Below are 72,089 nucleotides of genomic sequence, written 5' to 3' on the forward strand. Positions count from 1 at the left end.
TGCTAAGGTTGATATACAATTTTGAGATGTTTTAAAGCCATTTTTATTTCTTCTATTGAGAACTCCTTCTAGACACTCTTGTCTTCTGACCATTGCATTTATTTCAACAGGAAGTGAAGGCTTGGTTCAATGAGGCTTGTGAGGATGGCCTGAAATCACGTTTGTTGTTAGTGTCAGTCCACTAGGGGGCACTGCAGGGTTCCTAAAATTACATTTTCTTCAGTCACCCTGAGGTTTGAAGCACTGAGAAGAGACATAAGGACATAAAGCAATACATTCCCAAAGCAAGAGGTACAGGCGATGAGGTGTAGTTCACCCGGGTCTTTAGCTCTCAATGGTTCTGTAGAAAGCCACAGATGTCTAGAGCCTCTTTACTGGATCCGTGTATCTATAAATCTATTTTAAGAATAATTCTCCGAACAGATATAAACAAAATAGAATTACTGGGCATTATGACAATGGACACTCAAGAGAAAACAACTTTACTTTTTTTTAAAATTTCTTTTAGGTTTATGTTTAAAATTCGCCAAACTAAAAAACACTGGATATTCCAATACAATTCGTATCACAAACATTTGAATGAACACACACACACACACACACACACACACAGACACACAGACACACACACACACGTGATTAGTTTTTCCACCAGCATTCTGTATTTATGCATTCTCTTTCCTCAAACATCCTCAGTCCCTCAAACTCCTTATATTACGTGTTACATTAAAAACACAGTGTCCTGGTCTCTACATCAATGACCTCCACAGTCCTGGAGCAATCACACTGCAGAGTCATGAGGTGGAGGTGGGTGGAGTTCCTTGTTCAGATGAATGAGGGAGCTCAGTGACTCAGAGAGAACCTGTAGTCTGTGAGCACAAGTTGTCTGGGCACAAGACTGACCCCCTCAGAGCTGGAGAGAAGACATCCCAGCAAGTGGACAGGGGCCATGGAGAGGAACCTGGGAGCTGTGCTGGGGATTCTGTGGGTGCAGATTTGCTGTGAGTTGTGCTAAGCTAAGTTCCTATCTGGGATTCTCCAGAAATGTCGGTGGTGGACGGAAAGAAAGTAGATGAAACTTTCCTGTGCATTCTTCCTCATGGCGTCTCCTGGGTATTTGACTGGTGGGGTGGATACCTCTCTTTGATTCTGGTTTGCTTTTCTGTTTCCAACAGGGGTGAGAGGAGATAATGTCCAGCAGAGTCCTTCAGCTCTGAGTCTCCATGAGGGAACCAATCCTGCTCTGAGATGTTATTTTTCTACCTCCATGAAGAGTGTGCAATGGTTCCGACAGATTCCCAGGGGCAGCCTCATCAGTCTGTTCTTCCTGGCTCCAGGAACAAAGGAGATTGGAAGGTTAAAGTCAACATTCGATTCTAAGGAGCGCTACAGCACCCTGCACATCAGCGGTGCCCAGCTGGAGGACTCAGGCACCTACTTCTGTGCTGCTTTCAGAAAGTCACGGTGCTCTCAGAAAGCTTAAAGTCTGGCTCCAAACTGCAGTTGGCTGTGCAGCTACAACCCCTGCCACAGGCAGAGTCTGCAGGAGGCTTTGCATAGCTGTGGCTTCATCAGATCTCCACAAATCACAAAGATGTGAGGAAACATAAAAATACCACTGTAGTTGCCACTTACATTATGACTGACATGACACTGACTTCTAGAATGCTAAATGCTAAGAAATATCAGCATGCATGACTAAAATATACCCGTCATTTTTTTCATGTTTGTGCTAATGTTATAGAATATAAACCTCTCTTACATATTGGAGAATCATTTGGGTCATTTGTTAAAATTCAAAACTGAAAGCAACTGTTTTCATCCTTTGTTTAAAGAGCATAAGACAACACTGAGCTAATCTGCTCAATATGACGTTGATAAATTAATTAATTCATCTAATAAATTAACTGGTAGAAAGGCAAGAGAAATCTTATTATTAGATCAAGACATTATAGAAATGTCTTGATATTTTAAATATATAATACATTTAATTCTGCAGTGGAAAACAAATATTTCATGTCATAATTAGGAGCCAAAAGATAAAATAAAACTAGGAAGATGTATTTGCAATTTATGTCACAATAACACTTGTAGCCATTGATTCTACCTTATATGCAAAACTTTTCATTAAAACACTGCTTTCAAAAGAAAAGAGTGTGGAAACATTCTAAATATCATACAGTAGGGGACTGATTTATTATACAATAATTAAATGTGAACTAGATAACTCGTTTATTTTCTGAGGGTTGACTGATTATATACCATAGTTGAAAACTCTGGCCTGTCCTTGTCTCTGTAGGGAACTGGGAATCAGACATGCAATTCATCCATGCATCATCTCTCCATTGTTGTTTTCGCACAGGAACAGCGGCTGTGTGACTACAACAGCAACTGGATGGCCTTTCATTTTCTTCCTAGGGCTTCACAGATTTACTGAAACCTTGTGATTCATTCGGCTTCATCCCCATTGTAACTCCACTTCCTTAAAATATATATTATCTGGGCTTCCCAGACAATAAATAATCCCTAAGGGTCAATAAGACTTTTGTGGGACTGGTTAGAAGTTATGTCAACATTCACGTAAGGATCCAGTCACCTCAGAGAGGTCACAGATAGCAGCCATCCAAACCCTTGCTTCTTGGTAGGCTACAGCCATGGAATCAGGTGAGGTTGGAAGGTGGCAGTAAGGCATGAACAGGGGGTACTCTGAAAAGGCATTCTAACCAATCTTGATAGATCTTTTTTCTAATCCCATTCTGGCTTAATCTTGACTTGAAAGTGTTTTTTTAATAACCATATGAGCTTGAGGACTACACATAGCAGTAATAGAATTTTTTTTAGGCAAGACATACAATATAGGTTTATTTTTTAAAAAACACAATATAAATTATTGTCTGCTGCAAAGTCTTAAAATCAAAATTGAAATGAAATTAAAAAAATGAGAAAACATTGTATCAATTGAGGAAGGCACCCCTTCCATTCTGCTAGGTTCAAATTGACAGCCATCTAGCCTGAATACCATGTGGTCCACCCAGAAATCATATATATTATATATATATATATATATATATATATATATATATATATACAAATTGCATTATATACTCTGAGCGGGTGTTATCTATCTATTGCAGACTCTATATGTAACAACAATTAAAGAAAAGGCAGCAAGACAACATGAATTGGGTGAGGGGCTATGTAGAAGAGGTTGAAGTGAGAAAGGGATATGTTTTTTGTTCTTAAGGTTTTTTTGTTGTTGTTGTTATTTTTGTTTGTTACTTTGTTTTGTTTTTAGAGATCTATGGATCTTGGGAGCAGGATGGTCAGCCCAGACAAACACTTAATTTAAGCGATTACTTGGTAGATATTGATATGCTTCCTTATTACATTTTTAAACTGAGTCACTTAATTCCACATTCTTCCACCTCTCTCCTTCTATGTTGACCTCCCCTCCCATCCCAGCCACCTCCCTTCATCTACCCTGTGTCTCCCATTATAATATCAAATTACCAAAGTCTGAACCAACACTGCTGCTCTGTTGAGTTGATCCAAACTGATATTTACTTTCCTGGACTTGGAGCCTCAGAGTCCTGCAGGACAGTTGTTTCCTGACTGGTTTCTATGTGGACCTAGTTCAGCCCTGGCAGAGATGTTCCCCTAGTACATATGGTTTGATGATGTGTTAGAAATGGAGAGTGAGATAAAGTGAGAGGGTTGGGGAAGAAGAGAGAGAAGAAAGAAAGGGGAGAGATAGACAGGGCTAAGAGATTCAGAAAGTGGGAGGGTGAGAGAAACCTCATCAAGAACTTTCACAGATCAATTTCTCTCAACAGGACTTAATCAGGAAAAGAGAATAATTAGAGAAATGAACAAGTTCTCTAGTTTTTATTTAAAGTTTAGGTGTTGCATTCACCCCTGTCTCCTGTACCAACTCAAGTAAAATTCTGTTCACACACAAACTTGGTCCTGGCTCCAAACAGAATGAAGAATTCCAGGACTTTCTAGATTCCACTGAAATATATCCTAGTGTGTTCCACAGTATATACACAATGAGAATTTTTTTCATTTTGTTTATTTTTGTTTGTTTTTATTTTGCTTTTGGCCGGGGCGGGGGGAGTGGGGAGGCTACAAGGGAGGAAGATGGATACGAAGTGCCCTGGATATGAATGGAATTGGTTTACATGATGTGAAATGTAGAGAATGAATAATAATAAAAAACTCAGAAACAAAAACTAAACTTAAAAATGGATTTAATGAAGATGCCCGAGGTAATAAGAGTTAGAGTTATGCTGTCCAAAAAACAACAACAACAACAAAAACAAAAAACCAAACTCATTCAGATTTCCATTGCAGACTTTTCATAGGTGACTTTTTAGTGCAGGTGACTACTTATGAGCGAAACCTATTATTACAGAGAAAGAGGACAACATCTGCTAAGTGTAAACACACAAGCTCACCTATCCCCCGCACCCCCACCTCGTCCTAACTTTCATGAGTCCACAAGATGGCAGTGTTTTCTTTGGGATCTTGAGCAAAGATCTCAAGAGGGAGAGAAGTGGGGGATGGGGTGGAGTGGGGAGAAGAAGAGTACAGGAAGAGGAGGAGGGGGCAAAGAAAGGGCTGGCAGAAAGGCTTGGTGCTTCCGAGGTCACGAAAAGATCCCTTTTCTAGTTGCCAACTTAGAGTTGAGGATTTTAGTCCCCAGTGAAGAGGGAGGAGGCGAGAATGAAATCCTTGAGTGTTTCACTGGTGGTCCTGTGGCTCCAGCTAAATGGTAAGTTTGGAAATTCCTTTGGGATCCAGGTGTGAGATGTAAAGTTCTTGCCTGCTCCAGGCAAATGGTAGAAATTCATGTCTGGGACCGGACTAAGCAAAGCTAGTGCCCTGCCCTGAGCAGATTCCTGAGAAGGGCTTGACCTTTTCAAAGAACTTGTCCCCAGAAGACTGTTGCCTCCTTGTTTAAGGAGAATATTTTGCAGTTTAGAGATTCACCTTATGTCCTTGGGCACTTCCCAGTACTCCCCCGCCCTAAGCTTCAGTTTCTGCTTCAATTCCTGCTTCAGAGCTTTAAATGCTGTACATTCCTCTCAATAAACAGACCTTAACAAGGACACTGCTTGGTCTCGCTCCTCTTTCTCACCCTTTCTCCCTCAGGTATGGGTCCCTCTCGACCCCCACAAATAACTGGGTCCCCGCTGGCGGGGGCAAACTCAGGTATTTAAAATCTCCAATTAGGAAGTGAGAAGCCCATGGAAAAGTGTTAGAATCCATATGCATCTAGTCTTGATTTTGTGACCTTTATCTTTCTGCACAGGGGTGAGCAGCCAGCAGAAGGTGCAGCAGAACCCAGAATCTCTCACTGTTCCAGAGGGAGGCAGGACCTCTCTCAACTGCACTTTCAGTGATAGTACTTCTCGGTATTTCGCATGGTACAGACAACATCCTGGGAAAGAACCCAAGGAGCTAATGTCCATCATCTCCACTGGTGAAAAGGAAGAGGGCAGATTCACAATTCAGCTCAATAAAGCCAGCCTACATGTTTTCTTGCACATCAGAGACTCCCAGCCCAGTGACTCTGCTCTCTACTTGTGTGCAGTGAGCACACAGTGCTCCCCAGGCACCTGCAGCCTGCATGCAAACCTACTGTGCAGTACCAGCCCTGACATAGGTCACAGACCACACAGCAGAGACATTCTGTTTCCATTCTATTCTATATGCTGTGGGACTTATAAGCAGGAATAGAGAGGGCTTGATTGTCCTGGAACATTTTTTAACATTAAGAAAAAAGTAATCCTGATAGAAAAGGCATATTACTAGTTTGGGTAAATATTTTCCACTTTTTTCTTCTTACATGTGGATGGTTATAAAATAATGCACACACTACTAATGAGCATATTTTGTTGAGCTGGAAGATAAAACACATGGCCATAAGGCTGACCACATACCATGCCATAAAGACAACCATAAACTCTACAGCCCTGTGCTTTTAAAAATCTTTCAATAAAAATAATTGTTTTCTAATTTTTGAAAGCTAGCTTACAATGTAGCAGTCTTCTCCATGTCAGTTTCATACACATTTACTTTTGGTTGACCCATTCCCAAGCTTATCCCTTCTACCATTTCCTCGTTCCCCAGTCTACCTTGTGCTCCATTACCGCCCTAGTCGTCTCCCTGAGTGCCCCTTTCACTTTATGTGCAGCTTTCTACACACAGTCATAGTCACATGAGTACATAGAGATAAAAATTAGAAACTAAGATTCATATACACTTTTCTATATGAGGACAGAATAATTCATTACAGTATTTTCATGGGAATTCTATAATTTTATTTTCCTCCATTGCTTAATTACACACACATACACACATAAACACACACACACACATACACACACACACATATATATATATATCCACCAAATTTTCACTATTCATTCTTTTATTGATGAATATCTAAGAAGCTTTCATTCCATAGCAATTTTGAACAGAGTGGAAATAAGCAGAGTTGAGCATGTATCTCTTTAGTGAGGTGCAACAACGTCCTTCAGATATATTTATCCAGAAATTACATAGATGGAACCTGTAAGTCTTCCTCTTTTAGCTTCATGAGAATACTTCCCACTGATTTCCACAGTTGTTACATCAGTTTAATGTTTCCATCAATTTCTCCAGACTCTAGTTTTCCCTCTCTATATTCCTCCTAGTTGACCCACCCTCTCCTCCTCCTCAGACACACTTGTCCATTTCCCTTGAGAAAAGAGTTGGCCTTCCAGGGACAGCAACCAAACACAGAATGATAAGTTACAAAAGAACCAGGCAGAAACCTCCATATCAGATCTCGAAAAGACAACCCAATAGGAGGCAAAGGATCTAATGGGCAGTCAAAAGGGACAGTGACACCCACACTTCCACTGTTAGGTATCCCACAAAAACACCAAGCTAAGAATCCTAATATATTTGTGGAAGACCAAGAACAGACACATGCAAGCTCCATGATTATTGCTTCAGTCCCTGTGAGCCCCTCAGAGCCCTGGTTAGTTGGTTCTGTGAGCCATTTTTTCCTGGTGCCTTCATTTACTTTGGCTCTACCACTCTTCCTCCCCTACTGGGATCAGACATTGGCTCCAATGTGAGGAACCCAGTGGAGAGCTCCAGTGTGAGTCATCCCTCAGACAAATGTTTGCCTATTAATCTCTACATCTCCTCACATCAATTACTGAAGAACGCCTCTCTCATGATGACTGGGCTTCTTGGTTTCAGAAGATGTCTGGTTTATGGTTTGTATCTTTCTTTACTAGAAATCCTCACAAGGGTCACCTTAGTAGAATCTGGGATTTTCTACTGCACTAGATTTTTACATTGTCCCTGAAATGCACTCCAGTTCCAGTTATCTCCTACCATACTCTCTCCTTCCCCCCCAACACATGATGGCTCCTGTTCTCATCCTACCTCACCGTCAGTATAACCATTAGATATGTTCTACTTCCTCCTCCCAGGAAGATACATGAATCCATCCTAGTGCCCTCCTTTTTCCTTATCTTTTCTGGGTCTGTGACTTGTCTCATGATTATCCTTTTTAGCTAATCTATTTTTATACATGAGTACATACCGTGTTTGTCTTTCTGGGTCTTGGTTACCTCATTTAAGATGATTTTTGCCTGGTTCAATTCCTTTGCCTGAAATTTTTATGTTTTCATTTTCTTTTACAGAGGAGTAGTAACCCACTGTGTAAATGAACCACATTTTCTTGATCAAATCTTTGATTGAGAGACAACTAATTTGTTTCCAGTTTCTGGCCATTATGAATAAAGCTTCTAAGAACATAGTGGAACAAGTGCCCTTGTGGCGGGATAGAACATCTTTTGGATATTCCAGTGGTATAGTTGTGTCTTAAGGCAGATTGATTTCCAATTTCCTGAGAAACAATCATATTGATTTCCATAGTGGTTGTGTAAGTTTGCACTCCCACCAGCCATGGAGGAGTGTTCCCCTTGCTCCATGTCCTTGGCAGCATGAGGTGACATGTTTTTGAGTCATTCTGATAGATGTAAGATAGGATCTCAGAGTCTTTTTCATTTGTATCTCCCTTATAGCTAAGGATGTTGAATATTTAAGTGTTTCTTGGCCATTTAAGATTCCACTATAGAGAATTCTCTGTTTCGACCTGAACCTCATTTTTAAATTGGATTATTTTGTTTGTTGATGCCTAGTTTCTTGAGTTCTCTATGCATTTTAGATATTAGCCCTCTGTAAGATATAAAGTGTGTAAGAATCTTTTCTCATTCTTCAGGCTCCACTTCTGTCCTTTTTGAAGGTTTCCTTTGATTTACACCAAGTCCCATTTAATAATTGTCGATCTTAGTGTCTGCACTATTGGGGGTCTGTTCAGAAGTTATCTCCTAGGCTAACGAACTCACATGCATTCCCACTATCTCTTCTATGAGAGGGTGTATCTGGTTTTATGTTTATATCTTTGATGCACTTGAAATTGAGTTTTGTGAAGGGTGATAAGTCTAGAACTATTTGGATTCTCCCACAGACCAACATCCAGTTAGACAGCACCATTTGTTGAAAATTCTTTCTTTTTTTTAATTGTATATTTCTGGCTTCTTTGTACAAAACAAAGTGTCCATATGTGTGTAGATTTATTTCTGGGTCTCTGATTTCATTGCACTGATCAATGTATCTGTTTTTATATCAAAACCATGTGAGTTTCATTACTATAGATTTGTAGTTCACTTGAACCAGGAATTGTAATACATCTGGAAGCTCTTTTATTGTATAGGATTGTTTTGACTGTCCTGTGTATTTTGTTTTTCAGTTTTGAACCTTATATGATTTTTTCAAGGTCAGTAAAGAATTGTATGGAAATTTGATGGGTATTGCCTTAAATATTTTAGATTGGAGGCATCTTTTGGTAAGATGGATATTTTTATTATGTTTTTCCTATTGGTCCATGAACAGTGGAGATCTTTCTATCTCCTGATATCCTCTTAATTTCTTTCTTCAATAACTTGAAGCTTTTATCATACAGGTCTTCACCTGATTCTGAGAGTCAAGGGGAAGAATCTTTCATTATTATACCTGTCCTAGTTTGATTTCTGTTGCTATGATAAATGATAAGGACAAAAATCAAACTAGAGGAGTATGCCCCCACTCAGAACATATACTGCCATGTAATTTCTCATACATGGATCCTAGGTTCTATCTTTAGATTTTTCTGTTTAAAGTGACTTGCTGCATAGGAGTGTATAATGGGCCACTGGAAGAAAAACACATCTTAATGGAAGGTGAACAGTATTGCATGTATACAAAGCAATAGATATCAATTCATGAAGCCTTAGGATTGTAAATGATATTTACAAAGCTAGGTGTATAATTCCTTCATGTGAGTTGTTGCTCAGGGAGGTCCCACAGGTCTCCACAGCAACAGACAGTATTGTCATTACTCTTGGCTATGTAACATAATTGATGGGATCCTACTGCTGAAGAGATCACATATTTCATATATAATGTAAGATATTTCCTTCTAGGTAGAAGGCTGCTAGGGGAAATATATCATCATTGGAACTCTGGCTGTGTATCCTTCTATGTGTTAAATGATCAACCTGCCAACAAGATGTGCCCACTGATTTAGTAGTGACATGGCTGTTTTAAGGAGCAACCAACTATTTCTCATTAGATTTGAGACCTGTTCTTTGGGGAAAGGCATGCACATGGCATGTAAGTCTGTACTAAAGTATATATCTATGAAATAAAAAGGAAAGAAAATGTTATTTTAAAAGGTAGGGTGTAATATGGGAACCCAGTGTTAATCTCATGTTATGAAAGAACTATCAAACTTGTGCATGAGGAAAGTTCAGATGGATTCACCATTTATACTTGAATGTTAGGAAACAAAGGTTTTGTTCAAAGGCTGGCATTTATAGACTACATTCAAAACTAAAAAAAGAACAAAAAATAGGAAACAGATGTGGCAAAAGTCAGAAAGAACAGCTTTGTGAGAAGACAAATTCCAATAAGGAGAAAAAACCTACTAAGACCAAAGGAAGGCTAGAAGGAGCTTCCACAGAAATATATTAGACCTGAAAGCCAGACTCATGAATGGAAGCATTGACACTTGAAAAACAGAGACTTTTTTTTTAATCTTTATTAATTTGAGTATTTCTTATTTACATTTCGATTGTTATTCCCCTTCCAGGTTTCCAGGCCAACATCCCTTAACCCCTCCTCCTCCTCCTCTTCTATATGGGCTTCCCCTCCCCATCCTCCCCCCATTACCACCCTCCCCCCAACAATCATGTTCACTGGGGGTTCAGTCTTAGCAGGACCAAGGACTTCCCCGTCCACTGGTGCTCTTACTAGGCTATTCATTGCTACCTATGAGGTTAGAGTCCAGGGTCAGTCCATGAATAGTCTTTGGGTATTGGCTTAGTCCCTGGAAGCTCTGGTTGGTTGGCATTGTTGTTCATATGGGGTCTCGAGCCCCTTCAAGTTCTTCCAGTCCTTTTTCTGATTCCTTCAACGAGGGTCCCATTCTCAGTTCAGTGGTTTGCTGCTGGCATTCGCCTATGTATTTGCTGTATTCTGGGTGTGTTTCTCAGGAGAGATCTACATCCAGTTCCTGTCTGCCTGCACTTCTTTGTTTCATCCATCTTATCTAGTTTGGTGGCTGTATATGTATGGGCCACATGTGGGGCAGGCTCTGAATGGGTGTTCCTTCTGCCTCTATTCTAAACTTTACCTCCCTATTCCCTGCCAAGGGTATTCTTGTTCCCCTTTTAAACAAGGAGTGAAGCATTCACATTTTGGTCATCCTTCTTGAGTTTCAAGTGTTCTGTGCTTCTAGGGCAATTCAAGCATTTGGGCTAATAGCCACTTATCAAAGAGTGCATACCATGTGTGTTTTTCTGTGATTGGGATACCATCACTCAGGATGATATTTTCTAGTTTCATCCATTTGCCTATGAATTTCATAAGGTCATTGTTTTTGACAGCTGAGTAATATTCCATTGTGTAGATGTACCACATTTTCTGTATCCATTCCTCTGTTGAAGGGCATCTGGGTTCTTTCCAGCTTCTGGCTATTATAAATAAGGCTGCTATGAACATAGTGGAGCATGTGTCTTTGTTATATGTTGAGGCATCTTTTGGGTATATGCCCAAGAGAGGTATAGCTGGGTCCTCAGGTAGTTCAATGTCCAATTTTCTGAGGAACCTCCAGACGGATTTCCAGAATGGTTGTACCAGTCTGCAATCCCACCAACAATGGAGGAGTGTTCCTCTTTCTCTACATCCTCGCCAGCATTTGCTGTCACCTGGGTTGTTTATACCTTTTGTATGTAAACCTTCTTGAGCTCTGTGGATTGTATCCTAGGTGTTCTGTGTTGTTTTTTCTTGTTGCTGTTGTTCTTGTTTTTTTGTTTGTTTGTTTGTTTGTTTTGGCTAATATCTACGTATTACTGAGTACATTTCATGCATATCATTTTGGGTCTGAGTTACCTCACTCAGGATGGCATTTTTCAAGTTCCATACATTTGCCTGCAAAACACATGATGTCCTCATTCTTAATAGCTAAATAGTGTTCTTTTGTATAAATGAACCACATTTTCTGTATCTATTCTTATGTTGTGGGACATCTGGGTTGTTTCCAGCTTCTGGCTGTCACAGATAATGCCCTATGAGCATAGTAGAACATGTACCCCTGTGGTGCGGTATCTTTTAGTACATGCACAAGAATGGTATAGCTAGGTTTTCAGGTAGATATATTTGCAATTTTCTGAGGAACCTCCAGATTGATTTCCAGAGTGGTTGTAACAGTTTGCCATCCCACCAGCAATGGAGGAGTGTTCCTCTTTCTCCACATCTTTGCCAACATGTGTTGTCACCTGAGTTTTTATAACTTAGCCATTCTGATTGGTGTAAAGTGGAATCTGAGGGTTGTTTTGATTTTCATTTTTTTGATGACTAAGACATTGAGCATTTCTTCATGGAGTTGTGACCTTGTATCATCTTTAAACTCTTTGGTTTATTTAGTGAATTTTGTGATGGTTCTTTTAAGTTCTATGGTATGAGGTTCATAGAGGTAGTTCTGGTTTTGGTGGATGTGGAACATACTGTCTTGATCTTTAATACTTTTATGGTTTTTTTTGTCATTAAAGTTGGGCATATAGACTTCTTTAACTGGCTGTTTATATTGTGATGATAGACTAGGCTGAGCTGGTACGCAGGATCTACCACTTTGAGGAAACCGAGAGGTTGGCCAATACACAAGTAGGACTCAGTAGTCTAAGGTTGGTCCCTGGTAGTGGGTATGGGTAAGTTTCTAGGTAGGGAAGGGTGCATGCAAGAAATGTTAGGCATATTTGGCAGGCTGTATAAAGATTGGATTGACTCTTGAGGTTAGATATTAAGAATAAGGATTTTCTAAAGAAGTTTCCCCTCCATGGCCCCAATGAACAAGCTCATAAGTTCTCCAGTTTCTGCTTGCGGTGAGGATCAAAGATTTCTTATCTTCAATTATCTTTGCAGAGTGTCAGATTGTCCATCTCTGAATCTTATCCAGACTTTTATTTCTCTTTGCTGAAAGCCCAACCTAGGGAAGTCTCCTCTCCTCTCTCACATTTTCAACACCACTGTTAGGATCCTTACTTTCTTTCAGAAGTTTAAACTTTTGAGGTTTCATCTGGCTCTGTTGTTTACTTTACAACTCCCATTCTTTTGCATATCCCTCCTCTCACCTGGCAGCCACATACTTGGTGCTTTGTTTCAGGTTCACAGTGGTGCAGGAAGTGCTGTGTGTGCTGGGAATTCTCCAGCTCTTCAGGGAAAACTGTTTATCTAATTACATACATTTTATTACAAGTCTCTCACAGGGAGGTGTGTATTTTACAAAGACTGTGCTTCAAGTGTAGTTCCACGCTTCTTTTAGCCACTTCCTAAGCCCATGCCTTGTTGTTTTCATTCTTCTCATTATTACAGAGTTTTTGAGACTTGTCTCCCCTTATGTCACAGGCAGGACTTAAACTCACATCTTCTTGAGCCTGAATCCCCTCTGGAATTTTAAGCATGTGCCATTCTGATTATCCCAGCCTCAGGGTTGATGTTTAGTGAGAAATGAACACTTTTATTATTGTCATGGATAATGTACTCTTGAAGAAAACTGTTTCAGTATGAACATCTTTCCCTCATCTGTTCCCTTTGTACTTGTAGATGTTGAAGGTCTGGTCAAACTGTATTTTGTGGATGCTGAGCTTTTCATGCACCAGCTTCAGCAAGATCTCAAAGCCAAACCTGGGACAGCTTAGGAGGCATAGAAGTCCTAGTGCTCACTGATATCTCCTGGGAATCCTGGAATGTGAAATACACATGGTTGTTCCTACAAAGGAATGAATGTAAAATCTGTTATTTGTCTCGAAGTCTGGGAGCAGAAGTGGTTAATAGCCTGGTGACCTTTACACTATCTGTGTAGCCAGAGACCACAGCAATCCGCTCCCCAAGTCCGTACTTTATTATAAGCTGGTTTTCTCAGTCATTCACTGAATGCATCATTATAGAAGGTGTACCAGGTACTTTACGAAAAGTTTCAATGTTGTCATATCCAATCTCTATTTAGCTTACTTTGTGCCTCAGTAAGAGTTATATATGTTTTATTGTGTATGCAGGATTGAGTTTATTACCACCAGTAAATCTTTAATCAAATTATCCTGCAGTTAAATATGCCTAAGAAAAAAATCAATTCAATGGCATCTTACCAAAGTGAGGAACCAACACCTGCTACTAGTTGTTTTGATACAAACTGCCTGCTTGCATCTACAATCTTTACTCTACTGGATGTGGAGGCCTCAGAGTACTGCAGGTCAGTTGTTTGTTGACTTGTTTCTATGTGGACCCAGTTCAGCTCTGGCACAGATATTCCCCTGGTATGTATTGGTTTGATGACTATGTTAGATATGGAGATTGAGATAAAGTGAAAGTCAGAGAGAAGGAAGAAAGGGGAGAGATGGAGAGGGGCGGGGTCAGAAAGGAGAGTGAGAGAAACCAGATCTAGGACATTCAAAGATCAACTTTACTCAACAAGACTTTATTCAAGAAAAGATAATACAAAATTAAACAAATGAACAAATTGCCTAGGTTTTATTTAGAGTTCAGGTACTCAACATCTATCCTGCTCCAACCCAAGTAAAATTGTTTACACACAAGTGTGCTCTTGGCTCCAAATGGAATGAAGAATTCCAGGTCTTTCTAAGCTCTGGTCTAGAAAAAACAGTCTGTCCAGCCATTTGTAAGCCTTGAAGGTGTATTTGAATGGGAGTGACAAGGGTTAGAATTGTGCTATAGATAAGGCCCTCCCTTAGGTTTCCATAGCTGACATTTCGTAGTGATTTTTCAGAGCAGTTGGCTGACTGCCTGTGTGCTATACTTATTATTACAGAGAAAGGAGACATCTGCTAAGTGTGTACACACAAGCTCACCTCACTCCCAATCCTGATTTGGGGCAAATGTCTCTTGAATAGTCCAGCTGAACTATCAGGGAGTTTTACTTGTATTAGTAGTTACATTAGAAGAATTTACAGCTTGACTCTTTCTTTGGTAACTATCATGACCCCACAAGGTGGCAGTGTTTTATAGGGATCCTGAATAACAAGTGGGAGAGAGGGGTGAAAGGGTTGGGCAGGAAGAGGAGGGAGGGGTAGAAAGGGCTGGAGGAAAGGCTTGGTGCTGTTTAGGTGGTGAAGACTCACTTTTCTGATTGCTAGCAAAGCTGCTTTTCATGGTTCCTAAAGTAGGAGGTGTGGAAACTTGTATGTGATTATATGAATTCAGGGTTGAGAATCTAAAATCCTCAGTGAAGAGAAAAGAGGAGAGAATGAAATCCTTGAGTGTTTCACTAGTGGTCCTGTGGCTCCAATTAAACTGTGAGTTTGGGAATTTCTTTGGGATACAGGTGTGATATGCAAAGTTGTTGCTTATTCCAGGCTAATGGTAGAAACAGAGATGCTCTTATTCTCTAGTTAGATGATAGAAACACAGATGTTCTTAATCTCTAGTTAGATGGTAGAAACACAGATGCTCTTAATCTCTAGTTAGATGGTAGAAACACAGATGCTCTTAATCTCTAGTTAGGAGTCAGAGACCCATGAAAATGGAATGTTAGCATCAATATGTATCTAGTCTTGAATGTGTGACCTTTGTCTTTCTTCACAGGGGTGAGCAGCCAGGAGAAGGTGCAGCAGAGCCCAGAATCCCTCATTGTTCCAGAGGGATCCACAGCTTCTCTCAACTGCACTTATAGTGATCCTAATTTTCTGTACTTCTGGTGGTACAGACAGCATTCTGGGGAAGGCCCCAAAGCACTGATGTCCATCTCCTCTAACGGTGAAAAGAAAGAAGGCAGATTCACAGCTCACTTCAGCAAAGCCAGCCTGCATGTTTCCCTGCACATTAGAGACTCTGAACCCAGTGACTCTGCTCTCTACTTCTGTGCAGCGAGTGAGCGCACAGTGTTCTCCAGGCACCTGCAGCCTGCACCCAAACCTACCTTGCCTTATTAAGATCTAACAGAGAGCTCAGACCACACAGAGAAGAAACTCTATGTCTATTCTGCATATGTGCAAGTGTTATAAAGAGGAGTTGATTGGTAAAATAGTTGAACAACTTAAAAATAAGTGATCATTAAGGGAAAGGCAAATTACTGGTTTGGTTGAATATTTTCCACTTTTCTCTTCTCACATGCTGATGGTTATGGAACAATTATACCCTCTTAATGTGTATCTCTTGTTGAGGTGCAAGACGAGCACATGGCCACAAGACTCACCACATATCATTCCATAAAGACAACTGTCAACTCTACAGCACTCAGTCTTCATTGACTTTTAAAATATTTTAATAAAAATTGTTTACTAATTTGTAAAAAGCAGCTTACAAAGTAGCAGGTTTCCCTATGGCAGTTCCAGACATATTTACTTTCGGTCAACCTGTCCTGAAGCTTTTCTCCCCCATTACCTCCCTCTTTCTCATTCCCACCTAAGCCTCCTTGTGTCTGGTGTCTCCTCTTCCACTTCTGTATCTCGTGTTCTATTCCCTTCCCATTTTTCTTCCTATGCTTCCCTTTCCCTCTCATTGGGACTTTTCTAATGTCCTGGTGTCTACACATACACTCTCCTATTCACATGAGTGAATACAGATAAAACCAGAAGCTAGGATTTGCACGTGCTACTCTCTCTGAGCCCTGATAGCTCACTTATTATAGTATTTTCAAGTTGTGTACATTCCAGGCAAATTCTATAATTTTATTTTCTTTATTGCTGATAATATTCATCTATCCGTTTGTCTATTGAGAGACATCTCTACCAAACTCTCCTTATCCATTCGTTTGTTGATGAACATCTACGCTGTATTTATTCCCTAGCAATTGTGAATAGAGCACAATAAACAAGGTTGACCAAGAATCTCTGTAGTAGGATATAGACCTTTAGATAAGTGCCCTGGAATTACATAGCTGGACCACATAACACTCCTCTTTTAGGCTTCTGAGACCCCTCCCCACTGATTAGCATAGACGTTACATCAGTTTATGCTTCCAGCAATGTCGAATGAAGGCTTCCTATTTCCCATTATCCTTACGAGCATTTATCATCATTTGATTTCTTGATAATAGCTATTCTAAATGGGATGCGACAAAAATTTCATATACCTTAATTTTCATTTCTCTGATGACTAAGGATGTTCAGTGCTGTGTTCTATTCCAAAGCCCAGATTTATTTTAGATTAATTTTTTTATTGTTGAACAACAATAGACTGTGTGTGTGTGTGTGTGTGTGTGTTTTCACATGTGAGCATGTGAGTGTATATGTAGTGTTTCATCCTCTGTTGGGTAAGTAGCTGGCAATATATTGTCTCATTTGTAGTTTGTCTTTTGCTCAGTTAACTGTTTCATTCACTGCTTTCCTGTATTTATTTATTTATTTTTTTGGTTCTTTTTTTCGGAGCTGGGGACCGAACCCAGGGCCTTGTGCTTCCTAGGCAAGCGCTCTACCACTGAGCTAAATCCCCAACCCCTCCTGTATTTATTTTTGAGACAGGATTTTGTTGTGAAGACTAAGCTGGCCTAGTTTTGTTTTGTTTTGTTTTTTTTTACTTTTTTATTGGTTATTTTGTTTATTTACATTTCATATATTATTGCCCTCCCCAGTTTCCCCTCCAAAAAACTCTCATTCCACCCCTCTCTCCCTGCCTCCATGAGGGAGTTCCTCCATCCACCCACCCATTCCCACCTACCCATTCCCACCCCATTGCCCTAGCATTCCCCTATGCTTCTGGACATGGTCTGTACAGGTTCTTTCCCCTTTGTTGTGTATTTCAGCTAATGTCATCCCCGTTGGGTGCTGGGAGCCTCTTACTTTTTTGCCATCTGGGACAATCTGGTGGCTACCCCTAGTTCCCCATCTCCCATTGCTATACATCTCTGTTCAATTTCCTGACCCTCTGTACATCTCCTCCCATTTCCTCCCACACCCAATCCTGCCCCCCCTTTTCCTTCTCCCCCTTCCTCTTCCTCCCAAGTCCTTCCCACCCTCTAACTCCTGTGATTATTTTGTTCCCCATTCTAAGTAGGACTGAGGCACCCACACATTGGTCTTTCTTCTCCTTGACTGTCATGTGATCTCTAAGTTGTATTATAAATATTCCGAGCTTTTTTTCTAATATCCACTTATCAGTGAGTACATACCATGTGTGTTCTTTTCTGACTTCTGCCACTATTAAATATCTTCATTTCTTGCTTTTTAAATGGAATTGCTGAAATGTCCCCTTACTTAGCATATTCACCTTAGTGCTCTCTAAAGCTTTACCACAAATCATTTCAATAGTTGTGGTTTTTATCAAGCATTGTTACATGAAACTGTTATCATATGGTAACAAATCTTTAGAGTTACTAATGTACTTCTTTCTCCTCAGTCTCTCAAGGCACTGTTTATGTAGTACATCGGTTCTGAAAAACATGGCTAGGAAGGATTGGGTATTTTGTTTAGTTTTGTTTACAGACACACTTATTGAATGGATAACAATTACTAAATGGATAGCATAATCAGGGTTATTTTTTACATGCTCAGTGTTTAGAAGTGGAGACTTTCAATCACTATTTTCAAGCTATGAAAGAGTAATTTGAAACACTCCAAAGCACATAGCTACAACACAACATGTTTTACTGTGAGACATAGATGTAAAGGGAAGGACATTCTTTTTTCTTAATCTGTGTGAAAGTATCAGGTCACCTGGAACTAAGATTAGAGATAGCTGTGAGCTGCCATGTAGGTGCTGAAAATCTAACACGGGTCCTCTCTAAGAACTGCTAGTGCTCTTAAACACTGAGCCATTTATCCCTCCAGCCCCATGGGACAATCATTTCTAATTCACAATATGGCCACTGTTATGTTTCCCATGCTTCAGTGTATGCCCCATAATGGAGATATGGGTAGCACAATATAGATATAGTGTGTATAGGAAAAAAAGACATGAAGTCTATAGAGGAGCATATATATGTATGTATATATATATATATATATATATGAATGAAACAGCATTGAGGAAGAGTAAAAAGTTGCTATAGAAATTTGTTCAGCTTCTTATTTTATAATTTATGGCTTTATGACATTTTGGCAAAAATCCAGGATAATGTTTCAATTTGAATATTGACTATATTACGACAAGGTATGTGGTGGTTTGCTTGAGAATGTCCTCATATTCTCACATATTGAACTCTTGGTTCCCAGGTAGCAGCACACTTTGCAGTGCCGTGCAGGAGAGGAGGCTGTGCTGGAGGAAGTTAGTCCCTGGGGCTGGGCTTCGAGAGTTACAGCACCATCCTGCTTCCAGTTCACTCTCTGCTTCCTGCTGTAGCTGCCGTGCCTTCTGCCTGCAGTCATGTCTTCCTCCCACTAAGATGGACTGTTCTGGAACCTAAGCCAAAATACAGTCTTCCATAAGTTACTTTTGGCCTCAGATTTTTTCCCACAGAAACAGAAAAGAAACTGATTTAGGGTCATTTGCTATGTGGTTTGGTGTGATAATTACTTCAGTATTTGTTTCAGAATTAAAAAAATAACACAGTGCCTTAGATTGCATTTCTGAGAAGGAAAATCTGAACTTGGGAATACTTTGGCCAATGAATAACTGAGGAAAGCAGACTGAGACGGAGAGGCTGGGTGTGGAATTAGTACAGCTGCTGACTTGATTCAGTTTGATCTTTCAGGGAGTCTGGAGCATGGGCTCCATCACAGAGATTCTAAGGGAACATTGGACATAGGTGAGCAAGACTTGCCCCGAGATGTCTGGAAAGAATAGATAAATTCGTGAACAATAAGAATCACTATCTTGGTAAATCAATAAGTTTTTAGATGAGCAAAGGATAAAGAACAAAATTAATGAAAATAATCATAAAAATAAAATGATATAACTCTATAATTACCCCAAGTGTAAAGGTCCTACTTATCAATTAAGAGTTTTGCTCACACTAAATACAAATGCTCAGCAGGATGCTACCTGTGAGACACTCACCTCACTAGCAAAGGTGTACACGTACTGAAAGTGAAAAGATGGAAAATTATTCTAAGAAGATGGAGCTCAAAAGCAAGCAGAATCAGCTCTGTTCGTATCTGACAAAGCAGATTTTAAGCCCCAACCAGTCAGAAAACACAAGGCACATGGACAAAGGGAACAGTTCCAGCAAGAACATAGAGCAATTGTAAAAATATGTGTGCCAATTGTCAGTGCATCCAATTCTGTAAAGCCAGGTGCATTAGACATAAAGAAACAGACTGGCCCAGATACAATAATGAGTACAGTAGTAGGTAAACTTCTATCTTATTATGACCAATGGGTAAATTATCCACACAAAAAGTCACTCATGAGACCTTGAAGATAAACTTCACATAAAAGAACAGCTTAAAGACATCTATGAATATTCCACTGAATGGCCACAAAGTACATAATATTCTTGGCAGCCCATCTACTCTTCCCTAAATGAGACCACATTTAGGTCAAAAGAAAATTTAGAACAATTTCTTACGTATTATCACACATGAACTATTCAGAGAGCATTACACAAGTTAGTAGCAAGTTAGTATCCAGCACCACAATTCAAATGTCAAATATTACACTTATTCTCATAGGCTTCCCAAAGTCGAGGAGGATTTCTGTTTACTCTGAGACAATTAACACTCAAAAATATTTCATAAATTTTACACACATATGTAACTCAAATATATATTATACACTAATATAAATTTATAAAAATACAGACAATTATAAAGGTATGATTTGAAATTATTATTTGTATTATATTATCTGATAGGATTCTGTTGTTTAAAATATTAGGACAGTTTCACATGCAGATTTCAAGCATTTACATATAAGATACCTTTAATTCAGTGTGTCAAAAAATTAAGAAATTATTTTATTCTAAAATATATTTATAATTTCCTAAATCCCTTATTTATATGGAATCCTTGCATTCTTGTCATAGTGTCTACAGCTATAAAATATGCTTTAAATTGCATTGGAATGTTTCACTTACTTCTGCAGTAGATAAGGAGGCTCACTCCAGTCTGGGAAATTCTGTAGTGGTCACTCAAAAACAAGTATTCCATGAACTGAATAGAAAGTGGCTAGTGCATCCTTGTTATGTGTAACATTCAGCCTGGCCCTTCCTCTCCATTGCATCAAAGACTCATGCTCTCGGTTTCCTGGCTGCTGGCAGGCTCTACCTTCTTCATGATATATTGCCTTTCCTTTCCCTCTGGTGCCTTTTTGAGAACTTTGTTCCTCCTTTACACCATTTTTGTCCCTTAAGTTAGTCAGGTTTACATTTCTCAGAGATAAAATTTTCCCAACTGCAGTAACAACATTTAGCATTATATGTACATTTTTAAAACAAGTTCTGTAATTAATTAAGAATTGTTAATTACAGGGCCAACTCTAGGAAGAACTATCTAGACTTAGTCATGTCACATAACTGAAACTTAACACAACTTGACCAGATTTCTCCATTTGCCCTTCCCCTCCACTCCTGCCAAAACAACTTATCACTGACACAGAGTGGAGTATACCAGAAATGCTTATTTTCTCACACTCATGGGGAGCTGGAAACAGAAGGTCAAGCTATTGGCGGCTTCACTTTCTCCTGAGTCCCTTCTCTAGCTCCATATGGCACTAGTAGCAAATGATGCTAATGACATGGGCACATGACATGGCCATGTATTCAGATGGATTCCTTCCAGAGTTTGAGTGAGGAAGAATATGAGAAAGAAGAGAAGGAGGAGGAGGAGGAAAAGAAGGGGAAGGAAGAGGAAGAGGAAGGAAGAGGAGACGGAAAAGATGACAATCAAAATGATAATGAAGAAGAGAAAGATTTCATTTGCAGGAGAAGTGGAAATTGCAGCAAGGTGAAGCTGATAGGGGAGCTGACAGTGGAGCTGCACTGGTGATTGTGCCTTGCAAGCACCTCCCACAGGTTGAAGCTCAGAGGGACTGTGGACACTCAGAGGAGCGTCTCTGCAGGGTCACATGCTTCTGTCCTTCTCCTGTAGTTTTGATGCTAGTTCTCTGTATTTATGTGAAATTCTGACGCAGAACTGGTTCGCTGAATTTCCTTTCAGTCATCACAGCCAGATCCCCTTTCTGCTGTTCACTAACTTAATGACAACCTCATTCCAGCACAAAACACAGCATTGACAGAAGAGCACACACACATTCTCGGAGACTGTGATAACTGCAAGAACTTCAGCTACGGTTCTTAAAGGTGTTTTGTAAATGCTGCCCTCAGGAACTCTTGTGGATTCTGACCTGACTCACATGTCAGTTTCACTCTAAGCTTGAACCAGCGTTGATAGAACTCCTTGGTCACAATTCAGGATTTTTTACAAATGGCCTTGCTTGCCTATTGGTCTTCACAGAAATGAAGAAAATACTTCAGCATAAGAGCTACCTTATGATTTTCCAGCTGCATAATGGTAGTTTGCCTAGCATGTGCAACTGATCTGGAACCCTTTGGCTGAGTCCTGGGAAGCCCAGGGAAAGAAAGACTGCAGAACTGTCCTAGGTACTTATGGATGTGACAACACCCTCACCCCATCCTTATAAGGAGCCACTGCCACCCTTTCCCCACACAGACACTTTCCTATGGAGAGAGTCTGTCCTTTACTGTTTTGGAATAAAGAGCCCAGCCTGTAGACATCAGCCTCTAGTCTCCTTTCCTGCCTTCTGTCTCTTTTCTGCCTCCAGGACCTCAGAAATCTAACAAGAGTTCAGTAAGGGCAGAGACTACAACAGCATTGCAGTCCAGCAGTGCACACTGCTCCCCACTGCAGCCATGCTCTCTTAGCAAGAAGATGGGGCCACCAGCAGATGTCAAGGTTCCTCTTCCTCAGATCTTGACTTTGATGCAGACTCTGGTTTGAAATCAGAGAAATGGGGGAAAGGAGAGAGGAGGACAGATGGTTGGGGAGAGAAGGGGAGGGGCGATGGGGAGGGTGGTGTCTGATCTCACTTCTGAGATCTTCAAGGCAGATACTCAGAAACCAACCAACCTGAGCAGGCCTGGAGCTCGTCCTTTGGGATCTGATCTTCATAGGGAAGAATGCACAGATTCCTGGGGGTGTCGATGGTGACACTGTGGCTGCAACTGACAAGTGAGTTTGGGTTTCCAGAGAGGGGAACAGGGACAGCAAACTTCATAGTCTACATACATGTGAGGTGAAGCCTTTTTAACAATATGGAAATACAGTTTGAAAATGTAACCACTAACTGTTCTCTGGCCTGTGTTTCTACGTAGGGATGAACAGTCAAGTAGCAGAAGAGAATCCTTGGGCCCTGAGGATCCATGAGGGTGAAAATGTAACCGTGAACTGTAGTTATAAGACATCCATAATTGCCCTACAGTGGTACAGACAGGACTCAGGCGGAGGTCCTGCCCTGCTAGTGTTAATATGTTCCAATGAGAGAGAGAAGCACAGCGGGAGACTAAGAGCCACCCTTGACACCTCCAGTCAAAGCAGCTCCCTGTTCATCACTGCTGCTCAGTCTGCAGACACTGCTGTGTACTTCTGTGCTACAGATGCACAGTGTGAGGCAGCCACCTGCAGCCCTGACACAAACCCTCAGGGCTGCTTCCTAGACCCCAACTGTGGATAAAATGCTTCTGTGTCATCTGAATGTAATGCTAAATCTGCAATTTTTAAACTTTACTTTTCTAACCAGAGTTGCAAAGAAAAGACACAGGAAATGGATACCTGATACCCTGAAATTCCAGGAAGGAGTTGGTAATGATCTCCATGGTAGTTACACAGAGCTACACTGGTTAGACAAGATCTAGGGAAATGGCCAGATTCCTCTTCAGCTTATATTCTACTGTGGATAAAACAAGAAGAAAAGAAAACAAACAAAAAACAAAATAACTCACACACACACACACACACACACACACACACACACACACACACACACACACCCCAAAACATAAAACAAGACAGAAAGGCTTAAATCCACAGTGTCAAAAGAAGAAAGATCTCTACACAACACTACATCTAAGCTCGAAGACCACTGTGCCTTCTTAGACATCTGCATGTAAGCTGTGGTCTTTAGAATAAGGACAGAAACTTCCTTGTCCTCTGTTCTCTGCAAAGCATTAATTACCCTGTATTCTGAGCCTCCTTCCAAGTGGTATCATGGACAATATCCCCATGATTTAGCCAGAAGACAGATTCTTTTCAGTTTCATTCTCTGTCCCAGACAGTTGCTTGTTCACGTACATAGGTCTACACAACTTACTGTATATGAGTCTCAAAGCTACAGCTAGGAAAGGGAGCAGCAGGATTCTAGTACTGGGGTCATGCAAGGAAACTGCACTCATAGACTTACTTTTCTGAAATATGATTATATATTACTCATAATAATTTAGTAACATGATTATAAGTGAAAATTCTATTTTTTCAACGCACTTTTTAAACCAAGATGACTGTGAGGCACATTTCTGTATTATTTTCAAATTATTGGAAAGAATTCCGATTGTTAGTACCTTTAATTCCTCAATTCAATCCTGCCTTCATTAAATCAATTAAAAAAAAAAATGGCCATGGTAAGACATGTCCTTCAGTTAGATAACGCCAGAGGATGTTTTTCACAGCACATCTTTTCTTCATGTGCTTTCTTTAAAAGATGATGCACCTCCTGCACATGAGCCCAGTCTCTTCTATCTACCGGACTTCATTCCACTTAAGATACTTTCAACCTCTAGGTCCACATTGCTCATATACCCTCTCTTCTGTCACAACCTGCTCTGTCCACATTAGACATAGAACTAGCAAAACACCAAATGCCCAGGTACAATTGGAAAGCTGCAAACAACATAAAAGATCAAGCCATCATCACCATTTTAAAATCCTACCAGTTCTACAGAAACATTAGCCAATGAGAATTACTTTAATTAAAATCAATTAAAGTCAGGAAAAATAACAGGAGAATAAATGCCTGAGTGATGCCCAAAAAGCATAAACATAAGGCTTATGGAAATGAGGAAGACAATTCAGGAATTGAAAATGGAATTTAATGAAGAGATAGAAACATTGAGAGGAGCTCAGGTTGAAATGAATTTGGAGTTGAAAATCCAATAACCGAACTAGAAAAACTCGAAGGGAATCCTTGCAAGTAGACTGAATCTAACAGACGACAAAATGCCAGGACTAAAAATTTTCTAGCAGAAAATCTAGACCACATAAAGAAGGAATATTAAAGATTTAGAAACACCCAGGAAAGGAACATGCAAGAACTGTGGGACACTGTGAAAAGATGAAACCTCAGGATGATAGGCAAAAATGAGGGAGAAGAATCCCAAATTAGTGACATACACCACATCTTCAATAAGATCATAGAAGGAAATTTCCCCAGGCTAAGGAAAGACATACTCATGAACATGCAAGAAGCACGCAGATCATCCAGATAAGACCAGACAAGACAAGAATATCCCCATGGCATATCAAAGTTAAAACGTTAAAGATATGGAACAAAAAAGTGTATTGAAAGTTAACTTAGAAACAAACAAGAAAAACCACAATTCACAAATACAGGAAAACCTATCAGAATAGCAGCTAATGACTCAGTGGGAACTTTGGAAGCCAGGAGAGCTCCAGACAAATGCATCCTAAGTCCTAAAAGACCATGCATGACAGGCAACCTAATATAGTCAATAACACTATCCACCATAGTTAAGGAGAAAGTAAAGCTTTCCATGATAAAAAGCCTTATGGAATTTATATTCAACAAAGCCAATCTAAAGAAAATGCAGGAAGCAGTGTTCTAGGCTGAAAAGAGAAATAAATATACACAAGAGACTGTGGAAAGAAATATGAAGCCATAATTATTTGTGGTTTTGTGTTTCCCCTTGTGTCTGGGGTGTCTTGATGCTACTTGGGGAGGTGAAACACAGAGCACTTGGGTATTTTCTGCCTATTTGGTGTGTCAAGTTCTTGGAAGTCTGATGCCCTGGCTCAGGGGAGGCAGAGTGCAGCCTTAAAATATGGACAGGAAACTGGTAAAGGGAATAACATTTGAAATGTAAGTAAAGAAATATATCTAATAAAAAATTAAAAAAAATAGGGTACCTAGTCCATGTTTCTCTGAGTGGGAAATGGCACAGAATGGGGCAAACCTGTAATTCTCAAGCTCCTGGGCACCCAGATATCAATAGGAACCTAGAAGAGTTGAGAGATGGTGGAGGAGGGGCTCGCAGGCTGAAATGAGCCCTAGGTGGCAGTTGGGGGAGGAGAGGATCTGGCTTAGCTCAGGGTGAGTGCCAGGAATGCAGAGGGAGACTTCTGTGGGAAATTAGGAGGGATCTGTATGATGAAGACTTACCCCCACAGCAGTATTTGAGTAAGGAGACAGTCCTTACTTGTCTGAACTCTTTATTCATGGTGGAAAAGGACTCATACAACTTCCTCAGGGTAGACCATAGATTAAGTACCTTTCTAAGGAGCAGATACCTGGGAAGGGAAGTTCATTGGCTAGACATTCAGGACCTAGCTAGATATCTCATCAGTATGGAAAACTCTAGTCACTGTTGGGAGCAGCTTTGAGATGGTGGGAGCAGCCTTCAGGCTAAAAAGTAATTGTATTCCAGCCTTATGTTAGAAAAGCAATAACCTTAGGTTAGATCAAAGCAGCCTGTACCTACAGCTCTGCTTGAATTCAATAGATAGAATAAATCCAGTTGTCAGGCACTGGTGGTCAGGTCACTAAACAATCCACCCTGCTGTTCCCTCTGCTAGGCCGATTTACCCAGTCAATATCCTGGTCATCAAGCCAGGCCCATTCTTTTGTGGTTACCCAACCCCTCCCCACATTTTGCTTCTACCAGTATATCTTCTAACTGAGAAAAATTAAAAATTGTCAGCTTGATCAGACTTCTTGAATTGCTGTCCGTTCTTTGCATCTCTTGTCCTCCATTCTTTCCTAGGCTGACCCCGTCCCTGGTTGACTGCCCTGCAGGTCGGGGCAAGTTACAAGATCAGTTGTCTTAATCCTTTTAGTGATGTGTCATGGTCATGTGCCCCAGGCAGGAACCAGGACAGGGGAAGATTCAAAAGCTTATCATTTTCAATTATGAGAATTTCTGGGGTTCCTTAATCTGCTTGGCCTTACCAGCTTTTCTGTCTGGTGACACAGTTCTACTTGTCCCACAATTATTCAGATACAAAATTCCACCAATAACACAAACAACAGGAAAATTATTGTCCTAGGAAGCATTTATGAATCCCAAAAACCACCCAGGAGCTGATTCTGATGCAATCGCACTAGGGTCTCTTTATTACAAGCTCGAACTTGGGCTCTGTGCCAATCTGGACACAGCAAGACAAGAAGGTGGAGTCCCAATTTCAAGCGCACAAGAAGCAAGTGTTTACCCTGGCACACAAATGACTGGGGGGACCATATATTCTTTAACATAACTGCCTGGTGCTGGGAGCCTAACCATAAACTTAATTTCTGTTTTCCTCCGGTTTGGTGGTTGTCTAAGAAGTGTGAGGTGTCAGGGGCAGGCTTATAACCTGGAGGTGCAGAACTGGTACCAGGTATCAGTTTGTTAGTTTATTCGAGTCCAACCTTTGGTCAGGTTCTCTAAGATGAAGTCTGAACCCAAAAGATCTGGTCTCTCAAGGTCAGCTACACAATGACTACATCTAAAACACACACTTCAGTAACATTAAATGTCAGTGATCTCAGTTCTCCAATAAAAAAAAAAAAGCAGACTACCCAAATGAATCAGGAAACAACATCCCCATGCTGCCTACAAGAAACTCATCTCAACTTTAAAGACAATCACCGCCTTTGATAGGGAAACCTACTAAAGCTGGGTGGAACCAGGAAGCAAAGCGCTGCTCTCCTAATAGCTGATAAAATAGACTTCAAACTAAAATCAGTCAGAAAAGAGGGACATTTTGATTCAATCAAGAGAACAGCTAATCAATAGGGTATACTCTTTTAAATATGTATGAACCAAACTCAGAGATGGCAAGTTTTATAAAAGTTGTTCTTATGTGTTTAAAAGCACAGTTTGACACCAATGCATTAATAGTGGGTTACTTGAGAACCACAATTTCTTTAACAGGCAGGTCATTGAGACAAAGGTAAACAGAGAAACATCAAAATTAAAGACATCATACTTTAAATGAACTTAACGGATATCTACAGAATATTCCACTCAACCTCCAAAGAATACATATTAATACACATTAAACTCAGCAGCACACAGAAGCCTCTCCAAAATGGAGTGCGTCTTGATGCCCTGTACAACAAATCAAATCTTTTAAAACAATTTATTTGTTTGTCTCTCATACAATACATCCCAACTGCAGTTTCCTCTCCTGTTGAATTTTGCTGTCTATTGTAATGCTAAGTGCACGCAGGCACACAAGACCTGGTTGTCCCAGAGATTAGAGAGTCCACATATACACCTTGGCCCCAAGTAATTTCTGATCAGTAAATAAACTGCGAAAGCCCAATAGCTAGGCAGAAGGGACATAGGTGGGGTTTAGGTTTCCCAGGCTTGGGGGTTCAGGGAGGAACCACAAGGAGAAGAAGCAGGTGAATGGAGGAGAGAGAAGCCACCATGGGTTAAGAGGAGGAAGGGGAAGCCACTCTGCACTGGGTGAGTCATAAAATCATGTCCCTGAGGGCTGGCTGATTGGAGTTAAGAACAGCCCAGATAAACAGAGTAAATAATAAGTAATAACTTGAGGTTATTGATAGGAAAGTAGATTCTAACAGCATAGAGGGTAGGCAGCCACCCAGCTCTTGTACTGTTTAAGGCTTATTGTAAATATAAAGAATGTGTGTGCCTTTCATCCTGGAACTTAAATAGCTAAGGCAAGGTAGACACCTCAGGATGGGATTAATACATTTTACAATACTCTTTCTCCAATCCCTCAGATCCACTTCTCTTCTTCCCTTCAGTAAAATGTAGGAATCCCAAGAATATGAATAACACAGAGCATGAAGAGAAAAATTAAATGCAGGCATAAACCCTTATATCAGGTCTAGGGATGGCAAACCAGTAAGAGCAAAGGGGTCCCAAGAGCAGGTAAAAGAGTCAGAAGCCGTCCCACTCCCACTGGTGTCCCACAGAACATCTAGTTATCGACCATAATATACATGCAGAGGGCCTACTGCGGACTCATGCAGGCACCTTCACTGCTGCCTCAGTCTCTGTGAGCCCCTGTGAGCCTTGCTTAGGTGGCTCTGTGGGCTGTGTTCTCCTGCGGTCCTCCTCTGGCCCCTATAATTCTTCCTCCCCCTCTTCTGGGGGAGGGGGTTCCTTGAGCTTTGAGGGGAGGGAGCTGACGAACACCTCCACCTTGGGCTCTCTGCCCAATATGTGGCTGTGGGTCTCGAGTCTGCTCCCATCGTCCGCTGGAGGAAGCCTCTCTCCTGATGACTGGGCTACAGACTGATCTGTGAATAGAGCAGGATAGCATTAGGATTCTTTCATTGATTTCTTTCATCTTGGGTGTCTGGGCTGTTCAGTTTCCGGTTCCTAGTCATCGAGGCAACGCCAACCCTGGGCTTTCCATGCTGTGAACTTCGCATTAGACCAGTGATTGGTTAGCCACTCCCACGAGTTCTGAGCCTCCATTGTCCCAGCGAATCTTTCAGGAAGGGTAGATTATAGTAGGTGAAGATTAGTGGTTAGGTTGGTGACCCAGTCTCATCTCTGAAAGTCGCCTGGTTACAGAAGGACAGGCTCTGTATCCTTCATTAATGGGAGTCTCAGCCAGGGTCGCCCTTGTAGAAGAATCCTGGATGTTTTTAGTGCACTAGGTTTTCACACAGACTCCAAAATGCCCTCCAGTTCCAGTTGTCTCTCCCCAACTCTCTTTTACCATCCCCCACCACACCCGATCCCTCATACCCACACTCCCTGAGTCACAGCGCCATGATGTTAAAAAAAATAACATTATGAAAATTTCTGGCAAATAGAAGGAACTAGAAAAAAATCCTCAGTGAAGTAACACAGACACGGAAAGACAAGCATGGTGTGTAATGACTTATAATTGAATATCAGATGTAAAGTAAAGGGTAATCGTTCTCCAATCCACAGATCCAGAGAGGCTAAATAACAAGGAGTGCTCTAAGGTGCATGGATGCACAGATCTCCCTGGGAAGTGAAGTAGAACACAACAAATCTTTAAAAATAAAATAAAAAACTTTATGTATTTTATGCAATAAAACATAAAATTAAAGCAAATACATTTTAAAGATCTTAAATTTAAAAAGATACTGCGTCATGCAATAAATTTTAAGTGGGTCCTCAGATTATCCCAGTGAGCACCATCAGTGCCTGCTTCACTGTTCAGTCTGTGGCCCCTGTGGTTCCAGCCTCAGCCCTAGTTGTTGTTCTTAAGCTCAGGCTTAGGTGCTGAGCTTAATGCGCTGAGCTGAGGAGCAGGTGGAACAGCCGCGTGTGGTTAGCCACACTTCCCAGCCTGCGCAGACCTTGTGGTCTGGGAATGAAAGAACCTTTATTTTCTGATTGAGCAGTGGCAAAAGACAAGAACCCAAACAAGAATTCCCAGGGAAGAACACAACAGTTGGTTTTTCAATATTGTTAGCTAGGGCAGAGAAGTCTCTGAATCTCCAGATATATATGTTGGGAAAATGTTTTCATTACAGATGAGAGATATGGAGAGAGAGAGAGAGAGAGAGAGAGAGAGAGAGAGAGAGAGAGAGAGAGAGACCCTGGCAAGGGTCAGGGGTCAGGGATAGCTCCCAGAGGATCAGAGAGAAGAGGATGAGAGATGAGGGGAACATCCTGGGGTATAAAGAAAAACCTGCAGGGTGGGAGGAGGAAATACCGTGAACTAGAGCAGTCTGGAGGTTTAGGGTATAGGGGAGTGGAGGAAAGCCAGGAGGCTAGAGTGAACTTGGATCAGAGGAGCCTGGAGACTAGCACTGGCTTTGGCATGTACCATAGGTATGTGGACAGGGAACTGGATGTTTCCTGGGCCAGAGGAAGGGGAGATAGGGGATTAGCTCTTGCAGACAGAAACCCTTCTCATAGGTTCTCTCATGCTGCTGAGGAAAGTATCTGCCAGCAATCCTTCTGAGCCGAGGCTGGGCGGGGGTGGGGGGCTGTCAACTTGAACTTAGTGGGCTGGTCCTTTGGGGTACTTGGGTTTTCCTTCAGACCTAGAAAATACTAAAATATTAGCCCTGAAAACATACTTACAAATAACATTATGCAGACTTAGCAGGTTATACTTAGAAATATATATATGCATATACATGTACATATAAACACACATAAGCATATAGCAATTAATAAGATGAGAGGTCATGATTCTGCAAGAAAAGAGGGGTATATGGAAGGGTTTAGAGAGAAGAAAAGTTTTAATCTTGAGTTTCTCTGGAAAAAAATCAATCCCACAATTTTGGGCCAAATTTAAAGAAAGCTTTATCAAATACTAAATACTGATGATGTCCTTATTTTTAATAGGTGAATAGTATTCCATTGTGTAATGAACTACATTTCTGTATCCATTTGTCAGCTGAGGGACATCTGGTTCTTCCCTGCATCTGGATATTACAAATAAGAGTGCTATGAACATAATGGAGCACATGTCCTTGTGATATGGTGTAGCATCTTTTGGGTATATGCCCAAAAAATAGGACACCCTATCTGGTGCTCTACTTTTCACATGAAGGGGTACTGTATTTTGTTGTAGTTTTTTCAGCATCTAATAAGATGATCATGCGTTTTTTTCTTTGAGTATGTTCATATGGTGGATCACACTGATGGATTTTTATATAGTGAGCCATCCCTGCGTCCCTGGGATGGAGCCTTCCTGATCATGGTGATTGATGGTTTTGATGTGTTCTTGGATTTGGTTTGCAAAAACTTTATTGTTTTTGCATCGATATTCATAAGTGAAATTAGTCTGAAGTTCTCTTTCTTTGTTGGATCTTTGTGTGGTTTAGGTATCAGAGTAACTGTGGCTTCACAGAATGAATTAGGCAGTGTCCTTGTTTCTATTGTGGAATATTTGAGGAGAATTGGTGTTAGCTCCTCTTTGAAGTTCTGGTAGAATTCTGCACTAAAATCATCTGGCCCTGGGCTTTTTGTTGTTGTTGGGATGTTTTTAATGTTTCTTTCTATTCTTTCTATTTCCTTAAGGATTATGAAAGTATTTAGATAGTTTAGCTGATCTTGATTTAACTTTGGTACATAGTATCTGTTTAGAAAACCATGCATTTCATCATGATTTTCCAGTTTTCTAGTAGGCTTTGGGAGTAAGTGCTGATGATTTTTTTAACTTCTCTAGTTTTAGTTATTATGTCCGCAATTTCATTTCTTCTGATTTTGTTAATTTGGTCTCTGTGCCTTTTAGTTAGTTTGGGTAAAAATTTATCTATCTGATTGATTTTCTCAAAGAACCAGCACTCCTTCTCCTCCTCCTCCTTCCTCCTCCTCCTACTCCTCCTCCTTCCTCCTACTCCTCCTCTTTCTTTCTTTCTTTCTTTCTTTCTTTCTTTCTTTCTTTCTTTCTTTCTTCCTTCCTTCCTTCCTTCCTTCCTTCCTTCCTTCCTTCCTTTCTTTCTTTCTTTCTTTCTTTCTTTCTTTCTTTCTTTCTTTCTTTCTTTCTTTTGTTTCTTTATATTCTTTGCTTTGTTTCAATTTGGTTGGTTACAGCCTGAGTTTGATTATTTCCTGATGACTACTTCTCTTGAGTGTTTGGTTCTTTTTGTTCTAGAGCTTTCATGTGTGTTGGCAAGTTGCCAGTGTAGGATCTTCCCAATTTCTTCATGAAGGCACTTAGTGCTATGAATATTCCTCTTAGCACTGCTTTCATTGTGTCCTATGTTTTGGTATGCTGTGCTTTCATTTTCCTCAAATTCTAGGAAGTCTTTAATTCCTTTATTTCTTCCCTGACCATGTTATCATCTAGTAGAGAGTCGTTCAGCTTCCTTGAGAATGAGGGCTGTCTGTTGTTTGTGTTGTTATTGAAGACCAGCCTTAGTCTGTGGTGATCTAATAGAATGCATGGGACTGTTTCTATCTTGTTGTATCTGTTGAGGCCTGTTCTGTGACTGATTATATGGTCAGTTTTGGAAAAGGTTCAATGGTGTGCTGAGGAGAAGGTATATTCTTTTGTTTTAGGGAAAAATATTTTGTAGCTATCTGTTAAATCTATTTGGTTCATGGTTTCTGTTATTTTCACTGTGTTTCCATTTAATTTCTGTTTCCATGACCTGGCCATTAGTTAAAGTGTGGTGTTGAAGTCTTCCAGTATTATTGTGTAAGGTTCAATGTGTGTTTTGTGCTGTAGTAATGTTTGTTTTATGAATGTGGGTGCACTTGCATTTGGTGCATAGATTTTCAGAATTGAGACTTCATCTTGGTGGATTTTTTCCTTTGATGAGTCTGACATATCCTTTTTTAAAATGAAATATTCTTATCCATATCTTTTGATAACTTTTGTTTGGAAGTTTATTTTGTTAGATATTAGAATGGCTACTACAGCTTGTTTCTTGGGAATGTTTGCTTGGAAATCTTTTTTTTTCCAGCCTTTTACTCTGAGGTAGTATCTGTCTTTGTCACCGAGGTGTGTTTCTTATATGCTTCAAAATGCTTGATTCTGTTTATGTATCTAGTCTGTTGGCCTGTGTCGTTTTATTGGGGAATTGAGTCCCAAATGTTGCTAGTTCCTGATATTTTTGTTGTTGGAATTGATAGTGTGTGTGTGTGTGTGTGTGTGTGTGTGTGTGTGTGTGTGTGTGTGTGTTTCTGTTCTTTTGGATTTATTGTGAGATTATTATTATTATGTGTTTTCTTGCATGTACTTATCCTCCTTGTGTTGGAGTTTTCCTTCTACTATCCTCTGTAGGGCTGAATTAGTAGAAAGATACTTTTCAAATTTGGTTTTGTCATGGAATATCTTGATTTATTCATCTTTGGTGATTGAGAGTTTTGCTGGGTATAGTAGTCTGGGCTGGTATTTGTATTTTCTTCGGGTCTGCATGGCATCGGTACAGGGTCTTCTGGGTTTTAGAGTCTCTTTTGAGAAGTCTAGTGTTACTCTGATAGGGCTGCCTTTATATGTTACTTGACCTTTTTCCCTTGTAGCTTCTAATATCCTTTTTTATTCTGTGCATTTAGCATTTTGATTTTCTTTTCTGGTCCAATTTATTTGGTGTTCTGTAGGCTTCTTTTATGTTTAAAGCCACCTCTTTCTTTAGGTTATGGAAGTTTTCTTCTATGATTTGTCGAAGATATTTTCTGGCCCTTTTGAACTCAGAATCTTTACTCTCTTCGATTTCTATTATTCTTAGTTTGGTCTTTTCATTGTGTCTTGAATTTCCTGTTTGATCTGGGTTAGGAGATTTTTATGCTTTGTATTTTCTTTGACTAATGTGTCAATATTTTCTCTGGTATCATGTCTCTTCCATTTCTTCTATTCTGTTGGTGGTCTTTGCATCCATAGCTCCTGATCTCTTTCCTGAGTTACCAATTTCTAGGGTTTCCTCCATTTAGAATTTCATTATTGTTTCTATTTTCATTTTTAAGTTTTAAACAAATTTGTTCAATTCCTTCACCTGCATGATTGTGTTTCCCTGCATTTCTTTAGGGGAGTTATTTATTTTTTCCTTAAAGGCCTCTAGCATCTTCATAAGGTTAGGTCAGAATCTTGCTTTTCAGGTGTGTCAGGATAACCAGGGCTTGCTGTGGTGGCAAAACTAGGTTCTGATGGTGCCAAATTACATTGGACTTTGTTCCTTATGTTTTTGTGCTTGCCTTTCACCATCTGGTTATCTCTAATGCTAACTGGCCTGGGTGTCTCTGACTGGATCCAGCCTCCTTGGGTTAGAATAGGACTCCTGGGAGGCAGGCAGTACAGTCTTTGGTTAAGTGAGTTTTCCTGTGTCTCTGGTTAGAGCAGACCTCCTGTGTCCCTGGCTAGGGCAAACCTCCTGAGAGAGGCAGGCTTTAGGGTCCAGGGGCAGGATCCTCCCCAGTTGCAGATAGAGATACAGATTAGAAGGGCTATGGGCCTCAGGAAGAGTGGGATAGAGCTTAGGTCTGCTGGGTTCTCTGTGTGTGGGTGTCCCAGCTGACTCCAGCATTGGGGTCAGCATCTCACCTTTGTCCTTGGTTATGGTTGACCTCCTGAGAGACAATCAGGCTGTGTCCCTGGTTACAGCAGACCTCCTGGGAAACAGGCAAGCTGTGGGGTATGGGAGAGAATAGGCATGGGGTGATCGGCCCCAGGTGAATGTGTGGACTGGAAACTCTTTCTATTTTTTTTAAGAAGCCTGCTAAGTTCAATTACTACTGCCCATTTATTGATGGATATAGGATCATTCACTGGAGGATGAGAAACTTATCAGGTGCTACCCCACAAAGAGTACTTATTCCTTCTCCTTCCTTTAATAGTTATCAATTGTCAACAGTTCCTTAGCTAGTCATGGGGGTCATGTGTCTCTCCCATCCATGGTGGACTGCTATCTTGATGTTGTGCAGATGTGAGTTCATGAGTGCATCAGGTGTCAAGTCCAGAAGCCACTGTTTTTACAGTCTTTTCACCCCTCCTTCCAATATGGCCCAGAGCTGTGTGTGTGTGTGTGTGTGTGTGTGTGTGTGTGTGTGTGTGTGTGTGTGTGTTAGATGTACCATTTATGGCTGGGCATTCGGTAAACAGTTTTTCTCTGTACTTTGTTTGATTTTTAGGCTTCTTCATCACTAGTTTTGTTTACATGTGTACATATGCATACTAGGCTGTGATCCCCATATGAAGGAGAGCTTTTTTTTTCTGCTTCTGAGATTGTGTAACCTCTCTTCATATTATACATTATAAGTCCACCCATTTTCCTGCTTATCTGTGAGATTCATGCTAAAAATACAATTTAATACTGTGCTCATTTAGCAAACTTGTCTGTTGATCTGTAGGGTCTATCATTTCCCAGCCACAGATGCTTGGTAAAATTTATAATATGCATCCTGTATGTATTCAGGCAAGGCTCACCTCCTTCTCAAAATGTTTAAGTCTATTTTTCTTTATTGAGAGTCAGTCCTTTGCACGCTCCCTGTGGAGGGAGAGAGTAGTGTTTCACTGAAGCACTGCCCCCTGGTGTCCAACTGTAAGATCTGTGATGTTTTACTGGCCCCATTGCTGTGTTCATGTGTTAAGTATGATAAAGCCTCATGGAACAGGGATGTCTGATACGGAACTGAAATAAAATTCCTCCTGTAGCAATCACGGCAGACAGATTCAGGACAACTGGCTCTTCTTTCGTCTGTTGCTCTCCTAGGTCTGCTTGACTTGAAATACAATGCACAGGGCTGGAGAGTCAGTACTGCACTTTGGAAACGAAGCTTGGCATTGCTGTGCAGGTGGGAAGACATTTCTTCCTGCTAAGTGAAATTGTGTCTCCTGTGTGTCTCTCACTGCACTGTAGAGATATTATGAGGAGGGGAAAAGAGTGTTGATGGAGAAAATCTGTTATTTAAGGATGGTCACACAGTAGTTTTCTGTACTATTTACAATACCTCCCAGTCATATTATAACATTGCAATATAGTGGTTTCCAAGTAAGAAATTTGTTAGGCCAAAATATCTATGGATCTCCATCGAATATGCTATATAAGTTAAAAATTATACCACAGAAAAATATTATCAACATTGTTTTAAGAATCAGTTTCACTTTGATTTCAAATGTGTCTTCCAACCCTTTGTTATATCTATCAAGTGGATCTGGCTGAGTGCCCAAGGTAAGGAGCTGTTACTCCAGACTTTTTTTCATGCATTCTCACTGGAGTTCTTCAAGGTTTGAGTGCCATTGATGCCCTGTGATGTAGAGATTGACACTACAGAATTGGGATGGACATTAATTTTTAGGGGCCTCTGGGGCCATCTTGACCAACAACCTACAGAGAAGAGTATTATGTATGGCATTGGGATTTTAAAATGTTGATACTGAAATTGTCTGAATTGTAATCTTATAAAATTTCAAAAACTTGGGCTGGAAAAATGGCTCATTGGTTAAGAGCACTGACTGCTCTTCCAGAGGTCCTGAGTTCAATTCCCAGCAACCACATGGTGGCTCACAACCATCTGTAATAGGGTCCAATGCCTTCTTCTGGTGTGTCTGAAGACAGTGACAGTGTACTCATATACATAAAATAAATAAATTTAAAAAATTTACAAAAACTCAGAAATAGAGGGATATTGAGATAAGTATGAAAGGAAAAAGCAAAACAATAGTAAATCTTTCAAAAGTTAAGCACTTATCAAAGTTGCTTTTGTTTCAAGTTAGAGCCTAAAATAATTATATTAAATAGAAGCAGCAAAGCATTCCAATCAAAAGAACCATAAAGTGAGTCTAATGCTCTGCCATGCAATACACATCATTCTTTAAAATGAAATCCTCCTTTTACTGACAAAAACAGACTGAAGAAATGAAAATGAAAGTATGGGAAAAGTTATATACCATGTTAATACCCACCATAAGAAAATAATAAACCTGAATTAACATCAGACAATTTCATTTCATGTAATTTATTCCACATATTTAACTCAGTAATTTAAAGAAAAGAGGGAGAATCCCTTTTCTTCATGGGTATTGGTTCTGAGTTATTCATCAGAATATTCCACACCATGCATATACCAAGCAACACAAGGTGGACTCACTGGGTATTGATTTAAAACAAACAAACAAGCAAGAAATCAAGTAAGGCAGCAAACAAACAAACAAATAAATATACACACAGTTGGAAGGGAAAAGTTGGGGGGCCTGTGCAAGGCATTGGAGGAAAGGGTAATGGATGGAATCCAAACACATGATATGAATTAATATTAAATAAAATATTTAATTAAAATGAGTAAAAATTGGAAAATGGACAAGAACGATGCAGCATGAGTCTCATGGTAGATGTTCATTGATGGTTTGAACCCTTCCTTCTCTATTGAAACCTTATCCATCTCTGCCTGCCTATGTGTTAGCTACACCTAAGACATTTCCGTAGGCTGAGCTTTACAGCTATTTAGTTCAAAATAGCTTCTAACTTCCCCTGTCATCTCTATCCTTATCAGTGTGTTACTTAAAAACATGTTATTTAATTTCCAAATACTTGGTGGTATTTTGGCATTTGTCACGTGAGTAAACCCCACATAATTTTGTGGCCAGTAAACACATGTAATGTAACTTCAGACCTTCAGGTTTCTGGTGTATTCTGAACTGTCCGAGTGTACGGTCTGTCTAAGAGAACTTTGTTTGTACAGTGGTAAACATGCCCTGCATTGACAAATGTATTGGTCAGTTCAGGTGTCGGTTTGGTCTAATTGGTTGCATTATCTAGTACCAGTTCTGAGTGTGTCTTATTAGCTACTTGGAAATGAGTGTTATGGCCTCACTACTTCAATCATAGATTTATCTTATTCTAACTTTCTCAACTTTTACTTCTTGAATTTCATGATTCTCTCATTAAGTGTATAGATAGAGAGTATCACTCTTCTTGAGCAGGGAGCCTTTACTCAATGTAAAATGACTCCTTTATTTCACAGAACTACTTGTTTTTTTGCTTCAGACATCTTAAAGTTGAAGTGGGAAGAAAAAACTTCTCTTTCAGAAAAATGGCTTCATTGGTGCTACCTAAGGAGTCCATGGTTTATGCAATTTTTCTTTTACTCTTTTCTTCAGCCTTAAACTTTTCAAGCTCTCTCTCTCTCTCTCTCTCTCTCTCTCTCTCTCTCTCTCTCTCTGTGTGTGTGTGTGTGTGTGTGTGTGTGTGTGTAAGTACCTTCATCAGTCAGCCTACCTTCACCTACAGACTGCCAATTCTCCAGTCTATTGTTTCTTTGGTGGTGAATCATCCCATACAGCCCAGACCAAATGAAGATGACATTTTGCTGTCTCTTTTCAGTATTGAATTGTCATTATGGGTTATCTAAAGTCAGTGAATATTCACAATTCTGATTAAAACAGATAAGTTTGCGTCATTTTTAAGGCAAAGATTCACATTTTAGACTACTATTTTTCATTTGTCTTCCTCCTCACATCTTGACCAATTTCACCAAAGTAACTTTCTTATATTCCACCAGAACTTTCCTTGATTGTATGCTCAGGAAGGCTTCTAAAGGCCAGCCCATGGAGATTATCCTGAATATGTCTGCATAACTAATGGCTATGATAGGGTTACACACAGGGAGAGGGCATTGCATCTGACTTGTAAGAGCATATGTGGACTTCATTCTGTAAGAAGGGATATGCAAGCAAACACCGTTAATGAATTGTTTGTTCTGGGTTAAACAAGGTATGGGTGAGGAAGAATGGGGAAGAGGGTGGGAAAGAGAGGGAGAGAGAATTTGAATTGAGTAGAATTGCAAGACTATTGGCCTATTGGTCCTGGCATCTTCAAATTCTCTCTAGTAAAGTGAGAATTGGAGATACACACACACACACACACACACACACAAAGAGAGAGAGAGAGAAAGAGAGAGAGAGACAGAGCTCAGACACAGAAGAGAGAGAGATAGAGAGACAGACAGAGAAGAGACAGAGAGAAAGACAGAGATAGAGAGAGAAACTCAGAGATAGACACACACATACACAGGGACAGAGAAAGAGAGAGAGAGAGAGAGAGAGAGAGAGAGAGAGAGAGAGAGAGAGAGAGAGAGAGAGAGACATGGAAAGGAAATCTCAGATCAAAGAGCCATCTGGCCAGAATAAACTTCAAATTGATTTCTATTGTTCTGGTTCTCTATAAAAACTCTAATAAGAAAATAATGGGGAAGGCAGTTTTTTTTTCTGGCTGCCCAGATTGAACATAATACACTTTAAAGACTCAATTTCTGGGTTTTGACTGTATGACAGGCAGCACGATTGCTTACAGCTTCCTGCTTTTATACCCAAGTGATAATAGGCCCAAAATATAATGTTTTATCATATGTTTTTCTAAAGAAAATGACGTTTTTTTCATTAGGTTAAAATTCAACATAGCATAGATTCGTAAAATGAAGTGAGCTCTAGACAGAACACAGATTTGCTTCAAAGATTCAGTTTCCACTGCCCACCAGAGGGCGACATTGCACAGACTAGACACTCCATATATGAAGTGACCCCCAACCCCCAACCCCTCCTCTTTAAACTCAGTCCCTCCCTGAATCAGGCTGAGTTCCTAGAGTATCTGACAACTGAAGACAATCAGAGGCCAGAAAGAAGTTCCAAGAACCAGGACCACTTTTGCAGGTCTTTTATTTTATTTTATTTTTTTTAGTTTTATTTATTTATTTATTTTTTTTAGAATTTTAGAATTTTACCTAAAACAGGAAGGTGTCTAGTCAACCTTGTGACAAACTGTCTCCAATAACTGGGAACTGAATCCACTTTCCTGCGAGAGCCAAGCTTTTCCAGAAAGGCACCTGAGCTGTTTCCAGTGCTCAGCCATGCTCCTGGTCCTCATCTCACTCCTGGGGATACACTTTTTCCTGGGTGAGTCAAATATCCTGACAGTTGTAGATGCACACAACTGCTTTTCTCACTTAATTTTAGTAAGAATATTCTTCTTTATGAAGCCTGTATCACAATATGGATTTGTCATTGATTTTGCAGGAGGTGTCCAAACACAGACAGTTTCTCAGTCCGATGCCCATGTCACTGTCTTTGAAGGAGACTCCGTGGAGCTGAGATGCAAGTACTCTTATGGTGCAACCCCTTACCTTTTCTGGTACATCCAGCACCATGGCCATGGCCTCCAGTTTCTTCTCAAGTACTATACAGGAGACCCTGTGGTTCATGGTATGAACGGCTTTGAGGCTGAATTCAGCAAGAGCAACTCTTCCTTCCACCTGCGGAAAGCCTCTGTGCACTGGAGCGACTCGGCTGTGTACTTCTGTGCTCTGAGCGCACAGTGTCGGGGGCTGCAGGGGGAGCTGATCACAAACCCGTAAGATGCTGAGGAAGATTCTGCGGCTGAGCAACTCTCAATCATTCACGCTCATCATCCATGTAAGGACTAAGTAAACTCACTGGTCCTCCAAGTCGGACTTCTCTGGAATTATTTGGGTCTATCCTTGGAACCCTATGTGGGGTATATAAACATTAGGCCATGGCTCCCAGGAAAAGTGACATAGCAAGATAAAAAGCATTAAATAGCCCTTGAGACATGATTGCCTTCTTTTATTTATATATATATATATATATATTTTATTAACTTGAGTATTTCTTATATACATTTCAAGTGTTATTCCCTTTCCCGGTATCCGGGCAAACATCCCCCTCCCCCCTCCCCTTCCTTATGGGTGTTCCCCTCCCAACCCTCCCCCCATTGCCGCCCTCCCCCCACCAGTCTAGTTCACTGGGGGTCATGATTGCCTTCTTAATGTTTGTTTTGTAGGTTGCATTTTCTAATGACTGATTACGTCCATTAGACTTAAGATACAACTCAGTTGTGCATAACCAGTAGCTGTAGCGGGTGCTTACACGGTGTGCAGCAGAGGGAGAAGTATTGGCTTCTGTCAGCTCCACACCGAGTTCAGTGATAAGGAAGTTCACTGCTTGCACTCCACACCTCAAGAGCCTCAGAAGCACTCCCCAACTGTGATCTTTAGTTTAGTTCCCTTGACTCAGTGTAGAATCATCCTGAAGAGAATCGCAATAAGGAGTTTTCTGGATTAGGTTGTCTTGTGAGCATGTCTGTGGCAGATTACAATAATCACTGTGGGAAGACACAGTCTGCACATGGGAAGCACTATTCCCAGAGTTTGGGCCCTGCACACCGCATGAAATGCAGAAGAGTTAGTAGAGCATGGCATGCAAACATTCTATGCTCTTTGTTCCTGATTACGGGTGTGATGTGACAAGTTGGCTCAAGCTTCCGATGCTGTGACAGGCACCCAGTCCTTGGTATGGTGGACCGTGACCTTAATGATTAAGTCAAATAAGTCCTCTTCCTTCTAAATTATTTTCATCAAGCAGTTTTGTCACAGCCACAGGTAGGGAAGTAGGAAGCCATCCTTACTCCAGCAGACATAGGAGCACAGAGTTAAGAGACAGAAGGTAGGAAGGAGACCAGAGTCTGACCTCAGAAGATGAAATGATTTCAAGCAGCAAAGAGCAGATACTCTTTTGCAGGAAATGGGCATCTTCAAGGAAGGAGGGGGATATTTGGAGTTTATAAAGAATGTTGGGATAAGGAATCTTATACCATTGCAAGGGGCTATGTACAAGTCTTCTGTTTCTCATTTCTAGTATTTTCTGCTCATTTGAGACAGATAATCATTGGAAACAGACATTTTACAAAAATATTTCCTTTCCCAGGCTCACTGATAACTGCTGGAGCAAGGACAGCTGAGGTCTCACAAAGATTCTGTTTGTACAACTGAGGCACAGTATAATGTGTGAGCAGAGCAGTATTTGTTTCTCTGTAGGAAGTCAATGATAGAGTGACACCGGCTCTTTCATTTCAACTGAGACACCTGGTAGCTATTGGATGGCATTTCTGTAATTATGAATAGTAGTTGTGATAGGCTTATTTGCTCCTTGTACATTCTCTTACCTGGGAACGCCATCTCATGCCATTTCTAAGTTTCTTATGCAGTTAGTTTGGGACATGTGGTAGTCCACTGGAAAATGACTCAAGCGTGGAATGTATTTATGATCACAAATAAGGAAGTGGCCGTCCACAAAGCTTTAGACGGTTGTATTTGTCATTTGAACAAATTATAACAGTTTATCTATATATTTCTAAGTCAATAAAATTTCACTCAATGTAAAGTTTTAACTAACTTTAAAACCAATAAAATTGTCCTTGTTCTCATTTATCTGAACAATGTTATTCCCTTTCATTCTCTAACTACAAAACATAAACTTTATTAGTCAAGTTTTGTGTGTTTTTTAAAATGTATGCCAATAATAAAACATTGTAAACATGACTGTGCAGATTGTTGTTTTTGCTAAAATAATTTGGAGACATGAAAAATTAACTATAATTCATTTCAATATTTTTTTATTAACTTGAGTATTTCTTATTTACATTTCGAATGTTATTCCCTTTCCCGGTTTATGGGCCAACATCCCCCTAACGCCTCCCCCTTCCCTTCTTTATGGGTGTTCCCCTACCCACCCTCCCCCCATTGCCGCCCTCCCCCCAACAATCACGTTCACTGGGGGTTCACTCTTAGCAGGACCCAGGGCTTCCCCTTACACTGGTGCTCTTACTAGGATATTCATTGCTACCTATGAGGTCAGAGTCCAAGGTCAGTCCATGTATAGTCTTTAGGAAGTGGCTTAGTCCCTGGAAGCTCTGGTTGCTTGGCATTGTTGTACATATGGGGTCTCGAGCCCCTTCAAGCTTTCCAGTTCTTTCTCTGATTCCTTCAACGGGGGTCCCATTCTCAGTTCAGTGGTTTGCTGCTGGCATTCGCCTCTGTATTTGCTGTATTCTGGCTGTGTCTCTCAGGAGAGATCTACATCCGGCTCCTGTCTGCCTGAACTTCTTTGCTTGATCCATCTTGTCTAATTGGGTGGCTGTATATGTATGGGCCACATGTGGGGCAGGCTCTGAATGGGTGTTCCTTCAGTCTCTGTTTTAATCTTTGCCTCTCTATTCCCTGCCAGGGGTATTCTTGTTCCCCTTTTAAAGAAGGAGTGAAGCATTCACATTTTGATCATCCGTCTTGAGTTTCATTTGTTCTAGGCATCTAGGGTAATTCAAGCATTTGGGCTAATAGGCACTTATCAATGATTGCATACCATGTGTGTTTTTCTGTGATTGGGTTACCTCACTCAGGGTGATATTTTCCAGTTCCAACCATTTGCCTACGAATTTCATAAAGTCATTGTTTTTGATAGCTGAGTAATATTCCATTGTGTAGATGTACCACATTTTCTGTATCAATTTCTCTGTTGAAGGGCATCTGGGTTCTTTCCAGCTTCTGGCTATTATAAATAAGGCTGCGATGAACATAGTGGAGCACGTGTCTTTTTTATATGTTGGGGCATCTTGTGGGTATACGCCCAAGAGAGGTATAGCTGGGTCCTCAGGTAGTTCAATGTCCAATTTTCTGAGGAACCTCCAGACTGATTTCCAGAATGGTTATACCAGTCTGCAATCCCACCAACAATGGAGGAGTGTTCCTCTTTCTCCACATCCTCGCCAGCATTTGTTGTCACCTGAGTTTTTGATCTTAGCCATTCTCACTGGTGTGAGGTGAAATCTCAGGGTTGTTTTGATTTGCATTTCCCTTATGACTAAAGATGTTGAACATTTCTTTTTTTTTTTTTCTTTTTTTTTTTTTTTAATTAACTTGAGTATTTCTTATATACATTTCGAGTGTTATTCCCTTTCCCGGTTTCCGGGCAAACATCCCCCTCCCCCCTCCCCTTCCTTATGGGTGTTCCCCTCCCAACCCTCCCCCCATTGCCGCCCTCCCCCCACAGACTAGTTCACTGGGGGTTCAGTCTTAGCAGGACCCAGGGCTTCCCCTTCCACTGGTGCTCTTACTAGGATATTCATTGCTACCTATGGGGTCAGAGTCCAGGGTCAGTCCATGTATAGTCTTTAGGTAGTGGCTTAGTCCCTGGAAGCTCTGGTTGCTTGGCATTGTTGTACTTTTGGGGTCTCGAGCCCCTTCAAGCTCTTCCAGTTCTTTCTCTGATTCCTTCAATAGGGGACCTATTCTCAGTTCAGTGGTTTGCTGCTGGCATTCGCCTCTATATTTGCTGTATTCTGGCTGTGTCTCTCAGGAGCGATCTACATCCGGCTCCTGTCGGTCTGCACTTCTTTGCTTCATCCATCTTGTCCAATTGGGTGGCTGTATATGTATGGGCCACCTGTGGGGCAGGCTCTGAATGGGTGTTCCTTCAGTCTCTGTTTTAATCTTTGCCTCTCCCTTCCCTGCCAAGGGTAATCTTTTTCCTCATTTAAAGAAGGAGTGAAGCATTCACATTTTGATCATCCGTCTTGAGTTTCATTTGTTCTAGGGATCTAGGGTAATTCAAGCATTTGGGCTAATAGCCACTTATCAATGAGTGCATACCATGTATGTCTTTCTGTGATTGGGTTAGCACACTCAGGATGATATTTTCCAGTTCCAACCATTTGCCTACGAATTTCATAAAGCCGTTGTTTTTGATAGCTGAGTAATATTCCATTGTGTAGATGTACCACATTTTCTGTATCCATTCCTCTGTTGAAGGGCATCTGGGTTCTTTCCATTTTCTGGCTATTATAAATAAGGCTGCGATGAACATAGTGGAGCACGTGTCTCTTTTATATGTTGAGGCATCTTTTGGGTATATGCCCAAGAGAGGTATAGCTGGATCCTCAGGCAGTTCAATGTCCAATTTTCTGAGGAACCTCCAGACTGATTTCCAGAATGGTTTTACCAGTCTGCAATCCCACCAACAATGGAGGAGTGTTCCTCTTTCTCCACATCCTCGCCAGCATTTGTTGTCACCTGAGTTTTTGATCTTAGCCATTCTCACTGGTGTGAGGTGAAATCTCAGGGTTGTTTTGATTTGCATTTCCCTTATGACTAAAGATGTTGAACATTTCTTTAGGTGTTTCTCAGCCATTCGGCATTCCTCAGCTGTGAATTCTTTGTTTAGCTCTGAACCCCATTTTTTAATAGGGTTATTTGTCTCCCTGCGGTCTAACTTCTTGAGTTCTTTGTATATTTTGGATATGATGCCTCTATCTGTTGTAGGATTGTTAAAGATCTTTTCCCAATCTGTTGGTTGCCGTTTTGTCCTAACCACAGTGTCCTTTGCCTTACAGAAGCTTTGCAGTTTTATGAGATCCCATTTGTCGATTCTTGATCTTAGAGCATAAGACATTGGTGTTTTGTTCAGGAATTTTTTTCCAGTGCCCATGTGTTCCAGATGCTTCCCCACTTTTTCTTCTATTAGTTTGAGTGTATCTGGTTTGATGTGGAGGTCCTTGATCCACTTGGACTTAAGCTTTGTGCAGGGTGATAAGCATGGATCGATCTGCATTCTTCTACATGTTGACCTCCAGTTGAACCAGCACCATTTGCTGAAAATGCTATCTTTTTTCCATTGGATGGTTTTGGCTCCTTTGTCAAAAATCAAGTGTCCATACGTGTGTGGGTTCATTTCTGGGTCTTCAATTCTGTTTCATTGGTCTATCTGTCTGTCTCTGTACCAATACCATGCAGTTTTTATAACTATTGCTCTGTAACACTGCTTGAGTTCAGGGATAGTGATTCCCCCTGAAGTCCTTTTATTGTTGAGGATAGTTTTAGCTATCCTGGGTTTTTTTGTTATTCCAGATGAATTTGCAAATTGTTCTGTCTAACTCTTTGAAGAAATGGATTGGTATTTTGATGGGGATTGCATTGAATCTGTAGATCGCTTTTGGTAGAATGGCCATTTTTACTATATTAATCCTGCCAATCCATGAGCATGGGAGATCTTTCCATCTTCTGAGGTCTTCTTCAATTTCTTTCTTCAGAGTCTTGAAGTTCTTATTGTACAGATCTTTTACTTGCTTGGTTAAAGTCACACCGAGGTACTTTATATTATTTGGGTCTATTATGAAGGGTGTCGTTTCCGTAATTTCCTTCTCGGCTTGTTTCTCTTTTGTGTAGAGGAAGGCTACTGATTTATTTGAGTTAATTTTATACCCAGCCACTTTGCTGAAGTTGTTTATCAGCTTTCGTAGTTCTCTGGTGGAACTTTTGGGATCACTTAAATATACTATCATATCTGCAAATAGTGATATTTTGACTTCTTCTTTTCCGATCTGTATTCCCTTGATCTCCTTTTGTTGTCTGATTGCTCTGGCTAGAACTTCAAGAACTATATTGAATAAGTAGGGAGAGAGTGAGCAGCCTTGTCTAGTCCCTGATTTTAGTGGGATTGGTTCAACTTTCTCTACATTTAGTTTAATGTTAGGAACTGGTTTGCTGTATATGGCTTTTACTATGTTTAGGTATGGGCCTTGAATTCCTATTCTTTCCAGGACTTTTATCATGAAGGGGTGTTGAATTTTGTCAAATGCTTTCTCAGCATCTAATGAAATGATCATGTGGTTTTGTTCTTTCAGTTTGTTTATATAATGGATCATGCTGATGGTTTTCCGTATATTAAACCATCCCTGCATGCCTGGGATGAAGTCTACTTGATCATGGTGGATGATTGTTTTGATGTGCTCTTGGATTCGGTTTGCCAGAATTTTATTGAGTATTTTTGCGTCGATATTCAAAAGGGAAATTGGTCTGAAGTTCTCTTTCTTTGTTGGGTCTTTGTGTGGTTTAGGTATAAGAGTAATTGTGGCTTCATAGAAGGTATTCGGGAGTGCTCCATCTGTTTCAATTTTGTGGAATAGTTTGGATAGTATTGGTATGAGATCTTCTATGAAGGTCTGATAGAATTCTGCACTAAACCCGTCTGGACCTGGGCTCTTTTTGGTTGGGAGACCTTTAATGAATGCTTCTATTTCCTTAGGAGTTATGGGGTTGTTTAACTGGTTTATCTGTTCCTGATTTAAATGCGGTACCTGGTATCTGTCTAGGAAATTGTCCATTTCCTGCAGATTTTCAAGTTTTGTTGAATATAGGCTTTGATAGTAAGATCTGATGATTTTTTGAATTTCCTCTGAATCTGTAGTTATGTCTCCCTTTTCATTTCTGATTTTGTTAATTTGGACACACTCTCTGTGTCCTCTCGTTAGTCTGGCTAAGGGTTTATCTATCTTGTTGATTTTCTCAAAGAACCAACTTTTGGTTCTGTTGATTCTTTCTATGGTCCTTTTTGTTTCTACTTGGTTGATTTCAGCTCTGAGTTTGATTATTTCCTGCCTTCTACTCTTCCTGGGTGTATTTGCTTCTTTTTGTTCTAGAGCTTTTAGGTGTGCTGTCAAGCTGCTGACATATGCTCTCTCCTGTTTCTGTCTGCAGGCACTCAGAGCTATGAGTTTTCTTCTTAGCACAGCTTTCATTGTGTCCCATAAGTTTGGGTATGTTGTACCTTCATTTTCATTAAATTCTAAGAAGTCTTTAATTTCTTTCTTTTTTTTCTTCCTTGACCAGGTTATAGTTGAGTAGAGCATTGTTCAACTTCCACATATATGTGGGCGTTCTTCCCTTACTGTTATTGAAGACCAGCTTTAGGCCATGGTGGTCTGATAGCACACATGGGATTATTTCTATCTTTCTGTACCTGTTGATGCCCGTTTTTTGACCAATTATATGGTCAATTTTGGAGAAAGTACCATGAGGAGCTGAGAAGAATGTATATCCTTTTGCTTTAGGATAGAATGTTCTATAAATATCTGTTAAGTCCATTTGCTTCATGACTTCTCTAAGTCTGTCTATGTCTCTGTTTAATTTCTGTTTCCATGATCTGTCCATTGATGAGAGTGGGGTGTTGAAATCTCCTACTATTATTGTGTGAGGTGCAATGTGTGTTTTGAGCTTTAGTAAGGTTTCTTTTACATATGTAGGTGCCCTTGTATTTGGGGAATAGATATTTAGGTCATTTCAATATTTTTAACTGCTATGCATCATCCCAATTCAGGAATATGTTATAGGCCCTTTGATGGTCATTAAGGCACATGGTGCTGGCAGAAGCAGTGGCAGTCTAAGCTAGAGGTCAGGTTCACAAAGGTCAACAGGCCTCCCCCAGTCATGTTTCCAAGGTGGTGCTTCATCTCTCTGCACAGCTCAGTCTGAGAATATAGGTCAGCAGTCCTCTGGGTTAGCGTGAGTATGTGTGGGGGTGTGTCTATCCAGCACATACACATTTCCTGTTTTACTCTGAGCTTATATTTATTCTTTCCCTACAACCTAACCTTTCTTATCTTAAGAGATTAGTATTCACATACTCCAGTGGCTCAGAAAATGAACTGTTGTCCTGAACTGATGATTTTACTCTTCTTAGTGTTTGGTAAGTGGAATGGTACATTGAGTTTCTATCTTGTTTCATGATATTGATGTAAAATTTAACAACAGCTTCTTTTGTGAGGCAGAATACAGGTCATCATTGCCCTGAATCGTTACTAATTTCACTTTTTAGGAGGAAGCAATGGAGACTCGGTGACTCAGACAGAAGGCCAAGTGACACTCTCTGAAGGGGCTTCTCTGACTGTGAACTGTTCCTATGAAACCAAACAGTACCCAGCCCTGTTCTGGTATGTGCAGTATCCCGGAGAAGGGCCACAGCTCCTCCTTAGAGCCTCAAAGGCCAACGAGAAGGGAAGCAGCAGAGGTTTTGAAGCTACCTATGATAAAGAAACCACGTCTTTCCACTTGCAGAAAGCCTCAGTGCAATCGTCGGAATCGGCCGTGTACTACTGTGCTCTGAATGACACAGTGGCAGAAACCACAGGGGCAGCTGAGCACAAACTCTGAGAATCGGGGGGCTGGCTGCTGAGTGTGTCTGAGATCAACCATTTAGGGTCCATGGGCAGGTCTGCTATTGTTGATACCACACATGAACACATCCAAATTAACACTAGGAACACATTAGGAGAACAGTAAGAAAGCATGCCGCACTTTAGGATTAATCAGAGAGAATGAAGGCAGTCATACATCACAGTGATTTCCTTTTTTTGTTTTGTTTTGTAGTTGGGACTTTATGTAGCCCAGGCTTGCCTTGAACAACTTTTGAACCTGAGGTTGGTTCTGAACTCTTCCTTCTGTCTAAATCGACACTGGTCTGGAGTTGCATGCATGAACCACCATATTAGGCTGAATTTGTGATTTCTTAAATACAAAATCTCTTGTTGAATGAAACTGTGTGTTCATCATTGCCTATGGTCCTAACCCTCTGACCCTGACTCATGTCATTCACGGAGCTATCATCTTTAGAGACAGCCCTGGCTTATATGGCTATATGTGCTCCATTCTTCCTGCAATAAGAAAGGGTTATTTCATTTTTCCCCCTCTCAAAATCTGATAATTTACTTGTTATTTGTACAGATTTTTATATTTGACTGAATTTAAAAGTAGAAGGTTTCAGTGGAGATAGTCCCCGTCTTGTGGAAATAGGTTCCTGCCTTTCTTGTTTGGCTCCCATCATTCTGTTAGCCCAAAAATGTAGCATATTCTTCAGCCTCTTCCTCATGTGTGTGTTCTCTTTTTCCTTCCTCTGGTGTGTTCTCTTTTTCAGTGTAATACGTCAACAGTTGGGATACACATGGAGTCAAAGGATGCTGAGTGTTGGGTGCTTTGGTCCTGGGAGAAAGTGAATTAAGATGAAAAGATGAGTGTACTCAATTCTGTTCATAGGTCAAGTAAAGGGAACTGAATAAGGCACTGGGAAAGCTGGAAGACATTGCTGGGAGAAAGACACTTGGATTGTGGATTTAGGAGATAACAGAGGTTAAGAATTAGATAGAGTAGCATAGACAGCTACTCCAAAGAGATTCATAGACCTTGAACAAAATTAGGGATCAATGCATGGATATACACATGTTATGATTTTCTTCTTTTTTAAGAGTTATTTATTTCATGCATACAAATACACTGTCCATCTCTTCACCCACACCAGAAGAGGGCATCAGATTCCATTCCAGATAGTCGTGAGCCACCATATTGTTGCTGGGACTTGAACTCAGGACCTCTGGAAGAGCAGTCAGTGCTCTTACCCGCTGAGCCATCTCTCCAGCCCAGGATATACACATGTTAATAGAAGATGTATTCCTTCTTTCTGTAGTATAGTACAAAAATATCCATTTTAAATTACTCCAACTATACAAGCATATAAAGAATACCTCAGAAGATCAGTTTAAGTTATAAAGCTCTAGAAAGACGAAAAATCATATTGTATAAATATAGCATTAAAAAACAACCAAACAAAAGGAAATCCAGTGGTTTAACTTTTTAATTTGATCTAGAGTTTGTCTCCTTTTCACAAAGACTTATCCTTTTGTCTCACTAGAATATCTGGTCGGCCCTAAAGACTTCAAGTCCTGTACATTGGGTTTCCTGCATCTCTATTTGATAGAGTACATGTTCTTTTTTTTTTTAATCAGTCATATAATTTTTTAAAAAAGTAAGCAATCTTAATTATCAAAACAAACCAACAAAACAAAATAAACATCTCCTACCCAATCACTTCCTAGTTCACTCATGAGAAGCCCAAATGTTTTATTAACTTAAGTACTAGGTGTCACTGCAAACTCTAAGAAAAATACTTAGTGGATATCTCTTCATTCTTGCTTTGAAAATCACCCCCTTGACTATGTTTATAATTTCCATTTTTTTTTTGCTCAAATCTACTTCAGTGACATTTTCTCTAAGCACCATATATAGCAGGTTAACTCTTTGCATGCCATTCATGTTAGGGTAGAAATCTCAGCTTGCATCTGGGCACATGGGCCAACATGTTTCCACATGGAGAGATTTAATGAAAGAAGAAGACTAGAAGAGGAGAGGAATAGAGTCCACCCATGAGCATGTGGAGGGAAGGGGGAACAGAATGTGGGGGAGAAGGGACAAGGGGAAGAGGGCAAGAGAAAGGAGCAAGAGCAAGAGAAGAAAGAGGGGAGAGAGGAGGGAAGAGGCAACCCATTTATAGTTCATCAGGCAAACATAGCTGTTGACAGGTAAATGTGGGGGTGGAGCTTAGACAGAATTGCAACAATTCAGGCTTAGTCTTTTCCCCATGGACACATGTATGCTATCTGTCTGTCTGTCTGTCTGTCTGTCTGTCTGTCTACTTACCTACCTACCACAGTTCTGCAGGGTGGAATTCCAAGATCAAGATATTGACTAGTTTTCTCTAAGGTCCACCACTTGACTTGTATGCAGATGACCCCTCCTCCCTAAGTCCTCACACGCTTTTGCTCTGAGGATGCTCATCTATTCTTACGTGAGCATCAGTCTCACTTAATTAGAGTTGGCCTCATTTGCTTTGATCATTTTGAAAGTGCCTGTCTTTGAATGCAGACACATTCTGAACTTCTTAGGGTGTCAGCTTCAAGGTAAACATGCTGGAGAGGGTGCACCTCAGGGTTTACCTGACCTGACATTAGATAAATACTAAATGTATGAAGAACGTAAACTCCTTCTTGACCAGTGCCCTTGAGATTTCTGGTGACACAGAAATCATATATACCCTGGATGATGAGGCTTCTCCCCTTTTGCGTAAATGCTGTTTTAGAGAAACAAGAAATATTCAGTCACAAAAAAAAATCTCTTCAGAAGTCATGATTCAAACCATAAAGGTTAAAGCTAAATGGACCAGTGATAAAAATTAAAAGTGTTTATTCAATTCAAGTGTTTTTTCCTCTGTGGTTAGCATATAAGAATATGTGATTCTCTTAATTTTAGTTTTATCCCTTTCTGAAGCTAATTCTTCATTTTAATTGATATTTTATCTTTGCTCATTCTCCCACTTTCTAATTATCTTCTGTGTGAACATTAATTCTGCTTTATTTTAACTTTTACATATTTTTCTCAGATTTTATCTTCTTAGGAGCTATATTAGTTGAGTAATTTGCACTGCTCCTTTACCACCACAGTTATGAAGCCTCTGAGAATTTTATTTTGGTGGTCGTAGTGGGGTAATGTGAGGGAGATGGCTGTGGTCCCTTTCTTATACAATCCAGGACCATCTGTCCATGAGTGACATTACTCACAATTCACTGGTCCCTTCCACACCAATCATTAATAAAAAAAATCCCATAGTCATGCCCACAGCAAAATCTAATGGAGGCAAGTCCTCAGATGACATTCTCTGTTCCGAGATGGTGCTAGCTTGTCTCAAGTTGACAAAAACTATCCAGCAAAGTTCACCCCTTGACAACTTGACACACAAATGCATCACTGTTACATGGTAAACTTTCTGCCCCCCAATATCTGATGCAAATGTGAGAATATAAAACACAGTAAAACTTTTAAAGTCACACAGTCTTTAAAAATTGTAAACATTTTAAAAGTTCAGTCTCTTCAAAAATATCCAACCTGGGCTGAAGAAATAGCTCAAATGTTAAAAGCTAAGACTCACACAAACAAAAGAAAAGATAAAATATCCAAAGTCTGTTTAAACGCCCAAAGTCTCTCGATTGTACTTCTTATTTTAAGAGGGAAGAAGCAGGGCAGAGTTGCCATTAGATAAATGCAAATCCAAACTCCAACAGTGCAAATAGCTCAGGGTTCAGGGTCTGGGACTCACTTTTAATCTTCTGGGCTCCATAGGGCTTGGGTAGGCTTACCTCTTCAGTTCTACCATCTGCAGCATAAGCAGCTTAACTCATGGCTTCAGTCTGGCTACAATCCACACCTGCCAATGTTCTTGGTAGTTATTTCATGGTCCTAGGATCTTCAGTGTCATATGCTGTCTACTACATCTGAGGCTACACCATCACTAATGGCCTCTCTTCAGGCCGATTCTGATCCTGCTACACAGCATCAAGTCCTAATAACTTTCTCATATCCCTTTCACATTTTCAAAATCAATTCAGGTTGGAAACACACAATTGCCAAGCTCTGCTGCACTTTTATGTACAGAATCTATGTCATGACCTTGAGAAAATACTTCCCAGAAGAGAGTGAGTCAGCCATGTTGTTTTATTATTAAGAACAGTAGATTTTCAGCTCTATATAACTAGCATCAATTGTCCCTGCAAAGTGAAGAAATTTTCACTTCTACAGATACTTAATTCAAATATATAACACAAATCATCCTGTTTCCATCTTTATTACCCTCTATTTCTTCCCCAACCCTTCCATCCACTCCGTCACATCTCCTTGCCCTGGCTTTACCCTACACTGAGGCATTGACCCTTCACAGGGCCAAGAGCCTCTCCTCTCACTGATTCCGAATAGACCATCCTCTCTTACACATGTGGCTGGAGCCATGTTCCCTCCATGTGTACTCTTTGGTTAGTTGTTTTGTCTCTGGGAGCTCTGGGGAGTCTGGTTGGTTGATATTTTTGTTCACCCTATGGGGTTGGGAAACCTTTCAGCTCCTTTTGTCCTTTCTCTAACTCCTCCATTAGGGACTCCATTCTCAGTTCAATGGTTGGATGCAAGCACCTATCTCTGTATTTGTCGGGCTCTAGCAGAGCCTTTCAGGAGAAAGCACTATCAGTCTCCTGTCAGCATGCACTTCTTGGCATCCACAATATTGTCTGGGTTTGGTGACAGTATATGGGATGGATCCCTGGGTGAGGCTGTCTCTGGATGACATGTCCCTCAGTCTGTGCCCCACACTTTGTCTCTATATTTCTGCCTGTGAATATTTCGTTCTCCCTTCTAAGAAGGACTGAAGCACCCACTCTTTTGTCTTCCAACTTCTTGAGCTTCATGTGCTCTGTGAATTGTATCTTGGCTATTCCCAGCTTTTGGGCTAATATCCACTTATCAGTGTGTTCTATTATGATTGGGTTTCCTCACTCAGGATGATATTTTCTAGTTCCATCCATTTAGCTATGAATTTTATGAAGGCAGTGTTTTTAATAGCTGGATAGAACTCCATTGTGTAAATGTACGACATTTTCTCTATCTATTCCTCAGTGGAAGGACATCTGGGTTCTTTCTAGCTTTTGGATATTATAAATAAGGCTGATGTGAACACAGTGGAGCATGTGTATAGCTGGGTCCTCAGGTTGTACCATGTCCAATTTCTGAAGAACATCAAGACTGACTTCCAGAATGGTTGTAACACATTACTATTTTTAAAAATCAATCTCAGGATTCTAAATACCAGCTGTATATCCAATAGAGTTCAGAGTGCATCAGGTTGGCTGATAAATTGTCCTTTCAATGCATGAATAAGAAGTAATAAAAATAATATGGAAATCATGATCTCTGCCATCATAATCAGAGTCTCTACCAACTTCCCATTTTATCTGCTGGCTATATGGAGTTTGGAATTTTACTGTTCTTAGGTAAAATATCTCAACTTTCACAGACCAAGAAAGTATTTTAGTTCCACAGATATCCAATATTTTCACAGAGAGTGCAGGAAAAAATATGCAGATAAGAAGAAAACTAGGAAAATAAGATACATAAGTAGAAAGAGGTATAGAGGACATTAGTGTGTATGACCGGTAATATATGGCCTGATCAATCTCTATGCAGGGATTTTTGTCTGACTTGAACTTGCACAGGTCTTAGGCATCTATCACAACCATCACAGGTTCATATGTACAACTGCATTGCTGTGTCTGGATAGACTTTGTAGTCACCCACCAACTCCACTCTTAAATTTTTTCCATTTTCTCTTCTGCAAAATATTCTGAGAGGTCCCATTTTGAGGTGGTCATTTTGCAGCCTCTTATATCTGTATCTTGACTGGTTATGGGTCTCTGTGTTAATTTCCATTGACTTCAAATAAAAGCTTCTCTTATGAAATTTAAGAAAGCTTTTACGAATTGATTTAATACTATATCCAGTTATCAGATTAGCATTAGTAGGTTCCCCTTTGCTTCAGGTATGTATATCATCTCACAGATCAAGCCTTAAATCCAATCAGAAGATGAGCGGTTATCTCCATTATATCCTTGCCTCTGTTAAGCCAGTGTCCATGGCTTGCCAGGCCCGTTGCTATTACTGCACTCAGAACTCACAGCTGGCTAAGACTTACTCTTGTGGTAGGGTGAATAGCATCTTCCATCGCTATGAGAGATGACCAGTAGGGATGAAGCTTCCAAGTGAGTACAAGCTCAAGCTTTTCGTGTTCATTCATAAGTTAAAGGTGCGGAATCTCTGTAATAAGTTCTTACCGTCAAGTGCTGTAGTGTAACTAAGATCATTGGCGTTAGACTGTAATGTTTGAGGAGTAGGGTCTATGGGATCTCACTGGCCATCAATTCCAAAGAGGTAACCTATTGTTTGCACTGGACTCATTTGTTAGCCTATCATTCCTAGTAGGTGTATAGTTTCCTGGTTATAGGATGACTTCATTAAAACTCTTTTTATATCTGTGATTGCACATCTTTTAGGAAGCTTCTAGAGGCTTCCATGTGACTTTCCTGAAAACTCTTCAGGGTTGGTTCTCCTTCCCCTTATGCAATAACATAAAAGGATAAAAGGAAATAGCAAAACAGAAACCAATTCTTAATTGGCTCTTTGGAGTCAGTTTCTTTTTGTACAACGCCTGCAGCGGACCCAGGCAATGTTTGGATGTCCCAAGAATTACTCTTAAGGAAACAATTAAAGCATCAGGAGATTAGAGCAGAACGAGATGTTTTTTAGGCAGAAGGAAACAGTGTTGGGAATGTAGAGCTGAAAGGTTTTCTTTCAGTCTTTGTGGAAACACACTATTGTAAAGTTTGGGAGAGAAATGAGTGACCAATGCAGCCAGGACTCATGTTTAGAGGCTTGGCTCCCATGCTAGAGGAAATGCCAGCAATGACATGCCTATCACTGCCTAGTCAAAAAATAAACTTTCAGGGCTAGGACATAGGTCAGTGGTAGAATACTTGTCTAGCATGCATGAAAATCTGGATTTGATTCCCATCACAAAGTAAAATAGTAAATAAACAGAGAATAAGTTTGTACGTGTTTGCCTTTTACAAATGAGTAGCATAATGATATTTGAGATTCTAATTTTTCTTTTACCACTCAGCCATGGGGAAACATTTCTCAGAGCAAATCAGCTTTCTCCTTGTAATTGCTGAGTCATTTTTTTCTAATATGGGAGGAGAAACAAATCAAGGGCTTTTCTCAAAGCAAGTCAAACATTTCTCAGAGCAAGCCAGATTTCTCATTGAACTCTCAGACTCAAAATGGTTTCTAATTTTAGAGTAGAAAGAGTTCAAGAACTCATCACCCTGCCTCTTTTTCACAGAGATAGAATCTGTTCATTTTATTATAGTCATCTGTGTGATGAAGACAAGATTGTTTGATTATTAATAATGCCGCAAGTGAGGTCTCTAGCAAAACTATTCTTGAAGAGCAGAGTTTGAGATAATACATGACCTTCAATATTGGATGCCTCTCTCTTTCACATTCGTTTTAAAGCAATTTTTATAAGGAAATCAGAATGAGGGTTCTTCAAAAAATTGAATCAGAAAACTACCAACAAAACAAACTAAAACTAGATATATTATGAAGCCTAGTTATACCTCTTGGAATTTTGGAATTTCTCTCTCTCTCTCTCTCTCTCTCTCTCTCTCTCTCTCTCTCTCTCTCTCTCTCTCTCTGTGTGTGTGTGTGTGTGTGTGTGTGTGTATAAAAACGGTCTTATGTAAAATAAAATAAAAATTTAAAAGAAACAACGTGCTGACCAGTTGTGAGTCTGTGTGTTTCCCACCAGCTGTTGTACAAAAGATTATTCCTCTAATTAGGTTCGACTGCCGCACTACTCTATTGGTATTGTGAAAGTAGAGGGAAGTTTGACAGTGCATCCATTAAGCAAAAATAATAGTAGTAGTTCCCCCACCTGGGACCTATATTCCACACAGGCATAAAGTCCTGTGACCAAAACATGCAGTGTCTTCAGCACTGTGGTCCTGCCGTCAAGTTCTGGTGGGTGACCAAGAGCAACAGCAACAGGTTCCATTATTTCTGGGGTCTCTATGGCTGCTCCAGATCAACACTAGGGGATGTGTCCCAGAGCTGGTTTTGGGCTTTTTATTTGGAATTATATTGCTGGGGGGTGGGGAGTACTATGCTAATTCACTTTGTCTCTCTGTATCTTTCCTCTCTTTTCTGTTTTGTACACACATACACATACATGCACACACACAAACACACACACACACACACACACACACACACACACACACAATTTTGAAACATCCTTAATGTTAGTTGGCCCTTCATGCACCCACCCTTTCTGCCATACTCTCTTCCTCCCTCTGTACTTAACCCTTCTTTGCCCAGAAAAATGCTATTGACTGAAAATTAAATATTTTCTTGCCTTCATTCATAAGGATGAATCGTAGTGACATTTTGATTTCAAATGTTTATCCCAGCCCATGATTCAGTGGTACAGACTGTGTGCACCTCTTTCCAGGTTACTAATCATGACTCAGTAACATTAAAAAAAAACCAACCCCATCTCTACATCTTTATTCATGGCTTTCAGTAATTAGAGAAGTGGCCACAAGATGGCAGTAGACCGCAGCTGATGAGAAGCACAGCAAGCTCATTTCATTGCATCCTGAAGCAATGCATCCGTTTTCTTATTGGCTAGTAAGATAACACAGGAAGCTGCTATAACTGTTAGAGAAAAGGGAAAACCTGGAAAGACAAAGAGCTTGCTTGGCACGAGATTGCAAGTCTACGTTGATCCCAGGCAGGAAGAACAATGAAGGCATCCATTCACACTGTATTCCTGTTCTTGTGGCTGTGGATGGACTGTGAGTTGAAGATTTGGGGTCAAGAGAAAATATTTGGTGGATGTGTCTTAGAGATTCGTGGGCAGTCTATTTTATACAGTTCCCTCTAGTTGTTGTGGACAAAGAGATTAAGCAGAGTACTGCCTGACTGCTCTCCTCCTGTCTGTTTTCTTTCTGTGTAGGGGAGAGCCATGGAGAGAAGGTCGAGCAGGTTCTTTCTACGCTGAGTGTTCGAGAGGGAGACACCGCTGTCATCAACTGTACTTACACAGACAGTACTTCATCATACTTCCCTTGGTACAAGCAAGGAGCTGGAAAGGGTCTCCACTTTGTGATAGACATTCGTTCAAATGTGGACAAAAAGGAGACTCAACGATTTAAAATTTTACTAGATAAGGAAGCCAAAAAATTCTCCCTGCACATCACAGCCACACAGGCTCAAGATTCAGCCATCTATTTCTGTTCAGCAAGTGCACAATGTTTCCAAGGCACCTGCAACCTGTACTCAAACTTGCTATGGGGGTGCTATGGGGGTTGGAGCCCAATCCACATCCTGTGTCTTGTAGTCAAGCATTTGTCATATTTTTAATTGCAATGGAAACTATAACATACAGATATTTTTTTTCCACGTGGAGAGGTTTAATGAGAGAAGAAGAGGAGAGGAGAGGAAAGGCTGGCCATGAGCACGTGGAGGGAAGGGGTGGGGGTAGAGAGAAAGGACAGGGAAGAGAGGAAGAGCAGGGAAGAGAAGAGAACAAAGAGAACATACAGATATTTAAAACATATATGAGAAATTTCTGCTCTCTCTCAGAGAGAGAGAAAGAAAGAAAGAGAGAGAGAGAGAGAGAGAGAGAGAGAGAGAGAGAGAGGTGTGGTAGTGGTTCATACCTTTAATTCCAGAACTCAGAAGGCATAGGCAGGCGGATCTCTAAGTTGAAGGCCATCCAGGGTTACATAGAGAAACCTTATTTTGAGAAAGAACTCCAAAATAGTTTATTTTTTAACTCAAAATTCCTAACAATTTTTTTTTGTATATTCGTATGTCTTAGTTACTTTCTTATTGCTGTGAAGAGGTACCACGGCCAAGGTAACTTATAAAACGAAATCATTTACTGGGGTGTTGGCTTACAGTTTCAGGGAAGAAGTCCATGATCATCATGGCAGGGAACATGGCAACAATCAAGTAGGCAGGCTATTGGTGACTTACATGTAGAGATGACAGCCTTAAAACAGGGCAGAGAGAGAGAGAGAGAGAGAGAGAATGGCATCCCCAGTGACACTCCTACAACAAGGCCACATTCAATACCTGAGACATCTACCAACTGGGGACAAAATACCCAAACATATGATCTGATCCTGTGGGGTGCTTATCACTCCAACCACCACAAGGTATGGGAGCTACACTTATCTTTGGGTATAGGTTCCATGTTTAGAATACAGTTAGAAATAGGACTGGTTTAGGGAAGTGACTTTAATAGTTTCTCATCCAGGGTTCATTGCTTAGTCAGACATGTACAGTGGGCTTTGCTTAGAGTATTGGACATGGATTCCATCATGTTGAGTAGGCTTTATGCTGGCTACTTATGTCAATTTTACACAAGCTGGAGTCTTCTATCTGGATAATGGCAATAGAATATATAGTTTTGGGGGTCAATGGACTCCCCTGATCAAGAATTCAAAAGAAGATATGCATTGCCCGATGGTGGGTTTTTTTTGGGGGGGGGCTTGTTTTGTTGGGAATAATTGCCACATCAAAATGTCATAATTTCTTTAAATATATGCATGTATGTATAAGATGCACTTACATAGCAATTTTAAGCAAACATAAGATAGTATAATTCTCTATGGCTCTTTCAAACATCCTTAGAGCTATTTATCCCTCTTCTCACCCTCCCTTCCCCCTCCCAATGTTTGCTGCTTTCTGCTCATCAGCTAAGTATTCCTCCATGTTACCCACATCTCTCTCATAGCTCCTGCATCTATTATTCTCCTCTGAAGACCCCCATGGGTTCTTTTAACTCTCCTGCTATCTGCAGTTAGTCCAGGTGATGTATTCAGAGCTGAAGATTCAGAGATGGGTTCTGGAAGTAAGTGAGTATGTGTAGCATTTGTCTTTCTGTGTCTGCGATACTCCACTCAGTATATTTTCTATATTCATCATTTACTTTCAAAGTTTACTGTACTACATTTTCAATATCTATGAATCTGTTAAAGGGCATTTAGTTCATGTATATTTTCTAACTACTATGAATAGAAGAGACATGAACATGGCTGACCAAGGATCTGTGGAGTAGAATGACCATTGGGCATGTGCCAAGGAGAGGTATAGATGGGTCATATGGTAGATCTACTTTTAGCTTTTAGAAGATTAACCACACTGATTTCCACAAATGCATCAGTTTGCAATTCCACCAATGTGAATGAATGTTTCTCTTTCCCCATAACCTCGTAAACATATTCACTGGTAGTTTTTAATTTTTTCTTTTTTATTGGATATTTTATGTATTTACATTTCAAATGTTATCCCATGGCCTGGTTTCCCCCTCTCCCATACCCTCTCCCCCTCCTTCTATGAGGGTGCTCCCCCTCCCACACATCCACTTCCACCTGGCATTTTCCTACACTGGGGAATAGACAGATACCAGGAACCAAAGTTAAATCAGTATCGAGCAAACCTTTTAAACAGTTTCATAAACTCTAAAGAAATTGAAACAGTCATTAAAAGTCTTCCAACCAAAAAATGCCTAGGACCAAATGGATTTAGTGCAGAATTCAATCAGACCTTCAAAGAAAACCTAATACCAATACTCTTCAAACTATTCCACAAACTAAAAATAGAAAGAACACTACCCAATTCATTCTATGAAGCCACAATTACACTTATACCTAAACCGTACAACGACCCTACAAAGACAGAGAACTTCAGACCAATTTCCCTTATGAAAATTGATGCAAAAATACTCAATAAAATTCTCGCAAACTGAATCCAAGAACACTTCAAAACAATCATCCATCATGATCAAGTAGGCTTCATCCCAGGGATATAGAGATGGTTCAACATACGGAAATCCATCAATGTAATCTACTACATAAACAAACTCAAAGAAAAAGAACCACATTATCATCTCATTAGATGCTGAGAAAGCATTTGACAAAAATTCAACAGCCCTTCATGTTAAAAGTCTTGGAAAGATCAGGAATTTAAGGCCCATAACTAAACATAGTAAAAGCAATATACAGCAAACCAGTAGCCAACATCAAACTAAATGGAGAGAAACTTGAAGCAATCCCACTAAAATCAGGGACTAGACAAGGCTGCCCACTCTCTCCCTACCTATTCAACATGGTATTGGAAGGTTTAGCCAGAGCAATTGGACAACAAAAGAAGGTCAAAGGAATACAAATTGGAAAGGAAGAAGTCAAAATACCACTATTTACAGATGATATGATAATATGCTTTAGTGACCCCAAAAATTCCACGAGAGAACTCCTAAGCCTGATAAACAACTTCAGTAAAGTGGGTGGATACAAAATTATCTCAAATAAATCAGCAGCCTTCATCTTCTCAAGGGAAAAATGGGCTGAAAAAGAAACTGGGAAATGATACCCTTCACAATAGTCACAAATTATAGGAAATGTCTTGGTATGATGTTAACCAAACAAGTGAAAGATCTGAATAAAAAGAACTTCAAGTCTCTGAAGAAAGAAATTGAAGAAAACCTCAGAAGATGGAATGATCTCCCAAGCTCATGGATTGGTAGGATTAACACTGTAAAATGGCTGTCTTGATGAAAGCTATCTACAGAATCAATGCAATCTTGATCAAAAATCCAACTCAATTCTTCACAGAGATAGAAAGAGCAATTATCAAATTTATGTCGAAAAACCCAGGATATCAAAAAACATTCTCAACAATATAAGAACATCTGGGGGAATCACCATCACTGACCTCAAGCTGTATTGTAGATCAATAGTGAGAAGAACCACATGGTATTGGTACAGAGACAGACTAGTAGAGCAATGGAATGGAATTCAAGACCCAGAAATGAACCCACACATCTATGGTCACTTGATCTTTGACAAAAAAGCAAAAAACCATTCCTTGGGGAAAAAAAAGGAGAGCATTTTCAGCAAATGGTGCTGGTTCAACTGGAGGTCAGCATGCAGAAGGCAAATTGACCCATTCTTATCTCCTTGTACAAAGCTCAAGTCCAAGTGGATCAAGGACCTCTACATATAAGAAGATACATTGAAACTAATAGAAGAGATAGTAGAGCCTCGAAAACATGGGCATAGGGTAAATTTTCCTCAACAGTACACTAATGACTTATGCTCTAAGAGCAAGTATTAACAAGTGGGACCTCATAAAATTGCAAAGCTTCTGTAAGGCAAAGGACACCGTCAATAGAACAAAGTGGCAACCAACAGACTGGGGAAAGATCTTTACCAACCCTGCATCTGATAGAGAGCTAATATCTAATGTATACAAGGACCCCAAGAAGTAAGACTCTAGAGAGTCAAGTAACCCTATTAAAATGGGGGTACAGAGCTAAACAAATTCTCAACTGAGGAATATTGAATTGCTGATAAGCACCTAAAGAAATATTTTTTTAATCTTGATCACTCTGCCTGAGATAAGACGAAATCTCAAAGTAGTAGAAAAATGAGATTGGACTCAGACTTACCACTTTAACAAAAATTAACTGGAAATGGATCAAGGACCTCAATGTAAAACCTAAAATGTTGAAACTGCTATGAGTAAACATTCACACCATTTGAATTGCATTTCCATAATTGCCAAAATTGAATAATCCTTCTGATATTCCCTAGATATTTTTATTTCTTCTTTTTTTGGAAACTGTCCTGATCCATGGCCCATTTTCAAATTGTGTCACTTGTTCTGAGTTGTTTGTATATTCTAAATATTAACCCTCTACCAAATGTTTCACTGGAAAAGATTCTCTCCAACTCTGTGGGGTGTCTGTACTTCTCTCTATTGCTTCCTGATCTGTAGGCGAGATTTTCATTCTACAAGGTCTCTTATGTGAACTACTGTCATTAACTCCTGGGCAAATGGGGTCCTGTTTAGAAAGTTCTTTCCTAAACCTACACCTTCTGGGATTGCCTGTGTTTTCTTCCAGCAGTTTCATTGTTTGAGGTTTCACATTTAGATCTTCGATCCATTTGTAGTTTATTTTTCCTAAGGTGATAGATCTAATTTCCTTCTTGTACACGTGGACAACCAGTTTTCTCTGCACCATTTGTTGAAGATGCTGTCTTTTCTCCAATGTGTATTTTTGGCATCTTTGTCAAGTATCAAATGGGTTGTTGTTCCATGTAACCATGTTTCAATCTTCCATTTGGTTCCGTTGGCTTCATGTCTGTCTTTTAAAATAATACTATATTTTATATCACTATGAATAAAATTGGACCTATAACTATCACCTTCACAAAAATTAACTCCTGATTTTCCAGCTACCACTCCACCTGCCCCCACTTAAACCACAGTTGAACATTCAAGTTAGCCCCCCTTTCTCCCTGATTCTGCTGCCTACCAAGTACCCAGAGTCATACCCGCATCCCTGAGCTAGCTGCCTGGTGTCAGTCTAGCTCTATTGTTTGGCTGCTGCTACTGCTGCTCAGCTGGCCATCACCAGACCTGCCACACAAGGACTATCCAGGTTAGATCTGCCATTCACTGCCCTGAGTCCCCTTGGACATGCCCAGCTACTCTGCGCTGTTTCCTATCACCATGGCCAGACCACTTCCATCAGGCTTGCATCACCAAGGGCATCCAGATTAGTCTCTTCCCTCTGTCTCCAATCCTCTCTCCTCCATCCCCCCTGGGTCATTTCCAGCTGCTCTGAGACTTGCACTGTCCCATTGTGTTTCATAATCCAGCCCCAGGAGGCCTGCTGCACCTGGGATATCCAGGGACAAGCAGATGGCTTGAGGCCAGCATAAGAACACAATCAACAAAAGCCAGGGCTGTAGGGCACCTCCAGAGCCCAACTATCCCACTACAGCAAATCCTGGATATCCTGACAGAATTGAAGCACAGGAAAAATGACCTTAAATTCAAATGTAAAAGATGATAGATACCTTTAAAAAGGAAATGAGTAAATTTCTCAAATAAAAAACAGGAAAATACAATCAAACAGATAGAGGACTTTAAAGAGGGAATGAATAAATCTCTTCAAGAAACACAGGAAAATACAGGTTAAGAGGTGAAGGAAATGAATAGAACTCTTCAAGAATTGAAATGGAAATGGAAGTAATAAATAAAACAGAACCCGAGAGAATTCTGGATTTGGAAAACCTAGGGGAGAGAATAGGAACAAGAGACACAAGCATCACTAACAAAATACAGGAGATTGAAGAAAGACTCAGGCACAGCAGATACAATAGAAGAATTTGATATGTTGAAAGAATAAAAAATGCAGCTAAGAAGTCAGAAGTTTAAAAAAGCCCCAAATACCTCAAATTCCAGACCCTGCCCTCTACCTGTACGAGCTGACCATAAAGTTAGATTAAAATCTTAGAGAATAGTCTTGAGAAACAGGAAGCTCCTCTCAGGAACTGATGGACCATAAAGTTTAACAATCTTGAGAAACAGGAAGCTCCTCCTTGTGATTTTTCATTATTATTCTCGACACTTTCCAATGACACCATCCCTGCCCCGTCGGGTTGTGGTTTCTCCCGTTAAATACCCTTTCTCCTAGCCTTTCGGGGTCGAACTCCGTGCATGGGATACGAGTCTCGACCCCAGTGCACTGGTTCCTACCAATAAACCTCATGTTTATTACAGCAAAGACGGTCTCACGTGAGTTCTTGGGGGATCGTATCATCCCGAGACTTGAGTGAGGGTCTCCCCGTTCTGGGGGTCTTTCATTTGGGGTCCCGTCCGGGATGAACGACCACCCTCGTCCTGAGAGACCTACTTGGAGGTGAGATAGCATCTGTGTCTTTTTCTGTGTCCTTGTGTTTTGTGCCAGCTAAACTCTGGGTCTGTATTTGCTACTCTGGGTCTGTATTTGCTCGAGAGTTCTGGAGTTCTGGTTTTGCAGTCGCTCACGTCTCGGGCTGAGAGGGGAGGCTCGTGTCTTAGGAGAGACATGAGTGTGAGCGGTAGATGTGCCAGGGGCTCACTGATTGTACTGCCCTGGAGACATCCCAGGAGGTCTGGGGGAACCCCAGGGACGCCTGGGAGATTCCCATCTGGGTGCCGGTGAGGATTCGGTGATTCTCCTGGACTGGAGAAGAGACCCGTCCTCCCAGCTGTCTGTATTTCTAGAGTGGTCTTTGTGTGTTTTAGGTCTTTGTTTGTGTTACTTGTGACTTTGACGATGGGACTCCTCTGAGTTTTCTAGAGTGGTCTTTGTCTGTGTGTTTTAGGTCTTTGTTTTGTGTTACTTGTGACTTTGACGATGGGACTCCTGAGTTTGACTATAGACCAGTGGACTGCTAGAGAACACAATTTGTACCGAGGCAGACTTTTTGCCCCTTGGAGTGGCCAGTGTTTTATATTGGCTGGCCTCCAGAAGTCACCTTTGACTTAACCATTATTTTTGATCTGCTGTCATTCATCTGTCTGTGGTTGAGAAGGAAGAGTGATGTGGAATCCGCTCTCCTTCATCTGTCGTTGTAAGTTCCCTTCTAAATTAGTTCAGTTTTGTGGTGATCTCACAGCGGCCACTTGTTTTTTGTTTTTGTGCACACTTCTATTTTTTGTCTGTTAATCTTTTGATTGTCTTTCTGTGTGACTGAATGCTATTTGTCCTGTTCGGCGGACCTCTATTTTCTGGATTCTTGTTTTCTCGCCATCCCACTTGAGATGCTTGTTAGTAGCTGTTACAGGAGATACAGAATCCTACTAGAGGCCAGAAAAAATGTTGCAGACATGGATGGAAGGCCCTCACTTCTGCCTGTTGACTTCAATATGTCTGAAGGTAGGGAGCACCAGGTCTACCGTCAGACTCCAATGGTGGGTCTCTGAGGGGCTGAAAAAACGCCCCACCAATTTGGCTAAAGTAAGGAAAAGATATGAAGAAAAAGTTGCAGAAACTTGAAGGGTTAAGCTAAGTCACTGAGAGAGTTACTATAAGTTGCAGAGAAAATAAGGTTGATGTGTGGTTCAGGGTCTGTGCACAAAAGTAGACAGCACCTAATAGCTGTAGAAGAAGATGCAGACAGAGAGACTGAAAAAAGAAAGAAAGAAAGAGGACAGAAAGAGCAGAAAGCTAGGGAAGAAAAGAGACAAAAAGAAGAGGAAGCTAGAAAGCTAAAGAGAATTAAAAGACAAGAGAGGAACATATACTGGCCATAGTAGGTAGGGAACCTAGGAAGACAGTACCTGGCAACAGAAGAGAATTCCTGGCTAAAGATCAGTGTGCCTAATGCAAAGAAAAAGGACACTGAGTCCCAGAAATAGCAAGAGGGGCCACTGGAGAGCCTCTCGGTCCTAGAGTGCTGGCTATGTGCAGAGATAGAAGGGAAGCCCAGCCAGTTGTTTTGTGGATACAGGGACCCAACGCTCTGTGCTCCTATGCTCCAGTGGGCCAGTATCCAAAGACCTTGGGTACAGGGGGCTACTGGCACCAAACAATACTTATGGACTGCCCGAAGAACAGTGGACCTTGGCGTGGGCCAGGTAACCTACTAGTTCATGGTCATCCCTGACTGCCCCTATCCCTTGCTCATGAGAAATGTGCTCTCCAAAATGGCTTGCGTGGGCTGAAATGGCTGGGTGAGGCCATGTGTATGCATATCTACAGACTGTGTACGTGGAGCTTAAGACCTGTCTCAGTACACCAGTACCTGACGCTGGGAGATGTGTGGCTTAGTCCTGATCTGCCTGGAACACACCGTTCCTGCCAGTCGGGCACTGACAATTATCACCCAATCCAGGACTTAAACTGTGATAGAGTGGCTGATGTTTTGCCTTTGAATAGAACGTCCCAAAAGATGGGACCACTGGTCAGCTGCGATGGACTAGATTCTCCACTGGTTGGAGACAATCTGGTCACCTTGCTGCCCAATCATGACCTGGAGCCACCATAGCACGAGTGTCAAGTACTGGCAGAAGACCATGGGTGGAGCTGCAACTGGCTGATTGCCCCCTGCTGAAAGCTGAGGCTACCTTGTCTACAGACGGGAACAGTTCTCTTCATGAAGGTCAGAGATAAGTGGGTGCTGCCATGGTGGACAACACAATGTCATCTGGAATGGCTGAACCCCAACCCCCCAGCACATCAGTGCCGCAGATGTCTTTGCCATCTCTTGGATGCCCTGATGAAGTCAGCAACTGTGAGTATTATTCATTGCCCAGGACATCAGGAAGGAAGAGATTCAGTGGCATGGGGCAGTAACAAAGCAGATAAAGTGGCTCGGGAAATGGCTATGCAGGAGGCTATCCTTGTTACAGGCCTGCAAGAGAAAGCCACTGGGAACTGGGATTGGACTAAGGGATGGCCTCACTGAGAATGTACAGAAGAAAAGGTCCAAATTGCTTAAACGAAAAAAAGACAAGGGCACACTTGAGGGAAAACTATATTCCTCAGAGAACAAACAAAAGACTCACTTTGCCAAATACAGAAATGGATTCACTTAGATAAGAAGCTTGTCCAAGTAGTTAAGGTGTATGTAATAGACTTTAAGATTCTAGCCAGAGAGGCAGTAAAAAAATATAAGGTATGTCAGTAAGTGAATGCTTAGCAAGCAAACAGGGTAAAGAGACCTAGAGAGTTTAGTGAAAAGTCGAAGTGAACTTCACTGAGATAAAACCAGGAAAATATGATCACAAGTATCTCCTAGTGCTTGTAGATACCTTTCCAGGAATAGATAGAAGCTTTCCTCACCAAGCAAGAGATGGCCTCGGTAGTCATCAAGAAGATACTGGAAGAAATATTCCCCAGGTCTAGAGTGCCCAAGGTAATCTGGTCAGACAATGGCCCTACTTTCGTTGCCAAGGTAAGCCAGGGTGTGGCCATTAGAGGTTGATTGGAAATTACGTTGTATTTACAGACCTCAAAGTTCAGGACAGGTAGAGTAAATAAATAAAACTCTAAAAGAGATCCTGACCAAATTGACCATGGAGACTGCGCAGACTGGGTGGTACTCCTTCCCTCTTGCTCTCTTCAGAGCAAGAAATACCCCTTCCAGATTCAGCCTTACCCCCTTTGAGATCTTATATGGGGCCTCAGCTCCTCTGACTGTATTAGATGATGTTACTGAACCAACATGTCATAGTAATAATGATTTGTATGCCAGGCTAAAAGACCTACAGGTGATACAGAAAGAAATCTGCTCACAGCTGGCAGCAGCCTATGCCCCGGGGACCTCCAAGTCATCTCATCAGTTCCATGTCAGAGACTGCAGATACACACAACAACACGGAGCCCAGACACTCGAGCCTCTCTGGAAAGGACCGTACCTGGTGCTGCTGACCACCCTGACAGCCATCAAATCTCAGCCCTCACCAGCCAAGTACTAGCTGTTGGGGCTGAGAGCTGGGACCTAGAGGGACACTCAGATCTTCAAAAAGCTCCCTAGACTTGCACATCAGATAAGTGGATACATCAGAGACATGACTGGGAGGTTGCTATAATGCTCACTTGAGGAGTGTGTTTTAGAAACAAGAATTTCATGTTTGCCCTGAGTTCCCTCGGGATAGGTGTGGGGATAGGCTTGATTTCCATTGCAAATGATGTAACATCCCCTAACTATGAAGGCATTATGTGCATTCGTACTTCTAACCCTTCTTGGGACTGTGCCTCAGGGATCATAAGTTTAGAAGTTCTAAGATAGTCATGACCTTGGTGTGTAGGTTTAGATAGTGTCCAGATTGGAATCCTGATGCTAAAGACTTAGTAAGAAAAAAAAAGGAGTTGAGAATTACTTAGGGCTATCTTAAGAGTTGAGAATTACTTAAGGCTATCTAGGTGCTGCAAGGGCAGCACAAAGACATCTGCTGTTGCCCTGCAATGCAAGGCTTATGGAGAATTCAAAACTGCCATTGACTCAGATATAAAAGAGTAAAAAAGACTTTTTAGTTGACCTCCAAGAATACCTAACCTCCCTCTCAGAGGTAATCCTTCAGAATTGGAGAAGATTAGACCTGATATTCCTTAAAGAAGGAGTCTGTGTGCTACACTGAAAGAAGAATGTTGCTGATATGTAGACCATTCAGGAGTAATTAAAGACTCCATGAAGAAACTTAGAGAAAGGTTAGACAAAAGACAGAGAGACAGAGAAGTGCATCAGGGATGGTTCGAGAGCTGGTTTAGTAGATCTCCTTGGATGACTACTCTGATATCTTCCCTTATGGGACCCTTCTTAGTTTTGCTTCTGCTTCTGATTATAGGTCCATGTGTGTTAAAGAAACTAGTTGCCTTCATTAGAGAAAGAGTTGAGTACTGTTCAGATTTTGATGCTATGCCAACAGTATCATGCTTTAGGAGGACAAAAAAGTCAATATTATACAGATACTAAAATTTAGTTCTATGATTAGAACTAGCCACTAGAAGAAGTAGGGAATGAAAGAATTAAAAATGCAGCTAAGAAGTCAGAAGTTTAAAAAAGCCCCAAATACCTCAAATTCCAGACGCTGCCCTCTACCTGTACGAGCTGACCATAAAGTTAGATTAAAATCTTAGAGAATAATCTTGAGAAACAGGAAGCTCCTCTCAGGAACTGATGGACCATAAAGTTTAACAATCTTGAGAAACAGGAAGCTCCTCCTTGTGATTTTTCATTATTATTCTCGACACTTTCCAATGACACCATCCCTGCCCTGTCAGGTTGTGGTTTCTGCCTTTAAATACCCTTTCTCCCAGCCTTTCGGGATCGAACTCCACTGCCCCTGCATGGGATACAAGTCTCGACCCCAGTGCACTGGTTCCTGTCAATAAACCTCATGTTTATTACAGCAAGGACGATCTCTCGTGAGTTCTTGGGGGGTCGTATCATCCCGAGACTTGAGTGAGGGTCTCCCCGCTCAAGGGCTCTTTCAATGTGAATCAAAGAAAATATTAAATTTAAAAAATTTCTAACACAAAACTTCAAGGAAATCAGGAATAATATGCAAAGACCTAACCTAAGAATAATAGGAACAGAAGAAGGTGAGAAGGACCAGAAAATACTTACACAAAATCATTAAAAAAATCCGAACCTAAAGAGATGCCTATAAACATACAAGAAGCTTAGAGAATACCAAGTAACATGCAAAGGCCGACAATCAGAATCACATACGACTTCTCAACAGAGACTTGAAAGCTGGAAGGGCCTGGACAGATGTCTCACAGCCTGTGAAACCTGAAGTGCTGACACTGCTATGAATACCAATTCTGGGGTGGTAGCCCCCATCCCTAGCTTTATTTTTTCTGCTGCAGATCACTTTAGTTAGCTTGAAACTTTTCTGGTTTCATACAAACTTCAGTTTTATTACTGTAACAAATTGGGATTTTGATTGGTACTGCATTGAACTATAAATTGCTTTTGGTAGAATGGTCATTTTCATAATGCTATTTCTACCCTGAGCATGGTATATATTTTCATCTACTAGGGTCTTCCCCAATCTTTTTCTTTATTTATATAAATAAATTTTTTATAGAGTAGGAATCTTCCACTTCTTGGTTAGGTCTACTCTTAGACCATTTTGAAAGTTGTTGTGATGGGAATGTTTTCAAGATGCCTTTCTCAGCATGTATGCTATGGATGTATAGAAAGTCTATTGATTTTGTAGATTACTATTTTACTGAAATTGCATTAATCACTTCTACAAGTGCTCTGATGAAATATTTACAGTCTGCTATGTATAACATTCTACCTTCTGCAAAGAGAGATGATTTAACTTCTTATTTTTACATGTATCCCTTTAATTGCATCCTCTTGTCTTATTACTATAGTCAGTTCTTCAAGTTCTGCATTGGAAAGGAGCAGAAATACTGGCCAACCATTTTTTGCAGGTTGTATAAGTTAATTTTTCCAATACCATTGAGACGTGCAAGAGCATCACTTTTCTGAGCAGTCCCATGGACCAGACACTGTCAAAGGTCTCAAAACAGGAGGACTGGACATGTTTTACTCCTGCTCCTGTTCTTTGGTAAAGATACTTCTGAGCATATAGCATGGACTTGACCAATACTGAATCACTACCAGCTCCTCACTCACACTTGATGGATCCCCCTCCCCACCAAAAGGACAGCAACCTCAGATCAAAAGTTTGGAGAGGAGGAACAATGTCTTGGCTGTTCATGCCCATGTTTTTGTGCTGGTATCTAGGTATCTGTAGTAGTTATCTTTGAGGTGTTTTTTGGTGTCAATATCTAGTCTTGCATTTGTTGGGTGAGTTTTCTTTTATTTAACTGCTGTTGCCTTCTCTGGAACCTAGGCAAGGGTGGAGGCTATAGGGTTCCTTGTAGAGTGTTTCTGTGGGTTGTCAGGTGACACGAAGAATTGGAGATTGACTAGGAGGTTATTCTGAGAGTGTCCAAGGGAAAGAGCTAGGAGGACTGGGTTCTCAGTCCATGGAATGGAAGTGAGGTTGGAGGAAAGGCTCCAGTAAGCAGGCTATTACTGGACTAAGAGTAAGTCTGGAGAGACTGTAATGAAGGATAGGAAAGCTCCTGAGTCCAGATCTAGTAAGACCTCTATGGGTCCCTAGTAGAAAGAGTTACACACACACACACACACACACACACACACACACACACACCTTCATTTAGTACCTTTTTTCTTGTTTGTTTTTCTTTATATTTAATATTTTATCAGGAAATGCTGTGGGACATTTATTTTTCTGATGCCTTATATTTTGTATTCTCTGTGCATTTTTATTTATTTGGGTTTGTCTTGCCTTAATGTAGATGGTCTGTAATGCATTCATACTAAGTGTACTACTAAATTTTATTATGGATTTAGTCATAGCTAACCTTAGGCCAAAAGCTAAAAGATGGCACCCAAAAGTTCAATCTTGATAGACATGTAACATTGATGTCAAGAAATTAAACATGCAGTAACACAGCAAGAATAAAAAACTATGCCCTTTTGTTTATTAAGGAAAATATTGACTATCTACTGTGCAACAGGTTTTATCATGGAAATTTATTCTATTTTATAGCCCTTCACAATTATAGCATAAAAGGTCTCATTTTCTGTACCTAAGTTTATCTGCTATGTGCCAATCCATGCTCTTATCAATGAGCCAGTCATGATTAGTTCCTTGAAGTCCACTGGAAAAATGACAGCTATGAGTTCCTTTTCCCTAGCCTCATCCTTCACACAGTTCTTCTGAGTCA

At 40.6% G+C, this 72,089-nt stretch overlaps 5 gene segments (V, D, J or C); all 5 read left to right on the forward strand.

The window, feature by feature from the left end:
• Positions 1 to 949: 949 nt before the first annotated feature.
• Positions 950 to 1,483, forward strand: LOC134482048 (T cell receptor alpha variable 22-like). The segment is given in 2 exon segments: positions 950 to 1,001; positions 1,176 to 1,483. Coding segments are annotated over 2 exon segments (360 nt in total).
• A 3,242-nt stretch (positions 1,484 to 4,725) lies between these two features.
• Positions 4,726 to 5,742, forward strand: LOC134482049 (T-cell receptor alpha chain V region 2B4-like). The segment is given in 2 exon segments: positions 4,726 to 4,774; positions 5,315 to 5,742. Coding segments are annotated over 2 exon segments (477 nt in total).
• Positions 5,743 to 22,633: 16,891 nt separating this feature from the next.
• On the forward strand, positions 22,634 to 23,187 carry LOC134482050 (T cell receptor alpha variable 17-like). The segment is given in 2 exon segments: positions 22,634 to 22,685; positions 22,829 to 23,187. Coding segments are annotated over 2 exon segments (411 nt in total).
• A 16,792-nt stretch (positions 23,188 to 39,979) lies between these two features.
• On the forward strand, positions 39,980 to 40,486 carry LOC102550377 (T-cell receptor alpha chain V region PHDS58-like). The segment is given in 2 exon segments: positions 39,980 to 40,028; positions 40,149 to 40,486. Coding segments are annotated over 2 exon segments (384 nt in total).
• A 7,914-nt stretch (positions 40,487 to 48,400) lies between these two features.
• On the forward strand, positions 48,401 to 48,910 carry LOC134482051 (T cell receptor alpha variable 9-1-like). The segment is given in 2 exon segments: positions 48,401 to 48,446; positions 48,576 to 48,910. Coding segments are annotated over 2 exon segments (381 nt in total).
• Positions 48,911 to 72,089: the final 23,179 nt, after the last annotated feature.

This window comes from Rattus norvegicus, chromosome 15 (assembly GCF_036323735.1).
Source record: "Rattus norvegicus strain BN/NHsdMcwi chromosome 15, GRCr8, whole genome shotgun sequence".
NCBI lineage: Eukaryota > Metazoa > Chordata > Mammalia > Rodentia > Muridae > Rattus > Rattus norvegicus.